The sequence below is a fragment of the Trichoplax adhaerens genome, genomic scaffold, assembly GCF_000150275.1.
Source record: "Trichoplax adhaerens TRIADscaffold_8 genomic scaffold, whole genome shotgun sequence".
In the NCBI taxonomy this organism is placed as follows: domain Eukaryota; kingdom Metazoa; phylum Placozoa; class Uniplacotomia; order Trichoplacea; family Trichoplacidae; genus Trichoplax; species Trichoplax adhaerens.
In genome coordinates, this window is record NW_002060950.1 from 1639691 (window position 1) to 1706000 (window position 66310).

At 34.1% G+C, this 66310-nt stretch overlaps 12 protein-coding genes across 12 annotated transcripts in view; 5 read left to right on the top strand and 7 right to left on the bottom strand.

The window, feature by feature from the left end:
* Positions 1-1804: 1804 nt before the first annotated feature.
* TRIADDRAFT_63123 (expressed hypothetical protein) lies at positions 1805-3417 on the bottom strand. Its single transcript, XM_002114745.1, has 4 exons — positions 3304-3417; positions 2267-2314; positions 1991-2118; positions 1805-1844 (listed from the first exon to the last, which is right to left on the bottom strand). Exons 1-3 carry the CDS (start codon positions 3399-3401, stop codon positions 2013-2015), a joined length of 252 nt encoding a protein of 83 aa, XP_002114781.1. The 5' UTR covers positions 3402-3417; the 3' UTR covers positions 1805-1844; positions 1991-2012.
* A 4400-nt stretch (positions 3418-7817) lies between these two features.
* On the top strand, positions 7818-9925 carry TRIADDRAFT_58609 (uncharacterized protein; the record flags this gene model as incomplete). The annotated part of the gene is made up of 5 exons (XM_002114563.1): positions 7818-7979; positions 8768-8937; positions 9042-9115; positions 9430-9628; positions 9787-9925. The coding sequence occupies 5 exons, from the start codon at positions 7818-7820 to the stop codon at positions 9923-9925; spliced, it is 744 nt and encodes a 247-aa protein (XP_002114599.1).
* Positions 9926-11453: 1528 nt separating this feature from the next.
* Positions 11454-14938, bottom strand: TRIADDRAFT_58610 (uncharacterized protein; the record flags this gene model as incomplete). Its single annotated transcript, XM_002114746.1, has 15 exons — positions 11454-11490; positions 11571-11674; positions 11748-11857; positions 11936-12118; positions 12202-12292; positions 12414-12480; positions 12568-12641; positions 12728-12772; positions 12933-12969; positions 13139-13208; positions 13497-13569; positions 14312-14371; positions 14488-14569; positions 14662-14802; positions 14922-14938. 15 exons carry the CDS (start codon positions 14936-14938, stop codon positions 11454-11456), a joined length of 1191 nt encoding a protein of 396 aa, XP_002114782.1.
* Positions 14939-17281: 2343 nt separating this feature from the next.
* Positions 17282-24195, bottom strand: TRIADDRAFT_50605 (uncharacterized protein; the record flags this gene model as incomplete). The annotated part of the gene is made up of 14 exons (XM_002114747.1): positions 17282-17350; positions 17968-17972; positions 18142-18320; positions 18491-18572; positions 18683-18776; positions 18975-19066; positions 19146-19275; positions 19407-19509; positions 19669-19822; positions 19933-20091; positions 20597-20715; positions 21154-21220; positions 21444-21531; positions 24082-24195. 14 exons carry the CDS (start codon positions 24193-24195, stop codon positions 17282-17284), a joined length of 1455 nt encoding a protein of 484 aa, XP_002114783.1.
* Positions 24196-26531: 2336 nt separating this feature from the next.
* On the top strand, positions 26532-29282 carry TRIADDRAFT_58612 (uncharacterized protein; the record flags this gene model as incomplete). The annotated part of the gene is made up of 3 exons (XM_002114564.1): positions 26532-26686; positions 27970-28055; positions 28168-29282. The coding sequence occupies 3 exons, from the start codon at positions 26532-26534 to the stop codon at positions 29280-29282; spliced, it is 1356 nt and encodes a 451-aa protein (XP_002114600.1).
* An 865-nt stretch (positions 29283-30147) lies between these two features.
* TRIADDRAFT_58613 (uncharacterized protein) lies at positions 30148-32754 on the bottom strand (the record flags this gene model as incomplete). Its single annotated transcript, XM_002114748.1, has 7 exons — positions 30148-30263; positions 30434-30488; positions 30553-30611; positions 30962-31051; positions 31172-31321; positions 31532-31592; positions 32602-32754. 7 exons carry the CDS (start codon positions 32752-32754, stop codon positions 30148-30150), a joined length of 684 nt encoding a protein of 227 aa, XP_002114784.1.
* A 1242-nt stretch (positions 32755-33996) lies between these two features.
* On the bottom strand, positions 33997-36624 carry TRIADDRAFT_28257 (uncharacterized protein; the record flags this gene model as incomplete). The annotated part of the gene is made up of 1 exon (XM_002114749.1): positions 33997-36624. One exon carries the CDS (start codon positions 36622-36624, stop codon positions 33997-33999), a length of 2628 nt encoding a protein of 875 aa, XP_002114785.1.
* Positions 36625-37731: 1107 nt separating this feature from the next.
* Positions 37732-41215, top strand: TRIADDRAFT_28369 (uncharacterized protein; the record flags this gene model as incomplete). The annotated part of the gene is made up of 8 exons (XM_002114565.1): positions 37732-37810; positions 39027-39115; positions 39753-39820; positions 40251-40363; positions 40461-40585; positions 40667-40768; positions 40883-40941; positions 41119-41215. 8 exons carry the CDS (start codon positions 37732-37734, stop codon positions 41213-41215), a joined length of 732 nt encoding a protein of 243 aa, XP_002114601.1.
* Positions 41216-46703: 5488 nt separating this feature from the next.
* Positions 46704-51874, top strand: TRIADDRAFT_64121 (uncharacterized protein; the record flags this gene model as incomplete). The annotated part of the gene is made up of 12 exons (XM_002114566.1): positions 46704-46950; positions 48673-48758; positions 49506-49648; positions 49731-49992; positions 50113-50298; positions 50402-50599; positions 50700-50791; positions 50889-50982; positions 51129-51192; positions 51278-51341; positions 51457-51559; positions 51650-51874. The coding sequence occupies 12 exons, from the start codon at positions 46704-46706 to the stop codon at positions 51695-51697; spliced, it is 1587 nt and encodes a 528-aa protein (XP_002114602.1). The 3' UTR covers positions 51698-51874.
* Positions 51875-55129: 3255 nt separating this feature from the next.
* Positions 55130-61516, top strand: TRIADDRAFT_58617 (uncharacterized protein; the record flags this gene model as incomplete). Its single annotated transcript, XM_002114567.1, has 18 exons — positions 55130-55269; positions 56867-56937; positions 57041-57101; positions 57874-57936; positions 58748-58784; positions 58963-59124; positions 59246-59386; positions 59467-59505; positions 59586-59678; positions 59769-59855; positions 59944-59993; positions 60115-60139; positions 60228-60326; positions 60489-60551; positions 60679-60777; positions 60953-61080; positions 61153-61270; positions 61376-61516. The coding sequence occupies 18 exons, from the start codon at positions 55130-55132 to the stop codon at positions 61514-61516; spliced, it is 1617 nt and encodes a 538-aa protein (XP_002114603.1).
* Positions 61517-63183: 1667 nt separating this feature from the next.
* On the bottom strand, positions 63184-64009 carry TRIADDRAFT_58618 (uncharacterized protein; the record flags this gene model as incomplete). The annotated part of the gene is made up of 2 exons (XM_002114750.1): positions 63184-63361; positions 63594-64009. The coding sequence occupies 2 exons, from the start codon at positions 64007-64009 to the stop codon at positions 63184-63186; spliced, it is 594 nt and encodes a 197-aa protein (XP_002114786.1).
* Positions 64010-64223: 214 nt separating this feature from the next.
* TRIADDRAFT_58619 (uncharacterized protein) overlaps positions 64224-66310 on the bottom strand; it is a gene marked incomplete at both ends in the record, with an annotated part of 3283 nt that continues 1196 nt past the window's right edge. The window contains 3 exons of the mRNA XM_002114751.1: positions 64224-64355; positions 64517-64659; positions 65001-65168. Of these exons, the coding sequence (XP_002114787.1) occupies positions 64224-64355; positions 64517-64659; positions 65001-65168 (443 nt within the window). The remainder of the gene's footprint in view (positions 64356-64516; positions 64660-65000; positions 65169-66310) is intronic.

Below are 66310 nucleotides of genomic sequence, written 5' to 3' on the forward strand. Positions count from 1 at the left end.
CGCTATTTGGCTATTGTTGCTCAACCAAGATAGATATGGAAAATTTCGTATATACGTACAAAGCGCTATTATTAAGCAATCTTTGTTACTATCAGCACTGCATAATGTTCATTGCTAGCCGATCTCACCAATTTAGCTAGCCATTTTTGTATTCTGAGCACTAATATGTTCATTTTAGATATCTTATTTCAAAATGATCTCGTGCACTTAGCTATATGTTGCTCAACCAAAATGCGTCAGGAAATTTTAAGCGTATATACATGTACATTAGCCAACTTTAGCGACTATGAACATTAAGTAATGTGCATCTTCATTTCTAGCTGATCTCGTGCACATAGCTATTTGTTGCTTAATCAAGATGCATTAAGAAATTCTATTCATATATGCAGGTAAATTAGCTAATTTTTGCTACTATATGCACTAATACTCACTGTTAGCTAATCTTACCCATCAGTTGTCAATAATTATAATAGATTGTGGAATATATTCTCTTGCTATATTAAACAGATCATTAAGTAATCTTATAAATTTCATATAATACAAAAATATAATGCATGATGATCATGAACCTTTCTTATCAACATAAACCTCGCTAAAGTACCAATGTTAACCTATACAGTAATTCTTGACAGGTATCATTAGGAAGTAAAGATTTAAAACTATATACCATGTAGAGCGACTGTAATCATGGATAAAAACTGGCTTTATTGTATTGTAGCAATTTAAAAATAATGTACTCATACTTTACACCCATGAGATGATTGTAATAGTGATTGAAATTTCTCGAAAGTTTAATAACGCCGTAAATGATATGATTAATTGTTTATTAAGTATTTACCGTTGTAGTAAAGGACTGCCTACGAAATCCGTAGTTATGTTGATAATATTTTCTATATTTTGATTAATTATAGATAACTGTAGCTTTCAGTACTTTGCCGATAATTTAGAATTATTAATGTTACATTGTATATCATTTCATTGATCTAGAAAAGACCATAATTGCCCATTCCTAACAAATCTAGGTGATATTTTTTAACGGAATAATTTGGGTAATGGATTAGCTGTATTCTGACAGTAGATTGGCATATGATGTAAAAATTCTCTTTGAAATATAAGAAGATAGAATTTTAATTTGCAATTACTTGAATGCCTAGATCGTACATGCATCTTGCTCTTGCAGTTGGGTCTTATATTATCTAATACTGTACTAGCCATATCACAAATAAGAGTTTATTAGCCTAACAATTGATAATTATGGGGTTACCTAAGCTATGCGGTAATATGAAATATCTACGAATGAAATACAGTAGTAATAAATTCTATAAAGTAGGTATAGGCACGCATTCTAGGACGGGGAATACTTCTTTCCGAATTACTGTTACTCCTAGCCGATCTTAAAATGTCATGGACATATTAGCTGTAATAATGAAACTAACCTATTAGTCTATATCACAATAGTAGTCTTTTAAGTCTCTTAGGCTAGACTTTGAAGTTAAACTATCTTTTATTAACTGTTAAAATTTGTAATTATGATAACTTTAACCAGCTGAAGAAGGAAAGAATAATAACAGCATCCTATTAAATTAATAGTCTTAATACTAGATTATAAACAGTAGAAGTAGAAATTAAATCTATTATCCACTACCATACTTATAATAAGTAGATCAGAGACAAATTGCAAGTATATATTCAGTTCTATCAGAAAAGTATTAGAATTCAGACCATAGCTTTTAAAATATAAATCAATGTTGTCGTTTCTCATTATGTTGGCTTGTACATATATTTCTTACGATAAGCAAAATCCAATTGATATTCCAATCTAAATAGCAGCATTCTATTTCCATCTATAAATAATAAAATAATTATGATGGCTTCTTAACGTAACGGTTTATAGCATGTGTAGATATTTAGACTTGATAACGCGCTATATTAACCGTGCTTAAAATGCTGATCGGTTGAAAACTATAATCCCGTAGAAAATGTGCTATACCTAGATCAGATGTGCTCCATTTCTAGCCATCTCTTCTGCCCCATTGTTGGATCATAATATGAAGTGTATGGTTATTTAATTCAGGCCCAATTAATGGATTCAGCTGAGCCAAAAAGACTATTAACCAGCTATTTTTTTATTTTTCAGTAAAAGTCAAACTAGAATATTGACATATTTGATTATATACTACCTTAACAGTGTTAGTTAACGTTCTATACGCTATAAGATTCGTGTAATGCTATCATTGAATTCTCGAATCATTGTAGTAAAGGATACAACATCCATCCACAGAACGCCGCAATGACCACACATGTTTGTATCAGGCTAGAGAAAATAACAAAAATATATTCAATTCTACTGTATAGTACATATGAGTTTTCGAATTTAGATTTTATTGTATCTTCGTAAAAGTTGCTATTGGTGATATTAAATAATGCTAATGAATGAAAATGCAGATCATTTACTGATAATTTTTGAAGCGAAATAGTCACTTTATCTAAAATGCTTTATAGATTAGCAGATAAGTCGTAGAAGAGTTGCAATAAACAGGAAGACATATGTCACAGCAAGACATGGTAAGATGAATTCGGAAAGAGCTATTAGCTAACGCTAAATACAGATTACACTGAAAAATTGACTACCGTAATCCATATCATCTATTTTATTGTGACTTTAGTGATTTAGAAAGAAAATTTGGATGATAACTAAAAGTTTCAACTAGTGAAAGTTCTGAGTAATGATGCTAAGCGAGTCATGGGTCGATTACAAAATTTTTAGGCATTGGAAACTAATACGCGTATTAATAACGAAACATATTACACCTTTCCTATCCTAGCTGGATTATAAGAAACTATAGAGAGACTAATTAGCTACAATGAATAAGATTTAATTTTGTATCCAAGTACTTTCTTAATTTCTCTTTACAACTCTACTTATGGAATCAAACTTTAAAATTAGCTAACTTTGATGTTTAGGATATCCTGTATCTCTTTTACCCTGTTGCATCAATTAACAACACGATAGCAGTCGAAACAGGTCTATCTGAGAATAAAATAGATCCCCAAGTAAAGATTGGTAATTTTCTACATGTTTAAGGTCACGTTTTAGAGATTTCTCAAAGAAATAAAACATGATTTTAGTATGCAAAATCGATTTGTGTTCACTTTCATTGCTAAGCAGATAGCGTCAATTTTTAAAACAGTTTGTGTCTTCCCATTTCTCTGACGGCATTTCTTTCTAATACCTGGAGATGATGGCGTTACAATCGATCTTGCTTAGGGCTAATAAATATTTCTGAATAGCAATTCACTTACCCGCGGTTAGTATTTGCTTTTGGAATCAGAAATGGCACAACAGCACCTATAAACAACCAGGAAAAGGTGATGCCTAGAAATGCTGGTAAACCCGACATGATGTCTTGCTATTTCTTCACGCGCTTATGCCGTCTACTACAGACAGCAGTATCTTGACATCAGTCAGGAACATCAGGCAGGCTAACTTTAATTTAGAATTAATTATATATAATTTTCATATTAGAAACTTATTATGCAGTATTCTAGTCATCCTGTTGGCATATTAGTATCAGTATGGCCATAATTTTCATTATGGTTGGATTAAAATGGGTAACATATTGACGCTGATGACGCATGAATATGCAAATGGTTAATGCTCACTTTGGTATAGTCGATATACCGTTACTGTAGGAAATATCACGTTGCATATGTTGCTAATCGAGTAATATTCAATATTGATCACAGACTAGAATAATTTTCAGGTGTAGAAGTACGTGATAGATATCCTACTCTATACTAGTGCGTCAAAATGAAGATATTATACCTCAATCTGCCATTCTAGGTAACCATAAGGTCGTTCAAATGATGACCATCACGTGGATAGCGCAGAACATAAGGTCATCATTTGCAGTTGAAAAGTTAGATTTACTACACCATGTTCCGGATCGAATTCGATCCTATGCTACCACTACCATTGCTAATTTTTAAGTTGATTCATCAGTTATCATATTGATGCAGTCATTTAATGAAGTATGGCATTAAGCAATAGTGCAAGGGCGTAATAAGCACTCTTGTTAAAATCTCTGTCCATGCGTCTGATAAGTTATTCGAAAATAACTCTATTCTACAGTACAATGCTTTCCATGGTATAATATGTGAATGTATTAATCTACAGTTATGTATTACCAGATATACGAGACCTACTAAAAATATTATAAATTAGTGTAGTGCTTTATAGATACAATACTGCGATATTTGAAATTCGAATAGTTCGTTTGCATGGGATAGCAATTCCACGCCTATTACAGCTATAGCCTAGGAATGCAGTAAATCATTATAATATGGATTACTTGGAGGTTGCAACAAATTGATTTGGCTTATACTTTACTACGATGGTTGCCCACTTTATTCTAGCAAGGGTAGTGAATACCGTACTCGATAATATATTGACATAATACGAGCCAAGTTGTTTTAATAATAAATTATTGGTAGAATATAATTTGATGGTAGGTGCTTTAAATGACGTTCAAATAATAAGCAAGTATCAAAGTCAAATTGGACTAGATATTATTGTGGCTATAGGTGATTTTCTTGCAGTATCGTTAACGCATTTATTCTGACACAATGAAGTAGAAACAAGGAATGAAATATCAAGTTTTCAATGTACTACGAGAATCAGACATTCAAGATACTACATTGCCTTTAACAGAACTTCAAAAAATTACGTGAACTTAGTTACCGTCCGTATTTATTGTAATGTACATTAGTTTCCTTATGTCAAGATATAATATTATATATTAAATTCATTACATCAAGACATAATATGGATATATTAATAGAAGTAAGAGACATGAGTAGATTCTTATTATTGGTTTGTTTTCGCCGTACTAATAATAACAGTGAGTGAAATAGATGTGATGCTATCACAATCATAATCTATTCCTTTATGCCGGAAGTAGATAAGTTACGGTTAAGAAGAAGGTAGAAGAACAAAACTAAAATTACATCTAATCTAACGAAGAACAGTAAAAATATTACTAGAATGGCATTACTTTCAGCTATTCATTATCAAAAATTTCATTCATGGTCAGTACTATAAGAATATTATAGCCATGAGCTAGCAATTACTACTGATTTTATCATCATCAATACAAAGGATAAAGCAAGCATCTACATCAACCTTATCATATCATATTGTTGGTTTTGCTGTAAGGCACAGAATGATCGTAGATGCGATTTCTTATTCTATGTCGTAGCCAAATCTTATAGTCATTCTATTTATTTTACTATTTTGATGTCCAAAACTGTCAGAATTTTCGAACGTAGTTACTCGCATCGGCATCGATGATGTCCATTATTCTATAGAATATTCATTTGATTTGGAATTACTTCAACAAGATGGAAAAGATGACTGGCTATTAGATCGAACGATGTGCCCACTGTTTAATCATCACTTTCAACGTTTCATTCTTCAGCAATGGTCCAATTAAGGGATTCAGTTGAGTCAAGTAAGCACATAGCCAGCTGAAATAGAATGATCAGTTAAGGAAGAAGCAGGACAGACCTAACGATTCATCCTGGTCGATTTTATCTATGTGTTCCAGGCACTTTTTATCACTGAAAGTAAAGATTTTACTAGCCAATGTGCATACTATATACTAAGATTAGTACAACAAGACACCGTCAGATGTGCTACTGGTAAGTGAAGTGGATTTTATTGTACTTTTGGAAAAAAATAATCAGTAAGGATACAATAAGTAGCAGCAGACAGCCGTTGTAACCAACATGGTCTGGATTAACCTAAGAAAGAAAATGAATTGTCATGTTTATTCGTTTCTACATAGCATGGATAACATGGAGTTTTAAAGTCAATACCAACAGTAACATTGTCCCAAAATTGAATTGAACGGCCGCAACTATTTCAGCCATAGCGATATACTCGTAATCATCGACTGAGCAGTATTGTAATTGTACTCAAGTATTCTACTCGTATGCAGTAGTCATGTCGAGAATGGACCATAACAAGACTTTAAAATGGATCGTCCTATCTCCATCTAAATTTCATTTTCAAGCTATTTTGACACTACTGTATGCTGTCAAATAAACTGAAATACTGTCGATCTACTCCAATAGACTAATGCGTTAGCGTTAGTTAAGCATGGACAGTTTATTAAACAAGACGAACTTCATTAGTGATTGGTGTCGTTGCTACAGCGACAACCATGCCATAGCGTACTGTATGAAGAATAAGGATAACTTACTGTCGATTAGGATTCTTTTTAGGGACAAAGAAAGGCGCAACACCACCTACAAGAAACCAGAAAGAAGTAAAAATAACAAGAGGAACCCAAGCGGCCATTTTTCAACCTTGTTCACCAATCAACTCGAGCGATAGTGAACCAATATCTACTGGACTGCGTTCCAAAACTCAACCCCAATACTGTACCCAAGGGAATCTTTCCACTCCGTCCAGCAACTCGTCTCTACCGTACCGTACCGAACCGAACCTTTCATCATGCTTGGATCGGTTCGTTTTTCTCTCTCGTCATCGAATCATGTGATGGTCGCACCCGCTCGCAGGACCAGTACCGTACTGGTACTGTACTGGTACTGATACCTTTGGTATCGGTACGATACCAAAGGTTGACTTGCTTGGCGTTCAGGCGATAGAGATACGATATACTGTACAGTGTACAGTACTGTAGTACATTTGTACATTGCACTGTACTACTGTACATTGTACAGTACTGCACGCTACTGTTGTCTACAGTATGCGCGTTATTACTCTAAATGTCCATGAACTACGATGGTATCGGATGGACAGACTCTTGACCAGATGCGGCCGAAAACAAAAATACTTGCTCAGTATGCATCTTCCGTGTCTGTTTTGGAAATCGCTCGTATTCATTTGAATAACATGGATGACCTCAAGTTACTGCTTCCAAGCAAAACTTAGTAACAGGCAATAGAATACAATGTAATATTACTTAATTAATATAGCAAAAATCAGTCAATTCACAATCGATAGTCTTTATACTAAAGTGCTGTCATAATGAAGTGTTTGATACAATTGGTTGACCAAAGTTAGCCCGGTGTCTGTCCGTCCAACGGAATGTCCAGTGTCCAGTCCAGCAACCCTTCTCGTCGTCCATGTCCAATTGTCCGTAGACCATCGTACAGACAGCGACTTCCAAGACTAACCAATACTGTACCTAAGAGGTTGGACCCGCTCTTTGAGCAGTATACAGCAGTAGTTACCGTCATGGACTAGAGTAGTATGTGGGGAAGAACTCAGACAGACAGAATCTTTGACCAAAATGAGACCATCAGTAATGTCGAAGAATGACCACTTAGTATGGATCTTCCGTGCGTGTTTGCACTGGCACTAATTTAAATAACATCATCGATCTTATACTGTGTAGCTGTGTCCAAGAAGCACTTTATTAATAGGCAATAAGATTCACTATAATATTACTTAATTTAGAAGAAATCAGCCAATTCGCAAACTGCATGCTTACTGTAACTCTGTAAGTACTGTTATAACCAAGTGTTTGGCATAATATTTCGACAAGATGAGGTCAACGATGTCTGTCCGTCCAAGAGTGGTCAATCCAGGTCTTCTGGTACACGGTACAGTATAGTACAGTGCTTTACTACAAGCGGTAGTAAAACAGCCAATAAGGATCAGAAATAGCAGAAATAAATCAATAAAATAAGTAGAGAATCATTTCCACCACCGATGGATTAGTTTCTAGGCCAAATGATGAAAGCCAGTTAACATTTTGAACAGTTTAATGAATTAGTTATTCCCAAAGATGGCTAGTCAGACAGTTTTACTCGCTGTTTATGGATTGCCAGGTGCTGGTAAAACATCTTTAATTCATCGATTAATATCAGCATTGCCCAATCATGCTCAGCCATTGATCCCCATTCATATTTGTTATGACTCAATACTACCTAAGGAAATTGACTTCCAGGTAAAGGCATCACGAATCGAGTGTTAATGCATGCTATTGCATAGAAAGAGTTGCCTACAGGCTGTACAACTAGTATACCTATTATTGCAAATAATAATGTTTTGGAGGTAAATCATGAATATGTTTACAGTATTGGTGACTTCAAGCAATGCATTACGGATACCCCATTTTGCAGCTCATGTGATTTGTAGTAGAATTATTATTAAATATCAGCAACGATGAATGTTATTATTGCACAATCCTTATGTCGATAAGTCCTGATTTCCAGCGGTTTAGTTACAAATCATACGGATATCGGAGCTTATGCGTAAGAATCTTCTTCAAAATTGGACGATGATAGCTATCTCAGATGGCCAGTAGACGCGTAAAAGTACAGTACTACGAGAATGTCCCCGTTGGCAGTAAAAGTAGATTGTGCTGCAACCGACACAGTCCACTTCATAAGTCTTAAAAAATGCTATAGCATTGTTCCTTAATGACTCATATCGAATTGGGTGATGGTACTAGGCGCCATTAAAAGATGATCTTCTTTTAGTAGTCAATAATAGCACTATACGTGGACGAGCTTGTAATTTCACCAGAACCAGTAATTAATCATTGACCGCAAATAGGGTTCTTGATAAATATAAGGAATCGTAATATACTATACTGTACTACGAGCTAATAAAATCTCCTGATACGAGAAATGCAGTGATAACAAGGGCCAGAGATGACTCACGTAACCGTAGAAGTTTCAAGATACACAGTATACTGTTTTGGGAAACTAACAAGTCTTCAATCGTTTTTAGGATAGTGAAGATACAATATGGAAGAACATGAGGCAGCTTATTTTGGATTGTATTGAATATTATGAATGTTTTGATGATACTCTACTACCGTGGCAGACTAACCCTGATTATCGCGAAAAATGGCAAATCGTAAAAGAGATGATACAGACTGCTAAGAAAGACAGTAAAAGGTGCTATTTGTTAAAATGAGATGTCATTGTAAAGTACTTTATACAACGAGTTCGACAACAAATTCTAATTATATAACTCTATTATCCATGATAAAATATCGTAGGTGCCTTTATATACTAGATGATAACTTTTATTATCGTAGTATGCGATATAAGATCTATCAGCTAGCAAAGAAACGTGAGTGATTATTTCTTATTATGTGCAGTATTCATTTGCGAATGATGCTCGTATAGATCTATTTATTTTACATCCATTTATGCAATTGGGCCAATTTACTAGTGATAGTAGAACAGATAATCTTACAGTACTGTACATACTACCGCTTATCAGATCGTTGTGATTATTTGCAAAGCATAATTTGTGTTGTAAAAGTATTTCGCTTCTGTACGCATAGTATTTGATTGGCATAAGTTATACCTGATTTGTTGATCATTTAACTGTATTTAGTGTTTTATAGCATTTTAAATTGTCGTCGTACATTTATCTGGTAGATGCATGGGGATATGGTCAGATTTGGGTAAAGTGCCCTCTTGAAGTAGCGTTTCGGCGAAATTGTAACAGAGTAGTTCCAGTTGCTCAAGCAACGATTACAAAAATGGACAGCAAATTAGAAGTTGCCAATTCCAGTAAATTTCCTTGGGAAGACAATAACTTCATCTTTGAAAGTACCAATGAAGATCCTGATAATTGGTAAATTTAGATATGATAATGCATATTTTATTAGTAAGGAAAGATAGATACACGTTATGTAGACGCTTCACCGCTAAAATTGCTTTGCATTATAAAGTTAAAAGTTGCTTCGATTGTAAGGCTACCGTTGAAATGTTTTAAAATTTTTATTCTACTAGGAAGATGTTGCTCGATTTTACTATAGATACCTTCAGCAAGCCGGTAGTATTTATTTCTTCGACAGATGAGCTACAAAAGGTTTATAAATTAGCTAAATTAAATGGAGGGTTACTTCGTAATAGCATTTGCATTATCTGATCTGATATTTCTGTCATGCATTTGTTATTGTGGTAATTGGATAGGAGAAAGATCGATCAATTATTGCCAATAATTTCCTACATCAAGCTGATAAAATACTGAGAAAGTTAGTTTCACAATCTATACAACAATATATTGGAAAGGGTAAATATTTTTATTTTGCTTTGCTATTATTCAGTGATTCCTACTTTTGCTACCATTAATATTTAATTGTTATCTTTCGTCAAATTGTATACGTAGTAGGGAAAATAAATTCTCAAAATATAGATATATCCAAGGAGTTCAATGATATTAGAAAGGATATTATGACAGATTTACGCCGAAATTCCAACCCACAGCTTTATCAAGTGGAGTGCACTAACACTGACGAATTACCGTCTCTACTGAATCGGATCTATACAGAAAGGTGCTTGATGAAAGGTCATAAGTAAAGATGGCCAGCTATTGCTTAATAGAGTACGAGCATAGATCGTCACCAAATAATGATATCAAGGTTGTCATTACCTGACTATATGCAAACATTTCTATTGTATGGACTAAAATGCACTGATGCATGTCATGCCATTGGTATTTATAGCTGTTTTCAGTGTCTCTAATAAAACAATAGTATCTTATTCTGTAAATAACTTATACAGAAATGTACAGTATCTTAATATAAGTTAATAGTACAATAAACAATAAACCGTTCAATATAATATTATCGTACAAATTTTTAATGCACAATAATTTTTATACGAAGTATTAATAAATGACAACTTGTCATATGATGCTATTTGGATTGTTATTACTGTGACAACGCGCACAGTTCTTATATAAAGCAGTAACAACAATCATTAAATTAAATTTACAATCTCAATAACCTAATACATAATTAAATATAGAATTCAGCATTTTGATGCACGTTCATGTTTGATAAGCTTTGTAACTTATAGATAAGAAACTCTTAAACAAACAAGTGGATAATCAGATGATATAAAACAGTAACCTATTGCACATATCGTATTTGCAAGGAATATAATATTCACTATGAAGATAGTAGTTTCTATTAACGCCGTATTTTAAAACATTGCTAGTCAACTAAAGGTAGGCGTACATGTGATCAATTACAAATCGACTTGAATTATGTTAATGGTAACTCATTGTGTAGTTATGACGAAGTTGCAAACATCTAAGTTGATAGATTTGTATATTACATAAAAGATCGGCTATTAAAATGTAGCAATAACCATCAGCGGTAGCAATACATTATTAAGTTAGTTGTGAGTTCCAAATCAAGATGCCTTGATAACTATTAAAATTAGATTGCAAAAGTTGAATTTGAAATCACATTTAAAATTTTTTATAGGGTGATGCTCATCATGGCATTATGAAAAATAGACATTCTTATAATGCTCATGATAATCTTATAAGAGTCAATATGTCGAAATATCGGGAAGGTTCTATCGATATTATACAACATAGGTATCCATTTATACCGTAAATATCTATATATATTCAGTTACACTACACTGTCATACTATAAAACTTTCTACTTCGATTTACTTTCTAAGTTTTCTCTGTAGTTCCTATATATAACAGATGAAAGAAATATGAATCGCAATTGCTAAGCAAGAACTCAGGTTGTCATTATTTTATGTGTGCTTACTTCCGTGCTCTTTCTATTAAAGCTTCCCTTCGATCTAATAGAGACGTAAGTCTTTCTGATGAACTTCTTCCAAAGTTCTTAGATGAGAATAAACTTCTATTAGGCTGTAAAGGACATCGATCATTTATCAATATCATTTTTGACTATGTCGCAATAGTAATATCAAATTTATCTTACTGATGTAGATATCTCATTATTTTCGGTCTTCTTAGGTGGAGTTACAGGCGTATACTTAATTCTGCCATCCAAGATTTTAGCAATAGTGTCATCAACGTTCTTAGTTATAGCTGTAAGAATAACAAAGGCAGAAATTAACATCTGACACTACTTTGCTTTTTGGGGGTAGTTTTAATTCTTATAGTCACCTAAATCCTTTTGAATTACATCGTAAGGAACCTGAGGAAAAACATCTTGCACTTGTTGCACCATCTTGGCCAGTCTGGTATCCCTGGTAGGTGTTGTGGTCTTGGGGGATTTACTGCTATCTTTTTGTGGTGTCACAGGTTGAACAACTTCAGTTTGCGGATTATCGCTATTTATAACACCATCTAAATAGTAAAATTAAGCATAAACGATTTATACAACGCTCAATAGAAATAAATATCTTTTTTCCATCAATAAAATATATCACCGTCTGCCTGTTTTTTTATTTGGGATGCCGATAACGAAGACTGTTCAGAGACTATTGGATCACTTCGCAAATTTAAAGCCTCACTTATCTCCTGTAAACATATTGATGAAAGTTGGTAAGGAGGCAAATATAAACGTTAGCCCTTAGCTGTTAGTATACAGATATCTCGTATATCTATTTCACAAAATGCCAAATTTAATAATATATAATACCTTTCGTAATCTAAATATAGCTTTATCATTAGATTCATTTGCATCCTTTGATAAGACAGGTAAAATACTAGATCATGAGAGTATAAGGGTAAATATTATTATTTATCGTATTACACAAACATGGTTCATGCCTGCAGGAATGATTAGTTCATACCGTATATCATAAAATGTATAAGGAACGAAAAAATGCCACAATAGGTCTTCCCATCGATTACTGGTTCGAGTAGTCTAATAAATATTAAAATGAAGATAATGCGAATATCACCCTTACGTCGTATCTTCCTACTGTATCGATACTAAAACAAACTACCTACCAATCTGACATAACCAAGAAATGGTCGTGTAGCTTTAATTACAATCTATATAGAATAACATAGGCAATGTCAAAATCTTGGTAAGATCATAATATTAAGTATTGCTTAGTTTACATAATACATGAATCAAGATGCTACAATAGCAACGTTCTTAACAGCAACTTCATACTCGATGTGTTTATGATCACTAAATCATTATACTTACTGGCTGTACAGAATGTTCTGTCTCGAAAATCCAATCACTGTTGAACGATAAAATATGTAAACACGCATTTATGAAAATGTACAGTTTACGCTACGTAAACGAAATTGATTTTAAAATGATTAGAGTAAACGGTAAGCAGATTACAAACATGAGTACAGTATATCATCGTACAATTTAAGTGCTATAAAAATTTACTGATCTCTTACCAAAATTCTAGTAAGGATTTTCCATCGGAAATAGTGCGTTCAGGGAAAAGAAGGATGGGTTGAGATAACTCTAAAGGCAATTAAGTGTCATGGTTAGTTTACATTAGGATATGAAGAAGTAGAATTTTATCTGAGAAACTGCAAGATCTTTGGGGAAGTAATTACTGCCATATTACATAAATGATCAATAATGTAACAGTCTACGTATTAGTTTAGTGACTACACACTTGCTACTCGTTATTACTAATACTACTTTCACTATAAGATATAAATGTTGTAGAGGCATACGCGTTAGCAGAGCAATGAGGGAATGCTAGTAAGAGAGTATGAAAGTAAAGCTGTAAGATACAGTGCTCACCAGTTTTGCTTTTACAAGCCTTAAGGAATTCTTCTCTTGACGGATAATAATCTTTGCTATATGATCTATTGACCTTCATTGGATATAAAGAATAAGTGCTACTTTAGGACTATAATCAATCTGTATGAAATCAATCATTTAAGATATACAGCAATGCATTGATTACATGGCAAAAAAAGACCCTGTATTCATTCTTCAAGTATTATGCCATAATTACAAACGCGGTGGATAACAGATTAGGAGTCCTGACTCGCTAAGCTACTACACGCTACCCTGCAGTTACCGTACGTCAAGTTCCTTCTAAGGTAAAAATTCTATTTGCACTATTAGCACGTCTACCGAATATTACTTTCCAATGGGATACTTGGATAGTGGTCATGTACGGTATACAATAAGGTGAAGTCATTAAAATTTCGAATCAACTAGCAACATTATCGATATTTTTAAAGGCATCGGCTGATGTACTAAACCTGTGATCGTAACTGGAACTATTGACTCTAATTAGATACGGTATTGTTCTTTCCAGTTATTAACGTTCACACTACTTCATGGACATAAGTATTTTTAATCAAGCGAGTTAAAACTGGTACAATTTACTGGATCCAGGAGACCAGGATCGCACAAATTGCAGTTTTGCTCAATCCTGATTACTGTACTACTGTATCCTGTATTTTTAGGCTGCTATCGACTAAAGAATTTCCATATATCAACATGGAAAGACGACAACTAGATAAGAGCGATAAGGCTATCTATCGGCTTGATACAGAGGTTAAAACCGGGTGCAAGAGATTCGCTCAAGTATGTTCCCAACTTACTTGTAACGTCGTATTCAATACGGTAGCATCCATAACCGATACATGATTACTGACGATAACCTATACAATAATATAGCATATAATACGATTAGAGAGACTTTTGATGTTGATCTAGAGATAACTTTCCATGAAGTCAACAAGCAATTTTGCCTTGATCATACCGAAAGATTACGAACCTTGTTATTCGAGGATAACTGATGACGGCCAGAACAATGCACTAGCATACCACAAACAGCTGAAATACTTTGCAATATAAACCTACAAGAATATTGAAGCAAGTATCGCATGAATGACACATTTTAATCACGATCAATATATCATGGCTTTGATTGCAGGTCAATTAATCCAACCTTCTTATAGAGCCATAGTAACATGGTATGAAATGAGCAGCTAATTGCAGCTGCAGATAGACAGCAAGGCGTAAAATGAGTAGAACCAATCCAATTGGACCGTATAGCAAAAGGAAGATTAACCGGATATCGTTTGGAAATCTATAAAAAAAATAATTCATAAATGCTTGGTTGTATGCTCAAAGTATCCATCAGACTCTACGGATAAGTAGTCTAGTTAATGAATGATTAATCACAACGAAAGCAGACTGTTGACCAACCTAGATGGACTAGCCATTTTTCTGCAGGTTGCAATGATGGTCAAGGCCGCACGCGTGCCGCGAACTTTATTTCCAGTTAAGGGTTTACACTGTACTGTACATGCTGTAGCGTGCCGTACAGTACAGCACCATGGACTACAACATACTGACAGACAGGCAGACTCACTGTAGTCATGGGCTTCTACAGCTGGAAGCCCATGCTTTGGCTGTACGATAGACTTTACAGTACACAGTTAGATCATCGTCGGGGTCAGTCCACCATGGAGGAGGCAATAGAAAAAAAGCCTTTCGATGGTATTATATCAATGAAGTGAGGTGATCAGCAAGAACAGTCCAAAAATCCATACTAAATAGGTATGGACTCTTCAACATGCTCGATAACCCCATACTAGATCTTGGATTTTGGTGCTTACTATTGCAATCGAGAAGATGCTAGTGGCATCATGGGGAAAGGAGCTAGAACTAGAATCAGGGAATGATGTAGAATAAGTAGCTAAATATTATCATGATGCAAATCATTTTCAACAACTGCTGCTCATTAAAGTTTGGGACGATTATGAGTCGCTTAGGAACGATGTATTAGGTTAATAGCGATAGAGTACTTTCAAATTGATATGAGTCTCATCAAACATGCTTAATAACACTGTCGATCTTCGGTTTTGGCTCTTGCTATTCAAATCGAGTAGTTGCTATGGCATCATAAAAAGTAGCACTACAGTTTATTTATTACTAGTATCAGGAAATGGAGTATAAGTAGTTAAGTTAAATACTTGATTACTTGTGTCATGCCATTTAATTTTTTCAATCAATTATGAACATAGAGTCGTAGAAAACCTGGAACAATGATATAAATAAGTTGTACTTATCGGACCTAACATAACAGTAGTAGAAAGAAAGAACTACGCTATGCCTTTCGCATATTCGCTTGGTGCTCAACGCAAAAAGGCAGCTAGGGCAGCAGACAGTTACAAGACGGTTAGTACTTTACAATAGTTTAGATATTTCATCAACCAACAAACAAACAGACTTCTATTTCTATACATGTAAGGAAATTGAAGTATAAAACAGCAATGTTTATATTGCATAAGCGATGCCAACATAGAAGTACGTATATCATCAATTTTAACTTTATGGTAGTACCTAATACACAATACTGTACGATGGCCACGTAAAACATACACAGTATACTGCTTAGCTGATACTAATAAAGCATTACAAATCCAGGCATATCTGTTACTAACTAATCTAATGAAACAAAATCAGAGCATACAACTGATTTTATTGCTTATAACATTGTAGCATAGGTAAATATATATATATATATATATATATATATACTGTGCATATGTATAAACACAGTTACTGCATTAATTGACCTAGTTGATACCTTAGCTGGATAAATATCTGGTATAACAGGGATAAATAAATATGATTATAACACAGAAGAAATACTAAAGTCGAAAATACGTACATCGTATATCAATATCAGAAATTAGCAAGGTTAAATCATAGTAGAGTAATTAATTATCAATATAAACATTTGACGATCGATGCTGTGCGGTATTTCGGCATACAAAAAATTAAAATTACTGTACAATTCTAATGCATCCGAAATATGTTTGTCGTACTGTAGGGCTTTCAACTAAGTACTCTATCAATAATTAACACATCAACGCGCACATATTTGGTATATAGCTTATATAACGATACCGCATAAAGATACAATCAATGATTCGTAATTCCTAGTTCAATCAATTTTGTAATGTAAAGCTAAATATCGTTACATTTGACTATAGAATTGTAAAACACTCGTATCTAGATGATAATGGCTAAAAAGTACCGTAAAATATTAGATAAATAACTTAGTAAATATCATTTGAAGTGTTATATGGCAATAAATTGTATCATGTTTTACTTTATCTGGCTCACAATTATCGTTAATATAACATAAATGGCATAAATGACATCTGGCTGGAATACTCCTCAACAAAAATTATTTAAAATATATGTTTGCTCTCATTGGAAAATAAAATTTTAAAGCATATTTTAATTTAATGTAAACAATAGCGTACGTGTAATTTATAGGCGCTTTAAAAATCGATATAAAAACCAATGTGAACAATTAGCATTTAATCAATTAGTAATCTCACAATAACTAAAAATCTGGTCTAAGTTGGGTTGAAGCAATTGGGGAATGTTATCATGATAATTTAATAGTAATTTCTACTTTTCTTAACTTAATGACAATTAAATCTATTAGTATTGGTGTACGTGATTTGCCGTTAAGTTATTGTTGGTAATGTAAGAATTCGATCAAATCACGAATGTAATAATAGAAAATACTAAAATATTAATCACTTTCAATTTCTAAAGCTAGAATTAGATGAGGAAACAGAAATTATTTCATTCTCCAATTTTAGCTTCAGTTGCTAAAGTTTAGAGCAGGGTCGGAGCTCCTTCCTGGTCATTATAGCCATATAAATGTATTCCATAGATTTCATTCAACCGTTCGAATAATTTATGGGATTAATCTAGCCATTACAGAATTAAGTCAAATGGCAATAATTCACTTCGATTGTTAAAGATATTGATAAATCACCCGTAGAGTTAGTGGTAAAAATACTACGTAGTCATTTTTTCTTCAATTTTCATTATTTTAAATGACGATATTGCTTTTCTGCTGATACCAAACGAGGATTTCGTAGTAAGTATAAGTTAACATGTCGTATTTTGAAACTTACTTCCTTAAAAGGTTATTCAACAGAACTTTAGGAGTCAATATGAATATCATTCGGCGTCGATACTGGTTCAATAGTTTCATCGTTTATTATATTTATTTTAAGCGTATTGTCGACAGGATTGCCATTATCAGATGTAATAAAAGCAGCAGTGGGATTATCTGCTTGGTTAGTTACATTAGTCTGGGAAAAATTCTTGCTATTCTCAATTACAACTCCGCCTTCAGAAGAATCCGTGCCTTTTTCGATGCCAATATCGGTAACTCCAATATCACTGTTACTATCATTTGCATTAAGATTTTCATTACTTTTGCTGGCTGTCAATAAATTCTCAGCAGAATTTTTAGCGGAAGTCAAGTGGGTTTGATTTTGTCCACCTTCCAGACCGTCGTCTTCTTGTGATGAAAAATCGCTCCATTTGATATCAAGTTCACTTAACTTTTCGGTAACTATTTTTTCTATACTTCGTCTTTTCATGTTACGTTTTATCAGTTTCCTAAATACACGATCTAATCTTCTCGCAAATGTATTAACATCATCTTTTTTCAATCCAATAGCAGCAGCAGCTGTCAAGTATGCATAAGGGTAATTATTGTAATGGGATCCATAATTTTCAAATGTGACTGATCCTATTTGCTTTGTTACACCAGGGGCTATAGCTCTGACAAAAAATCGGTACATTTAGTAATGGCTAAAGAATGACTTAATAATTAATGAAATCTAGGTAATCTGTTCGTAAGTATCCATACCGAATAAAGATATGCACAAAAAAGGTATACAACCACGTAGTGTACTTATAATTTAGAAAAAAAATACTATTTGACTTAATACCTTGCCCCAGAAATGTTTCGGGTAAAGAGCATTGACCCTAGTTCGGTTGCATGTTTAGTAGGCATAGAAGATAATGTAATACCTATTGTTGGTGTGATAAGAGTGTAGGTTAGGAGTTACTAATCATTACAGCTAAGGTAACAACGCCATGCCATTAAAATCAGCTAAAAAATTAGTACATCGGTCAGATACCTATAGATATTGCATTATTAGGGGTGACTAAAAGTCGTTCACCGTGAGCTGATGCGACCTGTTGCAAGCGCTTTTGTAGATATCGATACATTCCCTAGAAAAAAATTCGTTTCAATAATCATATAGTATAGCAAAAAGAATCTCATGTCCTGGCCACAATATATATTTATATCTTTCCTTCGTTCTTTATATAGATATACAAATTTTAGAGTCTATTTGACGAAATATTTGTATAAGTAAGTAGTTGCAGTAGATCGCTTTGATCTGTAAGCCTTAAAGCTAGCATACTCACTTTTCGCTCTATCAGTGAATCCTTGAACCCTTCTACTCCCATTGATAGTAAAGTCACAAATAGATCCATAACTGGAGCAGCTGACGCACGTCCTGAAATGATAATAAAAAACGTAATAGTTAATTAATGTCTGCACTTCTTTTCATTAACTGGAAATAAGTAATCCTATACCCGGATAAGTTTGGCTAATCTTGCTGATAAAACTGTCATCAAATCCTGCGATTACAGCTCCACCGACAGGAACCATAAAATTTTTGTCTGTGCTCTGAATAAATGCATCGAGCCTGCCAGAGCGTGCAGCCTTTTAAATAAAGTTTAAAAATAGTAGTAAATTAAGCAATTAATTTTCACAAACTGCCACTCTCAATAATATCAGTGTTCTACTATATTTATGTACTATGTACTGTATCTATATATTATATACTTATAAACCTGCTCTATTAGATGAGTGCATTTTGAAGATTGTAAACCATATGCATTATTAACTACGTGTGGAATCTCGAATTCCTTGCACAACTTGCCAATTGCTTCTAAACTATAAATTGTAAATTGAAATAAGATTATGTTTGATTCTCAAATTTCAATTCATGTCATGATCGTCATTGTGAACGGCGAAACCTTAATTTAGTTCAAAGCTATATTGCGTTAACATACTTTATGAAACTATTACATAAGAATTAATACTTTATCGTACCTATCAGGAGCCCGTGGTGTAAAGCAACTTGTAGTAGTGTAAATACACAATATTTGTTCAGGCGGTATGCCTTTCAGATGTTTTTCTATCATCTGTACATCAGTTCTTAATTCATCTTCAACTAAAATATTCTCAATGACGATTGGTTCAAAGCCTATGAATGCAACATTATCTCAGTTTACAATGACTGATTTTCAGATAGAACTATTTATAAAATTGTAGTATTTCATTAGAACGCTAAGCTATTCCTAAAGATATTCTTACCAGCTGTAAAAATAGCCTTAAAGCAAGATTTTTGATCTACTCTAGGCCAAATGATATACTTTGCTTCAGGTCTCATCTGTTTAATGGTTAGAAAGGTCAAAACCATACTCATTCCAGTTGCCATAGGAACCACAATGCAAGAAGATGCACTCCGAACGCCTGTTACGATTTTAGAAAAGATTTTAATAGATAATTGTAGTAACGGCATGAAAACAATATTTCATATCCACATGATCACACAGTAAAAATTGGAATTGCATTCAAGCTCCAGTAATAAGTACGGTTTATGTCATTGCAAGCTATCAGCATAATACAGACTAGAGCAGCATAGGTAACACTAGTCATTATTGCAAATTAATGGGATCATTAATTCTACATATACACGTATATTAATAGCTAGCGTAACTTTAGTCTCAAGACAGGCATAGGAGATTGACCGGGTTGATGTAAATTGTAATACTATATCTGTATCGCATAATGCATCGAACGAAGACAAAGAGTATACTAATGACTCTGATCTAGCTAATTAGCAATAGAGATCATTGGTTTACGGTTCGTAAAGTAATCCTATTATTGCTAATTATTAGCTCTGCTATCCCAACGGTAAGAAAGTCAACATGCGTATAAATGATGAAGCAAAAGTAAAGATATCCTGTATCTATACCTGCAATTCGAATGGCATCTAAAACCATTGCATTAGTTAGTTTCATCATTAGAGAAGATCCTGCAGCCTTTGGTTGTACGGCAGCAATATCGCCAGATCTTCCAATACCGTGGGCCAGTCTATCGTTATAATGATAATAATTAGCAATTTGTGCAAACAAAGACGTTGTTTACATCAAATACCAAATAGCGTAGACAGTAGCTATGAAATTATTTAAGGCATATTTATTAACATACCAGTATTGTCTGAGGTCTATAAAGAATAGTTACTGTACAGTGTTGAATAGGTACTTTCTTGCGGTACAAGCTACAACTGATATTCATTGTGTACAGAATGACGGATACGATAACAATTATAACTTCATAATTGAATTTAGAAATATAGAGAAATTCAACATCTGCCAAGTAATATGAGGCAAAATGATCTTTACTTATTTTTATAACTGCTCATCTATTTTAGCGCTCATTAATCATACAATATTCATTAATTAATAACCGAGGCTATTGTAACAATATTTATTATTTCTAATATGTTATATAATTAGTTTAATATTGTACCCATAATGTCTCTGAACAACAATAGGCGATGCAATTCTACCTTCTCTTTCTCCAATCCCAGCATTACCTATATTGGTGATATACGCGTAGTTTATCATGAACTGGTCAAGGCTCATTATGCTGAATAAAAAATGCGCATAAATATATTGCAATTTAAAAGACTAAGTACTGTACACAGCAAGCAGTACTACGGCTTTTGTTTTGTATCATTGCTGGCTTGGTAATTATTGAAATATTAAGATTGTACTTCAAATTTAAGAAATTGTTAATGTTGATGCAGTTTTACAGACCTAAAAAATTATTGCTGTCCATCGTGGATATTTCGTTTAATAACATTTCGATTGTTGATCTATCCCATCCTTTGACCGGTAGCTTTTTCTACCATTATTCAATCAACAGAAAGAATTAAATCGTTGGCAATAGATATATATATATTTAAATTTAAAATAAGCAATTAATTAATAATTGGCGATAGTTATGTAGTGAAAAGATATTGTCTACATTAGCGGCGTAGTACGAAGTTAATCCCTTTATATTATATAAAAGAAAAGAGGGTTTTGTATATGACGGTTATAGAATGAAAGCGGAAAGGATATACTGTACCAACGAAAAAATTACTTTACTGTGTGTAACTGCTAATGTGGAATGCAATGTACCCTAGGGACTCATAATATGATATTACGGTATAATTATTCTATCTGGTTATTTTAAGTGAACTTAGGAGCATTTATAGCGATAAATTTACGGCTATTATAATGATCATCCACGGCTGCTCGGTAGAGCGTCACATCTATACAATATACACTGGGCTAAATTATGAGCATATTCTTGCTCATCATTGAATGCATGACTTTGATCGCATTAGATTTTAAAAGAATACTTTCAGTAATCCGGTTACAGTATCACGCCGTAATGCCTTGATTAAATTAGCGCTATTCCTCATTTTTAATTTATTCATTATTGAATATGAGCATATTAGATTACATTTACGTTGTAAACATGACATACTTTTGGCACTGACTGTGCTATACTGTGAATTACGTGTACAGTATTTACATTGTTGCGGTAATTCTTTATTGATATTATTGGTAATTAAGAATGTTTCCACTAATTATAATCATCATTCTAGGCCTAATATCGAGCTTTGAAAAGCAATTGTAATGCTTTAAACGTGGTTTAATGGATGTTCATTCAAAGATGGTTATGTACTGTACGTGTACAGTATATGACGTTCATAGTGGTTGGACTGGATCATGAACCTCTCAAGCTCTCTAAAAAATGAGGCAAGAGCATGTACGAGAGTAGAAGCATTAAGCGACTTTTGTGTCGAATGAATTAGCATACCGATATTAAACTATTTCGTAAGAGTAAATACTGTAAATTAATCTAGCGTACTATGTACAATTTTGATGTTGGTGAATAATTAAAATTATCGTTCAAGCAATTTAATATTAAGCGTTGTATCAGTGGCACACAGCTGGATTCAGGTTGATAATTATAATAGTTTCAATCTAGATGATATTAATTCATTCATAAAGGTAAGGTATTGCCTGGGGCGATTTAATCTATCGTGAAGATGCACTTAGAGGCTTTTGATGGCATGAAGAAACGACTAGAGACTATCGTTAATAGAAGACAATGGAGTACTTTGTTCCATAGTAGATTTTTGGTTATAACTGCGAGAGGTCTGGCATTGTTATTATTTGTTCTGTTGAATAATGATGGTTGTTAAAGTTCATCAATGTATTTGTTCAAAAAGCCATTAAGGTAAACTAAGTTTAGCAGTGGAGTAGCAGTGAATAAAGCAGTCTTTTCTTTTTCGTTGACGAGATAGGTTTTATTCTTTACCGTAAATCTGACAATGTAAGTTGTGCCATTAAAAATAGGAGACGTCGATAAGATTTCTGGTGGATATGCACGTACTATTCCATTTAATTAGTAATACACTATATCATAAAAAGAGATATTAATTAACATGAAATGGACCAAGTCTTAAAATGATTTTTATCGTTGTATATCGCCCCCCCCCCCACCAAAAAAAGAGGAAGTAAAAGATGGTAGAATACAGTGGTGGTAATTTTGGGACATATCTGGTGTTATCAAGTGTAATGTTTTTACTGCCGATGATACTATCTCAAGATTGAGTGACAAGGAGTGAATAAAATTGGCCATTGCTTATGATTGATCAATGCTAGAGAATACTGCCATTGATCAGATCCGATCATAGAAGCACGTCTAATTACTTAATTAATCGATAACATGATCTGCGATAGTGAATATGTACAGCATGCAAACTAAAGAATGTATCATTGATGGCATAGCATTCTTTCTTATACAGATTATATCCTTTTTCTTGAATAAAGTATTTATGATTGTAAAACATATCATTCCTACGTATGAGTTACCATTTAGGTCTTTAAACCATTTATGCGAGTACAACGATCATCATTGCAAGATAGGTTCAGCATTGGAGATGATTGAGTGCGAGGTTGCATCAATATTATAATCATTATTATTGTTAGTATGTGTGCATTTGGTGTAACACAAGAGGGAGGTAAAAGGTAGGGGGCTGCCCCCAAATCGCTTGCTATCCCTCTTGTCTATTTATTGATATCCTAGCTAAGAGAGGAGTATCTTGATTGACCTCATGTCAGTATTTTTAACATTAATCTGAGATGTTGACCATAGGAATTTCACAAACATCCTCTATTGTTCTGCTTGATGTGAAGTATTATCAAATATATTTCATTGACAGTTTCCAGTGATTACTTTACGCTAGCTATCAAGTTAGACGGAAGTATATACTTGGTTGGCTGTTCGAATGGTTCACTAAAACAGTGGTCACCTTTTGCGCTAATTTACCCATCAATGATACAACCCCAGTGGACAAGCAAAATGCAAACAACAATTTCAAGCAAATGCACTTACATGTTCTAAGAGGATTTTAATGTAATTTTCATGAGACTTTCTCGATTGTTTTCCTTGCTCTACATAAGTTGAAGGTAGGAAACGGCAAGCAAGAGCGAAATTTTCTACATTCATATTCTGTCATTCAAGTGGTAGAAGTAAGAGAAAATATTATTTTCAATGAAGAATTTTTCACTGCAATGGCGAATGCAAAGCGAGAGGGTTGGCCAAAGGTGGCAGTGAAGGCGAGCTGAGTGGTGCGTGTGTTGAGTAGAAAGTGAGTCGACACTTTATAAACGTACTTACAGTATAGCGTACTGTACACTGTACAGTGTGCAGTAGTAGTACGCAGACCACAGTGTGTTCAACATGCCGAAAGCTACTGTAGCCTTCAGGAGATTTCGACTATAGTGTACACTGTATATCCGTATTTTCTATGGGCAATATGTCTTTGCCAAGAAATCAGTCCAATCCTCTCCTCACGCCATACTGTACAGTACCAGGTCAGACTGGACTCTGCAAGCTAGTACTAATGTACTGATTTTGCCTGGGCCTCAAGATTGTTTGTACTGTAGGTCAACCGTCCGTCCGTCTGGTCTGGTACACAGTGTACAGTGCAATCGAGGAGAGAGTTCAGTATGAAAGAGGCAAATTAAGCTTTACAAATTCTTTCAGGCATTTGATTATTTCTCGTTGAATTCTACTTTGAATTGTCTATTTTAAAAAAGAGGCAAAAGAAGCAAATTGAGCTTAACAAATTCTTTCAGGTATTTGATTATTTCTCGTTGAATTCCATTTTGAATTGTCTTGGCAATTTTTCATTGATTTAAGGACCTCAGGCTGAACTCTGCAAGCTAGTACTGTACAGTGTACAGTACTGATTTTGTCTGGGCCTCAAGATTGTTTGTACTGTAGGTCTGTTGGACGTCCGTCTGGTCTCCTGCACACTGTACACTGGAATCGAGGATAGAGTTCAGTATGAAAGAGGCAAATTGAGCTGTCCAAATTCTTTCAGGCATTTGATTATTTCTCGTTGAATTCCATTTTAAATTGTCTATTTTAATGTCTTGGCAATTTTTCATTGATTTAAGGACCTCGCTGCACTACTGTAGTTAGTGAGTGAGCAAGACTCTTTTTGGAAGACCTCAATGATAGTCAACTCTTACTTTTTGTACACTACAGTATATTATTATTGAAGATACGCATACAGTAAACTAGACGTACAGTACTAGAAGATTTTGAGAGCGATTTTACTTGACAGGTCCCTAAAACAGTGTTCATGCCTCGTAGAGTACTATATAACATCTCCTGTATTCTTGATAGCCTTGTATGACTCAGAGACTTGATAATAAAAGGACTTTTGCGTCTCTGCTGTGATACTGTAAACTACGAAATCATTTCAATATTGAAATGTTTTGATAATCATCGTATGTTAATTTCTTGACATCTTGGCAAGATTTGAGCCTTCAGCGGCTACTTTTATTTCAAATAGGTAAAGTTGGCAGTAATTCTTGACTACTGTACAAAGTGCTTTGTTTGGAAAGTGATATATCATTAGTCTTGAAATTGACTTAAAATGATTCTAATTCATGATTGTCTCTAATTATACATATATATCTATAAATATTATAGCATTGTTGTTACTATATTATTGTTATTATTTATTTTAATTACACCATGTTTAAATCCAACTACTCAGCCATAAAATAGTCAATTTCTCATCCAATAAGATGGATATAAAGAGTAAAACTCAATACAATGACTGAGTGCTTGAAATTGGCCAAATAGGATACACTATCAAAATAGTCCAACACCAGGCTCTTCTATCGTCAAAATGCTCCCGAAATACCCCTAGGAAATGAGATTGCTTTTGCAGGCGAGGAAGAATCGTTGTGTCAACGCTAAACGCGTTGTTACGCTATAATACTGTACTATCGCATAGAGACGATTGGAAGCGTATCCTCAGTCAGACCCCGAGATTATGGACGGACAGAATCCATCCGACGCCCATCATTGTGCTTGGTTGAAAGCGGGTAGTAGTGGGTTTACGGAAGAACAAAAATTTTCTTTTTCCTGTATATATACGCCTGTTGTAAAGGTGTACCAGATTGGAAAATAGAATACGCTACAGCACTATGCTTGCTATGTAAGAAATTCTGTTAAGGCAACAAGATAGTTTACTGGGTGAGAATCCATATTTCCAACCAGGTTATTCGACCATCTTGATCATTTCGCATCCTATACAAAACGCTATCAATCCATCGGTCGTTCGGTATAACAGCCTATCAGGGGACTGAGGAGAGTAGAGCAGACTCAGTACGAGGAACGATCAAATTGACTGATTTTCACTTGAGCATAACATTACTTGCTATTAGTGCATACAAATCCTCTTCACGCTGTGGAGTACACGAGCACAACTGACTAGACTGTTTGGCTTAGCTTGGAGACGATTTCCATTTCAATTTTTCAAAATGGAAAATCAAAAGCTCGAGGTAGGAAGCACTGCCGAGGTTAAAGTAGACCAGAAGGACAACGCTGTCATTGTCGTTTCTTTAAATTATCATGGCGATACTTACCGTGGAGTATTAATTAATACAACCAGCACAATACAAGCTGTTACCAGCAGGTACGTAATAAATGAATATTACTATACAGGTTATTTACTACATGCCAATCCAGAATCAGATCGATTAATAATAATATGAATTCACTTGATTGGACTGCGCTATGGATATGATGCTATTAGATCGATTGGATATTGCTCTGATAGTCCAGTAACTTTGCTAATCAATGATCCAAATGATGTAGGCCTATGAAATTAATTGATGACCAACTGTAGAGTTGCTATTTCGTTTTGTAGTTTATGCTTACATTCAATTCCTGCTTTCGGTATCTTACCCTTATTCAACAAGTCAACATGGGTAGTGAACCCGGTAAGATAGGCAGATTTAAAAAAAAATTTTTCCTAAATCCTCTAGGATAGGACAAGGGTGAATGACCTTAGAAAATGACTTAGTTCCGATTACATTCAAACAAGTCATAAAGTGTGTCATTAGTTTGTTAAGAGATCATAATATCGATCAAATTATGATCGATCATCTGTTATCTTAGTCCAATGTTTAACTTTAACTTAAGAATGGTAGCTCAATGTCGATATCAAGACGAATAACCTTTTAACTGTGTTTGCTGTGTATTGGCTAAAGGCTATTAATTATGTTGCTGAAGATTAGCCAATGATGTACTTGATAGTACTGTACTCATCTAAATTATCCGAACTTGTAACAAGTAATTATGTTAACGATATGCAGCAATCAGCGTTACTGCCATCAAAAGGTCAATTACCTTGATACAGGAATGGTGAAGAAGTTTTCTTTATGCATTTATCCTGACTGCTTTGACTGTGGATCTGTCTCTACTTGTTGTAATTATAATGAATGAGTTAGTATACTGGTTAAAATAAGTGGAGAAAGCCAAATTATTCTACTCTAGTCATGTAGATAGTAAACGCAGAAAGAAGATGTATGCGTATGTAGAAATGATTAATTATTGTAAGTCGGTAACTGATCATTGCTTTACTTGTGTGCCTGTATACAGTACTGTATGCGTACTGTATGTCTATCAAGTAGATTTGCGCTATCTCAACCACTTCAAACGGCCGATGAAATACAGAATATTGTTGAATATCAGCCTGTTTTTACTGTTAGTCATGTCTCTTTGTCCGCAAAATTTATACATACAGCCTTTAACAGTCCATAACAAACATTCGCGTAAAAATGGAGCAATGATTAATCCACGTATTTTATAGCAAAAAATTGTGGTATTATGACGCTGAAATACGACAACGTGCTCCAAAATTAAAAGTTAAAACTAAACAAATTAATATACACGTATTGACCAACTTTCTTTTAGGATTTCGGTCCCTGCTTTATCCAAGAGACCTAAACCATTTCTTTGTAATACTGGTCATGGATTATGGTCTAATAGCCAATTGGGCGGTCAAACTTGTACTGAAATAACCACAGAAAATAATATAAAGATAGAAAAAGATAGCAAGTTTAGTCAAAATAACAAAATTACGGGTAGGTTCATACCTTTACATAATTATAGAAATATTACAACCTAATGACGTTACCTGTTCTACTGCTTTAAACGTTCATAAAGTTGATAATGTGTCGAGCAATATTGAAATTGAAATACTTAATGTTGCCTTATTAGGATTAACTGAGAATACTACAAAGGCACTCAATGAAGTAAAAGAGACGATATCTAGCAGTCATAGCAAACAGGCGATAGCTGATAGCACTAAAGACGAACAAATCACTTCACAGCAAAATGCTAATTTGACTTATAGCATCCAGGAAAATAGTTTCAATACGCGGCAAAATATATCCCAAGTTAATGGCCAATCTGAGAGCTTGTTAGTTAACGATCACTCTTCAAAAGATATGCAGTGTACTAATAAACGTATGCTATATGAAACTAACAGAGCGAGCAATATCACTAATCATGATGACAATGATAATGAAGTATCCTGTCATAGCGGTGGTAGTAACAGCACCAATTCAACTAGCAATAGGAGAAAAATGGCTAACATTAATAATAGGTATTGTCAGGGATATCATGAAATTCATAGCCAAAATAATGGACTGTCATCAAAAAGAAGGCGCCGAAGCCCGAAATTTACATCTACTTATTATTTAGCATCATCAAAGAAATCTGCTTCTATAGGCAATAGCACAATGACTAATAGTAAGATGCCCGGACATACTGTCGATGATATATGTAACAAGTTACATGCTGTGGCCCATTCGAAAAGAAAAAACGGTAGTGATAATCGATGCGGAACAGAAAAGAAAGTTAAGGGAATGAAAATTATAAATAGTGATAATAGTAAGACTACAGTAAAATATGATCCGAGTTGTCGCACTTTTCAAGTTGGTGATATCGTTTGGGGTAAAGTACAGGGGCATCCATGGTGGCCAGGCCGGATTGTATCACTCGATGCAACGGTTGAAGAACAACATTTGTATCCGTGTAAAGCTGTTGTTGCTTGGTATAATTCCAATACTTGCTCAATTATATCAGCAAGAAGATTGTACGATTTCGATGAAAGTTATGACTTACGGCACATGCCTAAACGGCGTGGTGCTTATCAGAAAGCTGTCGAAGATGCCTTACTTGCTAGTCGGCAACAACAATCATTTAATGTAGTAGCTAACTGATTAACTGATTCCGTATATAAAGTTACGTACGTATACTGTATGTAGAATAAAAAAATTTGAAAGCGAGTTTTCTACTAATCAATTGAATGTATGTTATGACTACTAACTAATACGATATGTATAAAGAAAAAATTCTGCAAATGATAATGGTGTAATAAACAGTAACATCTTGGCGTTAATTAATAAGAAATAGCTATCAGCCAAGCTGAAGCATCTTACGTTACCTAAAACTTGATATTTATTAGTTCTTGCAGTATTTGTTCATTGCGTAATTTGTTAAATATTATTATAGCATATATATCAGATAAGTTACTAAAGTATTTTTGAAATACTAGCTCTGTATAAAGTCACTATTGTATAATATAAATATCCTGTAGAATTCCCTTCTTTTCTCATCGTCTGCCGCATATGTTGTTATACTGTAATATATGATGTATGTATAGTATTTGCAATTCTGTTGATCAATTGAACTTAGAAATAAAAGATATTCATCAGATTTAAGAGTTATTACAGAGTTGAACAACAAATATTTTATTAAATTAAATTTGTTCGAAAAGATACATATTACTTTCAAAGGTTTAGAGAACATAATAACGCAATAAGTATTACTGTACTGCGTGCTTCCTTTAACTATTCTACTGTATAACATATACAAAATGAAAATTACAGGTTGTTTTATTACAGTCTGTAAATAATGACAAAAGTTCATTTTGTTATATAGATCGATATCGTAGGAATCACTTTAAAACTCATGATCTTAAAAAGCTATTTATTCGCCTTTATCAAATGCTGAAGTATTTAATGTAGTAATTTTATGGTATTGTTTACAACATACAATAATAAATATATCGATGATTGGAATAGGTTACTTTTCAAATTTTACGCTGTAAGAGTCTGTAGTCGGATCTTTATTCAATTTAAAATTGTCAGTTGATAGGCCAAATGGGTTCAGGATCATATTACCTAAATCTTTCAATTTTCCTACAGTATATAACGATCATAAAATTAAATAATACTTCGGCTGTAGTTCTATCAATACTTAGTGTTCATTATACTGTATGTTAAATTGTTCACAACGATAATAGTAGCGATATTGATCGAATAAAGTTTCATCATTGAGGGTAGTGAAAATAGAGCAGTACAGTACAAACCTATCATTTCATCTTTTAAACGTTCATTTCTTTCCTTAATTTCATTAGGTAATCTCTATAAAGTGAAATATGGTCAGTGATACAATTACGCCTCGCAAATATCATTTTAGTAGGCTAACCATGACTGCTTCCCTTGCCATTTTATTGCTAGAATCTTTATTCGCCACGCTTTGGTAATCTATAGCACATTAGAATATAAAAATTGTATTTTAGCACAGATAGTTATATGCTTAGCGAAGTCATCTTAAGATCGTTATCATCATAACATGTCTCTACTACAGTACAATTATGTAAATCGCGGTACCTTAACGATTACTACTAACATTATGTTAATGATACTAAGATATTGATCTGGCTTTTATAATTTTAAACTACAGTACATCATAATATACTCATATTCTACATTATAAGTAGTAGCTGTTAGTCATTTTCAATAGTTTTAATTAAGGAGAAAATTCATGACTACCTAAATTCTCGTTTATTATACCTTATCAGTACGTATAAACGCAAATATTGCCATTAACGAACCTTGTAATGCTTCATCTAATTTGTCCAATGCTTCGTATGTTTGAGCTCGCCTAAGTAGTACTTTTACATAATCTGGATTCAAATCTAGCGCTAAAATGGTATCAACAGCAAAAACTCAGGGCACAAGTACAAAAGAACCCAATATTGAACAAATAAGCACATTATACTCGCATATTTATTTGCTCGGTTATAATTCATAAGTTTGGATACCTGCGTTGCAATCATTCAGAGCTTCTTCATGTCTAGATAATTTCATATAACAAGCAGCCCTATTACTATAAAAGATAGCCCTATCCGATATCATTGAGGGGAGACATTTGTAAATTGCCTCCGAATAGCATTCGATTGCATCTTTATAATCTGCAAATAGAAAAAGGTAATGTCTGAATAAATTTTACTGAACTCTCGTTGTGTGACTAATATCTGTTCAGAAGAGATTTTTCAAATAATTTTCTTCCATTCATTACATTGGAGAGTACAATTTTATCCACGTAATGCATTTTACTTTTCAATGAAGGTAATTACTGTAGTTAACAGGTAAAATAAGTTTCAAAGGAAAGAAATTCTTACCTTGTATCTCGAAAGCGGCATTACCCTTACTTTTCCATTCTAATGCTAGGCGTTTTTGCTCCTACACGCGTCAATTACATATAAGTATTTAATTTTTAGCTCAGTAATTCAACATAATTAATTAAACGACAGTCATATCCGCATAAAACTACTGCCATTTCGATAATGGCTTTACTATTACAGAAAGGATACACAACGAGGTGAATACATGCACGGTATAAAATTGGATTCGATTAATCGGGTTATATCGTTGGCAATTTGGTTTTTAATGGTAATAATAATGGTAATTAAATGCCTACGAATACAACCGCAACCCTACGTACTGTAGAATACTTGACTATCTAAAGTAGTTGGCTAACAGAGATTTAATACCGTCCCACAATTTCTATATCAGATTGAAAGATGATACGTACGACGTACGCTGTTAATAGCTTTCATTTAATAAATTAGCCTTTCTCATAGTACGTATGTATGTACAGTAAATTGTGAAGCAAATCGTCATTTCTTGATTACTGCAATACTATGCAAGTATCTATTCCTTGTTACAAGGTACCATAATAAGTTAGTCGATCATCATTAGTCATTTATGTGCGCCTTCCAAATTTTCTTATGCAGTTGCCGCGACTTTGGATCAACTTACATCTCGATATACACTGAAAAGCTACTTTACTTTCTTCTACAATAACGTTGTCCTATTTAAAAGGAAAGCTTTCACTTCGTCGACGATCTTATCATAATTATTACGATGACGATGATAATGATATTTTCAGTACTACGATGAAAATAAGATAGTACTATAATACAGTCGTTCAACGCCATAACAAACGATATAATTGGGAACTTCATTACTGATTACAAGTAGCAAAGAATTGCATGTCAATAAGCACTTGTCTACGTAGACTTTGGTAATTACTTTCTCAACTTGATCCGTACTTTAGTGTAGCCGAAAATAATTTCTTAGTTGGAAAGGGCGGGTTTGATTTTACTCGTCTCCGACATAATAATTTGTTAAATTATAATCGTTATTATTACTATACGATACGTTTAAACAAACTCGATATAGACAGCACCTGCTTTTCATCATCAGTAAGTAAAGCCTCTTTTTCAGCTGTTATTTCCATTTTATTCATCTTTTCCTCTTTAACTTCTTTACTAACATCATCTTCTGATGATAAATCCTTGGTCTCGTCCAAAGATCTCTCTTCCCTTTGATCGGTCGCCATGACTAGGTTCAGGTCGGAGGTGCGAGTGATAGAGCCACTGCACAGTACTGAACAGTGAACATGATACGGGTACGGATGGTACCTTGGTCAGGACTACTACGTTGCTGTAGTTGATAGTATTCACTACCACTAAGAAGCGTGACATGGACCATACTACTGTATTGGTTAGGGAAAGTACTGCAGCTATAGCGGATATCGACTTCGTTTTTCATTTTGGTTTCACTTTCTGGTAAGCTTTAATATGCAAAATTAAAGCTTATAGTATACATTGGGTTTTTGCCTAGGAAAGTAGACCATTTATGCCATATACAGTATGGAGTTTGCAGTAGTTGTACACTGCGATAGTACAGTACAGTACACTAAATTGTTTGTTGACTAAAATGGAATATTAAGGCTGCTACTTTACTAATTGACTTACAGAGTTACAGCCCATATTCGTACTGTGTTGATTTATAAACAATCATTTCTAGAATCAGTCTACTAAAATTGATATCTCAATATCGAAATGTCCAATAACGTGACCATCGTAAGCGCAAAATACCATAAACTGTGAAGTCAGTTCATTAATAATGTATAAAACATGGATTACATTCGATTTATACCGTACCTACGCAATGCTATTTCATTACTTAATTTGTGGTTGCATGATTAGAACTATGTTTCAAATAATGCAAACACTTGGATTTATTTTAGTCAATATATACCGTGATTGGGTAGTTTGAAAGAATGGAAGATATTTTACTTTACAGTAAAGAATAGGTATACACGTATAGGTTAATGCAGTAGTAATGTTTAACTTATAGTTAAAACATTCCCATCGACGAATAATATTGTTAATTGTAGTATTTTCAAAGTTGTCATGGATAAGAAATTTAAAACTAGTTTGCAATAAATTTTTGATTCATTATTTATGCGATGGAATAGCGCATAGCGTCTCATTGAATTTTTAAAAATTTACCCAATATTTTACAAATTATACATGCACTCATTAACAGAACATTTTCATTAAAATACAACCGATGAATATATATTCCAACATAACATTTCTACATTTACAGATCTGTTTACTACTCGCACCCATAATTAATTATATCATGATTGTTACATTACTGGCTGATAAATACCATTCTGAATAAATACATTTCTACAGATCTTTTATATGATAGTGCAATCGATTTGGATTTACTAATTTCTCATTGATATGAAAAGAGAAGCTGAAATTAAAGATACATCAAGTAGTTATCACGTTTGCTCTTTCAACCAAGTAGGAATGGCTAGCGAACGCGATTCTAATACTTCCTTTAACTTAATGTTGTACGGTCTGTAAAAATTTCTTAGGTACATCTCAGAATCCTTGTCCATAGGTGGATACTTGCGACCTTTACTTCGACCAAGGCATTTATTACGTCCTCTCTCTCTCTTGACGCAGTAATAACCCTTTCTCTGATCAAATTGGAGCTTCATAGAGTAATCCAATATATCATTGACCTTTAATTTAATTTGAAGATCAGCCATTACTTGTATAGGATCGTCGATTAGTTGTTTACCATCTACAATTATAACATGAGACGGATGATAATAATCTAACCACCTTTCTAAATGGATAACATATTTTCCAGGTCTAATGCAGCGATCCTGTAATTGCTTAATAAGTCGATCTTGTTTCTTGTTAGTAATAACATCATAGAATGAATAATTTAATGCTGCTGGGTGAGAATGATTTTTCATATGCTGATACCATGAATAGGCACGCTTAACAGGATCTGATAAAATAATGATAACGTCAACATCAGGCAGAAGAGCATTCATACGTTTTGGGATTAAAGCTCGATCATAGTAGGTTGCACTTTTTTCAAAGTATCTGATTGATTGCTCAACCAGTGAGCTCTCAATAGGAGGGAAAAATTCCATATACCATTTTAAACCTTTGCGATAATTATTATCATTAAAAAATTGAACTTCTTCGAAAGTTCTTTTACTCGCTTTATTCGGTTTAAATTTTGGGTGAAGCGATAAATATAAGGAAAGCGCCGTAGTGCCGGTCTTTTGTGGCCCAACTATAATCATACTTGGCAACTGTTTACATCCTTGAACAAACGGCCAGATAGCTTTATGTCTTTTATCAGTGCATGGATTTAGCCAAAGTGGGTCTTTCTCATCTGGATACAATCGAAAATACGATTGACCTAGTTCCGATGGTGGTGCTGAGCTCAATTTGATATTTGTCCACCTTTTCAAAAAATCAATAGCATGAACGAAAGTGTAGATTGCCATACGATCATTGGCATAATTGGGCATATGAGTCATAAATATGCAAATAATATTATCAGTTAATGTACGAAATAATTCTCCACCAAATATGCTTTGATTCAAACGTTTAATACCGCCTGGATATGTCTTAAAATGTAAAGTTTTCGTAAATAATCCACATGTCTGTCGAGGTAGAACTTGAATGTTTTTATGAATAAAGCCTTTCCTTTTATGAGCTGGATTTAGATGATGGTATTCCTCAGTCGTAGTTACCGTAATATTCCAAACTCTTTTCCACGCATTATAAAGTGGCTCATAAGCGGGGTATATGCCTGAATGATGGGGAGATACAGAGTAGCCAGGTACAATAGGTAAATTCGATCTAGTAGCGAAATTTCGACTGCGCTCCATATCTGCAATCAACAATTCCGTTGTCTGAAAAAGATGAGGTTTTGTATGCTTCCACATATGGCAAAACCACCAAAATTTGCTGGCGTTGCTTATTAAGGCTATATCGCCTCGATTTTCTGTGGGTAGACCCTTCATGAAATAATGGCCTGAAAAGCCCAACATAAATTTAAAATTGTCGACATTCTTTCGAATCATTTCTTGGCCTTTTAACATTGCATTCACATCTTCGTCGGTCATTCGTATACCTTTCTTACCAACAAAGACATCATCGACATCGACTTGTAACCACCTGCTTAATTGTCGTTGAAAAACACCATTAGATAAATAAGCGATAGCATCAAGGAATAACAATCTGATAAGCCAAAAATCGATACAATTGCCAAAGAAAACTCGTTTAATATTATCATCTTTTCCATCATCCAGTAATCCACCAACATATTGTTGGCCATTCTTACTGTTAATATATAAGATAGGCTGCATATGAGTATAATTGTTGAAGACAGTCCAAGGTCGATTTGGCAAGTTGTGTGTTACATTACCACCATCACGTGTTAATCGTAATATTGGATTTGGGCTTTTAATTCGAACACTTGCGACATCAGGAAGAAATTGATTACTTGATAATATTGGTATGTTAGTATGATGAACTGATTCATTATTAGCAAATACCAAAATACCAACACGTTTTTGTTCTTTGCAATAAGTAGTGACAGCTAATTTATTACGTTGGCTAAGGTTTACATAATATTTTAGGCTGTCAAATATAATCAATTTGAAATGACGTCGATTTAATAAATATTGTGGTAAATTATCACCAACTGTAATAGAATAATCCAATTTGTTAGCTTCAATAGCAGTTGCGATCCCTTTAGCAAATGAATTAAGTTTATTTCGACGTGAGATAATTAAAATTTTAACCTTTTTAGTTGAACGCTGTTTGCGACTATCAGACGATGATAGCAATAACAATTGTAGTGGATTCTTTCTGGCTATACCATCACTAATGAGTGGTAGCCGATGATTATATCTATATTTGGGTGAAGTTTGCCGTAAAATACTACCATTTACAATCCAATAATTATTATCATCATTTAATTTCCATTTATAAGCATTGATATCGTTCGTTATTGCTAGAAAGACCGTCAATGAGATATAGCTCAAAACCAAACCTGATATAATGAGACGATGCGGACTGCAAGTTTTCGTCATGGCCAAAGAATAAGAATATTTACAGTTTGCTAGAGATTAGGTAATACGTAGACGAGTATAGTAGTGGAATATTCAAGAATTCCCACTGCACAGTGTACAGTACTACTTGTAGACAGTTTGTTATGCTCGCTATAGGTAAACGGTACTAGTACAGTACGTCTGCTCAACAATTTCTTGCTCAATCTTGTGAAACGCCAAATCCAATTGATTTGAAACTTGTCGTTACCTCGCAACCGTGATTACCTACGGGGACAAATGTCATGATGATTGCATTCAAATGAAAAGCATCTTATGCAGTAGCTGATATTACTGTACATAGGCCACGACGAGGTAATTGCTAGCGAGCTATTCGGTTATCCGATTCTCGAAATAAAAACTCCAAATCATCCTTGATAATAATTAATGCGAATACAGTACAGTCATTGTAAGAAGAAAGTTTCAATCAATTTAATCCTGAAGTGAGTACGATTTCTAGTTAGTCAAGAATTGACGAATTAATTATCCATTTTATAAGCTATGGATCAAGCATAAACAGATATCAAGACCAAACTACTGTACCTGATTTGCAGTTTAAATCGCAAGAATCCTATTCAAAGTGAACTACTGGGTAAAGCTAAGTGTGAACAACAAGAGTTATACTAGTACAGTACAGTACTGTACAGTACTCATTAATGTACAGTATACTGTAGTACAAGGTACTGTACACTTGTAAAGTACTGTACAGTATGCAATACGACATACAGTACGCATGAGTGTTTGATTTTACAGTATAATACTGTGTACAGTACAGTACAGTACAATTACAGTACTGTACAGTACTGTACTGTACTGCACTGGTACGCTACTGTACAGTACGGTGTATCATTACAGTACAGTGCACTGTACTGTATGCATAGTACTGTACTCTAGTCAGTACACGTTTTGGACATCGCTATCGAAAGTAAAGAAACTCAAAACGAGATTACTCCTAGTCCCTAGGTCACTTTACAGTTCCGCAGTTGCGATCTTAGTGCCAGCTACCAATCATTTTACCGTTAATAAAGAGTTGTTATTATAAGAAGGGAGCTGGAGAAGCTTTTTAACTTTAGTCAACTGTAGTAACACACTATGGCATCTAAATCCCCGTTAATCCTTTTAGCATGCGGCTCCTTTAATCCAATTACTCACATGCATTTGAGATTATTTGGTAGGTAGGAGATTTGGAGGTGGGACGTTTGCATTAATCATTTTTCTACTTGTAGTTACATAACGCTTCTAAATAGTGCTACTATTCTAGTCTATACTCAGTAATACTTTACAGTACAGTGAAGCCATAGCAGTATACTATTCTACACTTAAGAGTTAATCGAATTCATTTTAAATACAAACATCTATTGTATAAAAATGTAAATGGCATGTCATTGGCTCGTTTTTACCTTTGCTCTTGCAATTAGCGTGGATACTGTAGGTGCCACTTCTTTTACAGTCTGCAAAGTTAAAAGTTCAGATAGATGAAGTTTCAATACGTCCAACTACAGCTGTGATGCTAACCAGAAGTAAACAACGTCATACTCATTTACGATTTCGTATTGCACAATTGCACTTCTGAGGCTCAAAAAGTTCTAGCGATAGCAGTCAATTGTTCACAAGCTAGAAACAGCTTGGCTTTACTACTTATAATATTGATGTATATTACATATATATATAAAAGTCTGTAAAACTTTATGCATAGCCAATATTTCCTACCGGTTAGACTAACCTACAAAAAGTCAGTATGTTAGCCGAAAACTTGGATTAATTATATACGAGTATTATAGTCGGTATACAGTATTCAATGATATGACATTCACATTGCATACACCTATCCAAGTACTTTAACGTAAGCTACGAATGATTTAATCAATCATTAATTAATTATAATAATACACAATTATATGATGTGATTGCTAATCATATCTACCTACCTGTCGTACGTTGCAATATATTCGAAGGTACTGATTTTTATTATTATAGCAAAATACGTATCGTTACAATGTCCAATTGTATACGTGTATTTGACTAATAATTATTATTTATATACGCGTATATATATAATTGTAAAATTATTATAATATTAATTGATAAAATTTGCGAGACCAAGTTTCGTATTTGTAGCACGTAGTTTGCTATTAATATTCGTAAGTGCTCATACCAGTGCACTGTACGCGTAGATAGTGGATCTATGTAGTCGAGAACATACAGTATCTATAAGAAGTTTATACTACATAGTAACTACGGTATTATATTACAACATCTTGCAACAAAGTTATGTATTAAAACGTACATATATCCATATCTACGGCATATAGTATTTTTTTATGCTTCGGTACATGAGATAACATATGGAGATAGTCCTATTAAGTTAAGTGTCACTCATTTAACAGAGAATGCAAGAGACGCTATGAATGCAACTGGTTACTATAACGTTAAAGCTGGTATTGTCTCTCCAGTGCACGATTCTTACAAGAAAGAGGTATTGCAAAAACTGAATTACACAGTATGTACGCGTATGTACGTGTATATATATATATAATGCAGCTGACTGTATACAAAACAATCTTGACGGAACACTTTGCTAGCTTATAATATTACAATTTGGTATTATTCTACAAATCGTCACATTTTATTTTATACGATCAGAAAAAGATTTATGTTGAAAGTTTTTATTAAATATTCATGAAAGCAATTTCTTGTTGCTCATAGAACATAATAGTCTACGACACTCACTGAGATACAGTGAAAATTTGTTTCTTTTATGGTATAGAGTTGCTAAGAAAGCCAACATACATGATATGGAATCGCTTTATAATAACCGTAACTGATTTATAATTCATTCATTCATTAAAAATAAATGTCTACTTGTAACTTGGAAGTTCTAATAAATAGAGTATAGCGCCTATCTTGCGTTTAGCTGCAATATACTGATTGATGTTGCTAATTTTGTGCAGTAATCAATCAAAGTAATCAATTTAGATTTGGCACATCATTTCAAATTACAGTATTTCTCAAATAGCTAGCACAAAGTTAAATTTTTCGACGTGATAAGAATTTGGTACCTAATTTCACTAATATTCTGTCTAATTGCGTATGTATTTATTTAACTGTTTTAGGGATTAATTTCCTCAAAGCATCGTTTGGAAATGTGCAATATAGCTTTACAAACATCGGATTGGATAAGGTCAGATAGGCCATCAGAGATTTTAATAATTTACATCACCAGTTGCGTAGCAATTCCAGAATCAGACTTACAGTAACTCAGGCCGTTAGCAATGAGCATCATTTGAGACCCATCCACTAATATACTTAAACCCTACTATAACGGAGATAGAATAGACGTCAACGTTTAAAGATGCTAATTGACTTGTTACTCTTTTGTAGTGTTATCGATAGTAAACCTTTATTCTGCATTGACGTAATTAGATTCTTGATAGAGCTTTTCTCGAGTTTTAGGATGTTTTATTCCCATTAGCTATGACTAATGCTCGACTTGCCTACGAATATCTTACAAGTGCTTATCTATGATTTTTAAAATCTCTATTTTTTGCACTGCAACAATGATCAATAAATTTTATAGATTTAAGGATTCGATTCTTACTCGGCATATGTAGATGCAACGATTGGGAATGCAGAAGGAGCGAATGGTCTAGGACTGTGGAAGTGTTACGGTATATAAAATCCATATCTCATCAGCTTGTAGGCCACGGCGAAGACGATAAAGAAGGTAACAATAAAAGTAATGGATATAATCTTAAGTAATTAATATTACTCTGAGTCAAAAAGATCCTATCATTACATCGACTGACACTTGTTCACTGAAGCATCTATTTTCATATTTTCGATTTATATTGCTACTGAACGGTGTCAAGATGTTGGCGTAAAGTTACTGTGTGGTGCAGATCTTCTAGAGAGTTTTGCAACACCAAATCTTTGGTCTACTGATGACGTAAGTTGGAGGTGTTTTTAAGCCATGTTGGAGTAGCATAAGTAAGAGCTTTTATTAATTTTTAGAAAATATTTATTCTAGTTACAGGAAATCGTAGAGAAATTTGGGCTAGTTTGCATAACTCGACATGGTTCGGATCCTCGTAAATTTATCTATTTGAGCGATCTTCTGTGGAAATACGAAGTAAGAGAAATGAATGAATATCTACGGAGTAATCATGTTTCGGTTATTCTAATTATCGTGCAGATAAAAAAATAGCTGCAAGCTGGTGTTACAGATATATCTTTTGCTTTGCAGAATAATATTCATATTGTAACAGAATGGATTCCGAATGAGATTAGCTCTACATGCATCAGGTTTGATAGAGCTTTATACCGTACTTTAGTAGTTGACCTTTAAAGCTTTAATACATATTATCTTGTGTAATAGTCATCAAGATTTTCTGTTATATTGAATATTTTCCTTTATACTATGCTTTAGCAGGAAGTCATAATATGCGCTTTAGTAATCATCTTTCTTTGTTTCATTTATAGGAGAGCATTGCGACGTCAACAAAGCATTAAGTACTTGGTACCGGATTCAGTAGCGGATTATATTTATAAACATTCTCTTTACAGTACAGTACACTAAATTAATGGATGATAAAATTTATACAGAAGTGTTTTCTCTTGACAAATTTTATAGTCTATCTGTAATTTTAAAATTACAATCATTCAGATGTGATTTTGGGGGCAGATTAATTTTATTAAATTCGTACGTTTATCGACCTGTAATGCGCTATCTTTATATCATAATTCACTTGTAGACCAAAAGTTATCTTACTGTTAATAAATCTTTTGTCAAGATAACGCGTGTCGGTTATTATTTGCCAATATGATATTTGTAATGAACAGTTTGCCGTGCTACTGTTAGTAAGTGCAGTATGCATTATGACTGCCGATTGTTTGTTAAACCCATCTTTGCCACTTCAATTACTCTATATAGCGACATCAACGTATATACTGTACAGTGTACAGTAGGGAGATTCTTGACCTTGAAAACTATTTCGTGTATTTCACTGATATACAGTATGGTATTGATATGTATGTTGTACGCGTTCTGTAGTAGAAGCACAATTACACCCATGATGATAGTATTTGCATTGAAATTTAAAACCTTAGAATATTACGCCAATTTTCAAAGTCTAGAATTTGAATTACGACAGTGGAGCTAGTTTGACCGTTAAAAAGAGAAGATTAATTAATTAATGAATGAATTATGCTGGATATATCTATTAACTGTAGTACTGTACTGTATATTGCCTTTAAGTGAGTATTATACGGCATAGGGTACACTCTACAGACACAGTCACTGTTTAAAGATCGCTGGCAAAAATCGAATAATTTTGAGTGCATTATTGCATCAGAGTTGAATGTCACTCCGGGGTGTTTTATGACGAAATACAACTGCTGAATGCCGTCTTACCATTACAGCATGATTACAGTATCAAGTCTAAAACTAATAATTACTTTTACCTGTACTGTATACGCCAATTTTTTTTTTTTATACAGTTCTGTACAGGACTTCTAGCAAATGTTATATCAAAAACTACTAGAAAGAAAATCTACGTACTGTATTATAGAAAGTGCTGTACAGTATAGGACAGCACTAATATTAGTCTACCGTACAGTATTCCAGGTGTCTGTCAAAAAATCTGGCGTAACTTTCACTTGCTGTTAATCAGTATTTACTTTTTAAGATCACTGGTTGATGCTTTTCAAAGTGACAAAATACTTTGATGCACACTGTATACAGTAAGACTCCTAGAATAATGTATCATCGTTTAAGCTATTTACGCTGAGTATCTGAGTAATCGGAGTTATTATGGCAGGGCCTACTGTACAGCATACGGTACGAACAGCGTACTGTATTGTAATTTTATAGTATACTGTACCAGTGTACTGTACTGTAGTGTCAGACTGTCGTTAACATTAATTAACATGAATTACTGTACAGTACACTAGCGGTCTGTTTACTGGAATACTGTACACCGCAATAACGTTTGTACTCTACAGTACTATGCAGTACAGTACAATATTAGCTTCATCAGCATTTCGAAAGCACTTGCATCAGTTCCGTAATGGCAGCAATTCAATGCAATCAATAAATTCAAGTCATTTTCTCAATAATAGCGACAACAATTTCAGTCTTTCCGTTTTCGATATAAACTCTTTCCTGAGTTGTGATGGCTTCATGAAGCCAAAAAATGGATGACACCACAACTGACTGCTGTTGTGATGTCTGTTTTTCACAGTACAGTACAGTAGGTACTTATGTGCTTCCCGTACTGCGTGTACATACAATCATAGTTAGAATTAGAAATAATAAAATACATCTCAGTAACTACAGTTAACAGAAACGTTAATCTTAATCATTGAATCAATCAAAATACCATGATTATATAGAGAATGTTACAAAGTATGAAAAGTCTGTAACCGAAAATGAAGAATATCCCACGTAACGCGAGAGAAAAAATTTAGAATTATTTAGATGTAACCATAGAGTTGTTTTGTTTTGTAAACTCTATGAATGTAACAGCTTTTAAATCAGAATTCAAACATAATGATGCGTGGCATCGTATTAAAATATAAAATACGAAATATAATCTTTGAGAGTTCGGAAATGGAATCATTCAGAAACTAACAACAGATATTTGGAGATAAAATATGACAAATAATTATCTTTTAGAAATAGACAATTATAATTATACTGTACAGTACAGTAGAGCAGCAGTAAATTCACCCGTCAGCACTTTTTAGGCGTTGCGAGTTGTCATTGTACAATGGTGACAATATAATTCATAAGAGAGTGCTGCTGACTCCAGCATAGCAGTAATCTGCAATCTGTACATTTCTAGTACATCATGATGATAAATTGGTTGATACAGTCAGGCATAAAATGTTCTGCATCGTATTCTTACGATACTAACATACAGAAGAGCAATATATTTATAGTTGCTAAATTTTCAGAATATGCCGAAGATGTTGGGTTGATTTACTTGTCACCCAATGAGGCGGTGGCAAAGGTAACACATTGGCAGCCGGTGGTTCCATTTCTTTCGGACCAGCGTATAAGATGCTATTTCGGGTTGGTACCTTAGCGCCAGCAAATCTTGAGTAATTGCCGTTCTTTATTTGGCCGGATTTGGGGCCCACTATTCTTTGGTTTGATAGTTTTTCCATTCCGTTTACAAGAATTTGTCACTCTTACAGTAAGTAGAAGATTTTCGGATAACCATCAAAAAATTCTAGATCATCCAGATGAAAAGTGATGATCTACAAAATCACTAAAGTCTTCAATTAATTTACTGTTAATAATGTATAAAATGAAACTGCAGCTAAAGAAATTTTTGTCAAATACAAAAAAATAACAGTGAATATTCCGGTGATAGCCAACAACGCTAATTAAAAATGAGAAAAAAGCGTAACGATGCAGTACGTGATAGTCTACGGCACTGAGTCAATTTTATTTACACGGTACCGTACAGTGTATAGTACAGTAAAGTACATACTGTACACTGTACAGTATCGGTGTCATGATCTTGTCATTCTCGAGTACAGTACTGTACAGTACAGTACTGGATCAATTTTCGTGTACAGTACTGTACTGTAATGTACTGTAGGTCCACGAAGATTAATCCAGAAAAAAAACAAACAAACAACAAAAAAAAAAATAGTAGCCGTATGCACAATTGCACATACAGTACACTGTACAGTACAGTACGGCATACGAAACAGTGCTTGAATGAAACAACATGGTACCTTTTTACATACGATAGACTGCTACTCCAACAGTACAGTACCGCATACTGTACTTACTGTATTAGACTGTCCTGCCATCATGGAAATACGGTGGAAAATTCATTTTCTTCTTTTACAGCAAGCTGAAGGGGTAGAAAGAAAGAGATACCGTACCAATTATGATCTTTTTTATTTTTTTTTTCATTGATTCAGTGTTTGCATACGCGTGTACGATACGGTACTGTAGTGTTCTGTACCGTAAATGCATTCAGTCATAGTCGAATGAGATTTGAGTCGATCAATCAATCCATCACTCCACACTGTCAAAGTGTACAGTACGGCACTGTACTGTACGCGTACTGTACAGTACAGTACAGTACACTGTATTATACAGTGTCTAGTACTGTAGTATTCTGTACCGTAAATGCATTCAGTCATAGTCGAATGAGATTTTGAGTCGATCAATCAATCCGTCACTCCATACTGTCAAAGTGTACGGCACTGCTCGCGTATGTTTCCATTATTGAACATAAGAACATACAGTAAGTACACTGTATTATCCAGTGTCTAGTACAGCACACAAGATACTGCAAGACTAGGTGAATCTGATCGGAAAAAAGTGCTTCTGCCGTGTCTCCAACCATGCACTATGCAGTAGCTGTTCACACATGTTTCGTGTGCGGCAGTATGCTAAGTATACAGTAGATGGTTATAGTTGCTAGTTCCCACCAGGCGTCTACAAGTACTGTACAGTACTGTACGGTATAGCAGTATTTCTGAAACTTCGAAATCACTGTACTGTACTGTACGTACAGTGTAGAGTGTACAGTACACGGTCGCCTGATGAATACAGTACATACTGTACACTGTACTGTATTGTTCTAACAAAATAATGTAAATTAATTCATCAAAGGCTGGATGCGGCGCTGTACTGTACTGTAGTTTATCAGTACTGGTACTGTACGCTACGCTGCACACAAGTACTGTATGCAGGGTAGTTGCTTTGTCAAGAATAGAAATGATTAAACAGACAAACATGTTGTGACGTCAGAGACAATACGGACTTCAACAATAAGGCACAAAAGACGAGGCAGAGGAAAAAGAATCCCGCACTTCTTCTACTATTGTATAGTAAGGTAGGGAAATTGTCATTTTTATACAGCCGTTCTCAACGCTTATAATCCTAACAATTCATTTCCACGGCTCTTGTTCCTAACATACCTGTGTACGGCTACTGTGCCTGTGAAGTAAAATTTTCCAATCCTCTGAAAAGTTGGCTTCTCAGTTGGCAGCAGTCTTTCATCTTGGCAGAAACTCAGTAATGATAACTATTTCTGGAAAAATATAATCTATGCTGCAGTTCCGCAAGTTCTCAACGTCTACTTAGAATATCGGTAAGAAATCCACAGGGTTCACTTATGCCGTAATTGATTAAACGAACACTGCATATATAAACACTTTATACGACGTTCGCCAACATTTTATTACAGGATGAGGTTAGTTTAGTCTTGCGACTTCTAGGACTTTTAGAATCAAGACCAGCAAGCAAATGTTGAGCACTATTTGTCCCATGGAGTTGTACTATCCAATATACTCATACAATGATACTTTTGATATTTGTAAAATGTTCGGCAGATTATTATTCAACTTTAGTAAATATACCAATAAGTTCTTCTGTAATGCACGTACGTAGAGGCAGTATGATGGTCGTCCACATTGACACATTTGTGAATGCGTATAGGTTGAAGGAATATAAAATTGAATTCAATACTTGACAGTGCATCCATAGCAAGAAGATTTTACGTACATCGTTATTTACCTATATAATTCTCTGCAACACGGGTCCTGTTACTGTATACAGTAAGCGTATAGTAATAGATGTTCAATGTTCAATTTTGAAGATTCCATGTTTCCAATCTTACAGCAGAGACGGTCCTCGTTTGTTGTACCCTACTGTAAATTTACTAAGTATTCGATGTGTATAGTACACTTTGCTGTACGTACAATACACTACTTTTTTTTTAGCGTAACTTAGTGTTAGTTCAAGAGCGTGCTCACTAACAAGTCTAGCCTAATTTCTATTTTTATGGCATTGCTTTTCAATTTCTCAATGAAGTGTTTCGTAATCGAAATGCACTGATTACTGTACAACTTTTAGAAATAAATTATTACAGAGATGTACTCGCTACGCCAACACGCAGCTTACAACTGTAAATCTTTCAATTTTAGAGCGCTACTGGACTTTTATTAGCTCCTCTCTTTCAACGGCAAGATAGCAAATCAAGCGTTTCGTCCATCGTAAATAACATAATCCAATACGACGTAACTCGAACACCAATATGCGCATTACTGGCAGTTCTTCAAATAAGAAATTAGAAAAAGACAAAGTCTGTTCTAACGTTTCGTCGGTATCGCAATTGAATGATGGTCTCTCTAAAGTTTTAAAGACTAAAGTTAAGAAAGAGGAAACTTCATCAATTGGTAATAACTTAGGTGATAGGACTAGGCCATTCGCAAGTCAAGATATCCATAGTAAATATATTATGTCGACATCGAAAGGCCAAGAAATATCATCTTCCATCAAAGGTATGACTACTGTAGTGAATACTATCCCTTATTCCTTTGCTTATTTGTTGTTATTATTTTGGACTAGTACACGCGTAAATTGATATTTTATTTTATGCTATAAAATTGAGCAATTCGGAAATTATGAAAAGAAGCATCGACTTTTACTGCACGGCCCCATACTGTAGGGTTAAGAGCAAAGGAAAGTAACAATTTGGGTAATCAACTGTTCCAAACATGTCCAAGCAGCAGTACATTGGAAGTTCAATAATGTTGGAGATTGAACACTCCACCGGCGGAAAATGTATTAGTGTTGTTATCCTCGATATACTTTATGTCTGCTGCTACAGCCGTAGCCGTAAGACCACTATGATTGTATCATGTACATTGTACAGTGGCACACAAATTGCATGCCACTCGATCAGAAGCTGACTGACAATGAACTGTTTTTAACGATTTCTAATTTTTTTTTTTTTGACGGTTATAACCATAAAGAATCAAGTTCCGATAACTGCAGTTAAATATAGCACTGAATGTATGTACAGTACGCGTTATTATTAGTCAATAACATTGAATTATTATTGCGTAGTGGGCACTGAAGACTATCTGTCGCGGACAATGCAGCAAAAAAACTAAAACATAACAAGCTCATTAGGCGTATCAAGCCTTTTCATTAAGCACTATTATTTTGGGGTCCTTACAAGTGACATGTACGTATGTTGTACCTTGTACAGTATGAATGTATGAAGTTTTCTGCAGAAGATTACCAAGTGAACATGCACAATCCACATCGTGCTACTGTATGTTTAGTAGTGTATTGTTTTGTTGATGAAATCGTAGTTGTCCTGAATTTTCTCTTACGCAAGTTCCCGGCCGCACCATACGAATGATCAGCAGGACACAAAAAAGCTTGAAACAGTAAATTAACAGAGAAAAAACTGGCTTCGTACTTTTTAGGGGGTAGTCTTGTGCCTTGTTATACACAATGCAGTGCTAAAGCATACAGTCTGTATTGGATTTACTTCTTGCTTTTCATGATCATTATACATACTAGAGTTTTTAATTGGCTAATTTCGGATTTTGAACGATATAGCATACTGTACACGCTTGTTTTATACAGTACTGTACTGTATTCCTTTTTCAATTTTTTTTATTATTTTTCTTTTCACAATAAACATTAATCTTTCAATAGTACAGTACAGTGCAGTACAGTACGGCTGATGACTGTACCTACAGTACTTGTACTGTACAGTACAGTACTGTACGTCAGTATCTTGACACTTTTGTTGGGACGCTCTGCAGTACTCTACAGTACTCTACCGTAGTAAATGTTAATCTCAAGGATCACAACATACTGTACAGTACTGTACTGTACTGTACTCAGTGTGTACTATACCGTAGACGAGAATTGAATTTTACAGTCGAAAACATTATTATTATTATTTATTAATAAGTTCGTCATAATATCAATATACTTATCGACTTAGCGTATGCATTTGCGCATGCGTTTACGCATGACGATCCAATGTTCCATCAATATGGCACACGATAACCATGTTCTCTTTTTGTTATTGTATTATGCTCCATACGGAACTGTATGCGGCATCATGGCGATGGTCGACGACTTTTATTAATAATGTCTATTGTACTGTATGACACATCATACGCGTACAGTACATTTGTACACAAGAATAACTAGAATGTCGTTTAAAACTAATTTAATCTGATTTATTTTATTTTTAGAAGTCACGGATAGATCTGCTGGACCTTCATCTTCCAGTGTCCGACGTCACAGCTATGCCAGTAACGAGAACAATTGTCGTTTGAATGTAAGTAGTTTCCATCTACTGTAATTGACAACTGGAGCTCATGCTGCGCTCATTATTTTTTTACTTGTACTTGTATCAATTGGTACAGATACAATGTTATAGTGAATGTTTTTACAAGCTGTAGTCTATAGTAATGGTCTATTTAATAGAAGCATCTATAAGTTCTTGATATACCGCATCGTAGTCTCATTTCACCCCTTACCTTTCTCCTGATGAAGACTCTCAATGATTACAATCTAGTTAGACTAGTAGTGATTTTAAATCCTAGAAGATGAATATAATACATAATGCAGCGTACTACTTATACAAATCTTATCCTAGCGCTTCAATAGAAAAGTCAAAAATATAATCTTTACTAGTATGCATTATAAAGCTAAATAAGACTTTAATCTGTTGTAATATTTAGAGCAAATTATTAACCGTACGTTATAAAGTATAAAAGAAAGTTAAAATGTCTTAATGCACAAGTTTTACTTCTCATTACTGCTACACTGCTAACGATTAAGTGTACGGTATAAGTTTGCATTGTTTAAACTAGCAAAATCCTTACGTTATATTTCGGCATGACGACATATCTGCTATCCTGTGGCATATTCTTATTAGAAAGTCAGATAATGTCCATTAATCTCTGCTTACGTCATACTAAGTTACGGCTTAGTAACAGATTTAACAATCATTGCGCTATAGTTTAATAATCCATTGACAGTTTACCCTTTTGGCTAATACATTATGATTTTCATATTGCAGGCAAAGCGTCCTCGACTAGAGATTCCACCAAGGAGTGAGGCAGCTGACAGAAGTGCGGGCAATTCATCTACTACTAGTAGATATGGTCGGACATTACAGAATCGCGAAAGGCAAGGTTACGTACCTCCTCGCCAGGAACGGAGGTTAGTTGTTTTCTGATATATGAACTATCAAATCAACAAGATTACATGTTTATTGTTATCATTGATGTTATGATATTTGTAGTCAAGCAATCGCTGATGCTAGCAATCGGCCAACTCCTCAAGTACCTATTGTTGGTCCTCAAGTTGAAACTGCTCGTGCTGCTTCCGTTGGTCTCACTCCGCAACATACAACGGACCCCGCATTGGCTGCTGATAATACTTCACTTTCTTACGGCTATAATGTTCCTGTTATTAATCACGACGGTGCTCGTGCGGAAGGAAATTCTGTCTGGCCGTCGCTTCCTTATATTTGCCTTAACCGTCAACATTATCAACAACCAGATGTATGTATCCTATAAGTGATAATTCTATGATTGACTTTACATAAACATAGACACGTTGTATACATAGCAGACATAATTAGGATAGATCAGAATCGGTGTCTTAATTTATTATTTTTGTAGACATTACAGAGTCATCAATTACCGTCACTTGATATGCAGACTGGGCCAATTCAACCACCAATGGCAAATAATCCAATGTTTCCCGTTGAAGTTATTGTTCCTAACAGTAATGTCGACCACTTCACCAACAACGTAGCTCCTCATAATTCTCTTCAGTCACTACCCTATCCGCCATTTGCTGGCTCTGTAAGCTACGGTTTTTTCACAGATTTTTTTATTTATAACATGTCTACATATTAGATATAAACTTAATGGTATCGAAATTTTTGGCTATTCTCGCTATTTCTAGACACCCTACGAGATAAATAATAATGTCACTCCCTCAGTGCATACTGAATCATGGAATAGGCCTATTAACTATCGCTCGACTCCGTATCATGGCCATAACCCTGTTATGATGCATACCTATCTTCCTAGTGGAACATTTCATCAGCATGTCATTCTACCGTCAGCTATAACAACTTCACCTGGTTTTGTTCCTATTCCGGTATGCAAAATACGCTTATAGAACATTTTTTTGCTATGTTCGTATATTATTAATTATAATAGTCTTTCTTGTAGTTAATTTAGTATGAATTATTTTTTAGGTTGTACAAGTGCAACAAGGCACCAATAACATGTCGTTCCGTCCATTACCCCCTCGTAGCCCACATCAACAAGGATCAATGATGAGATTTGTGTAAGCTATAAAACCTATATAAGCTTCTATTATAAATTATAATAAATTGATACTGGTAGAAAGTATCTAAATTTCAATTGTATGTGATGCTGGTTAGGAATACCATCTCTAGTTCCCCTCCCGTGCATGCCTTTTTTTGGTTGCCTGATAGTCGAAGTAGCCGCTTAGACTCTCAGAGTGGTAACTATGAGGTCAGATAAGAGAAAACTGTTAATATGTAAACTTCTTCTACAAAATAGCATAACTATACGCATTACAAGCTGTGTCTGTGTATGTACTGATGTACTATGGTTCCAAACATGTATGCTTTCATAATAAGTCTTGATTTACGAACTAGACAATGTTTGCTGGATTCGGAGATGGCGTAGGAGACAATAAGCGTCGTGGTCTGTCTAAAACTGGTTAGCATTTTGTGAAAATTTTATCATTTCGTAATATTTTCATAAGAGCTACATTTACTAATTCCAATCTTCAATAAATTTGTAGAAATAGAATCGCTTCCTTCATTCAGATATGCAGATAAACCTGAAGAAGAGAAGAAAGCTTCGAAGTTTGTACATTTCATTTATAACTTAGCTTCAATACTTGTAAGCAATTTGATTATCTAAACTGAAATTTTCCCAACTGACAAAGAATTACGATATCAATACTGTTCAATCTTGTAGAGGATGTGTCATTTGTATGTCAGACTTTGAAGATATCGACTGCCTCAGGGTTTTAATGTGCAAACATGAGTTTCATACCAGTTGTATAGACCGCTGGTTGAAGGTATGTAGAACTGTAAATCTACATCATTATAGTTAAAATGATTGTTTAAATTAAATAGTTGCTATATAAGGATGACTTTAATGTTTGTAGACGAATAGGACGTGTCCGATATGCCGTGGAGATGCTATTAAGAAATGATTCTCATGTCTTTATCAAGAGTCATTACTATATCGATATAATATTCCCTGCAGTACTTCTGTACAGATTTAATTTACGGCGTTTATCTCTGTGGTACATACAGTACTAGTATATTCTACATATATATACATAGATGTATACGTACGAATATACCATGCTACAAATTGTATTCAAAAGCCGTAATGTAATTATTTTATAATGTTTACTTTTGAAGCTTTGCCATTAAATTATATAGGTCATAATAATTTATAGATATGATATATAAAAATATATACGTACAATATATATGTGATACTGTAAAGTTATATAAATATATGAAATACGTCTACACTGAACTGTAATATCGCAGTATGTATCATAATCACATAGACACTAGGATTGTATTATTAAAGTGAAATTAAATTTCCTTACAGTTAGTAATTTGTTAGGACCTATCTTTAATATCAGTTAAGGATACCATAACCAATGGCAATTTAGATAATATTACTTTTCAAGATCATCTATTTCTTCGTGTTATGTATAATTGTAATGAATGAAACTTTTTGAAATCGTGCACTCTTATCAGAGATGATAATTATATCACTTCTTCACTAAAAAATTTCACAAATATCGCACAGAAAGCATATTTACTGTACAGCATACTCACTACTATAATTAATCTGATGGAGATCTTAAGGTTCACTTACATTTGTATAAATGTTGACTGTGCTATCTTTTACCTACGGTATTAGCTATTTTAAAATTGCATTTCAAATTTTCACCCTTTTAAAAATTAATATGGTCACAATCGATTAAAATAAAGGTACAAATGGTTAACATGGAATTAGATCGTATTGCAGTATATGAGTACGCGTACATGCATAATCCGATTGCAAGAAGTATCGCCCATACTGTTTACAACTGTAGTAGGACGTGCATATTACTAAAATTAATCAATTCAATTGAATTGGTAAGTTTACTTATAATTATTATGATCAGTTAGTAGGTGTATCTAGTGGTGTGCTAACAGTCAGACAGACTATGCAGACCGAAAAAGTAGTATTACCTAGATACGTGTAAAATAATTTTTATTTATTTTATCCAGCTCACTAGACAAGAAAAAGTATAAGTACCAACGCGGATTTGTTATATCTGGTATAAACTTCATCACTAAGCGTTCGCTCTCACTTTCATTCAAGTTGTCCGATTATACAGTAATTATTATTATTATTACTATTAATTAATTAATTGTAAAATGATGTTGCATAGTAGCATACACACTTTAACAACCCCAGGTTCTCGTACTAGTACTTGTGCATTGCTTATTAAATGCTTTCCTTCTTACTTAAATAATAAATACAGTATATAATAATGATGCATATTTATGGGTGGTAATATACAGTACTGTACGGTATACGTAATGTACTGTACACTGTACAGTATACAGTACACGCACTGCACCGTAAGTACAGTACAGTACAGTAACTTGTTTTGCTACAAAACATAGCAAACAAGCACGTAACGCGTACGTACAGTACAGTACTATACTGTACGGTACTGGTACGCTGAATTGAATAGCCCTGTATTGTACTGTACTGTACAGTACTGTAGTGAGACGTAATGGTATGCATGACGTCTTTTATATTTTCATTTTTTGAAATCTTCGAAGCTAATTCGCCTATTTTGTTGTGACGCAAACATTACAGTACTGTACTCCTGCAGTATCGTATTGTATAGAGTACTATACTGTACAGTACAGTACAGTATGTTACAGTTCAACAAAGGCGACGTTGTGTACTGTACTGTACTGTACTGTACTGTACAGTACTGTACTACAAATTTTACAATGTATTGTACTGTACATTCGCGGGCAGCGGATGGGGCATCATCGCAGTACGCATCCTCGCATTTCTTCATTGCATTGTATTGGCTACTTTGAAATTAACCCGCGACCGCGGGCTACTGCACCCCCTTGTTATTTCTTACAATTACTGTACTGTACAGTTTTGATACTGACATCACATTGTACAGTATTATAATTGCGTAACATACTGTACTTTCACTGTACAGTACACTGTACAGTACTATACAGTACTGTCTGTATGTACTGTACAGTGTACAGTGTACAGTAGGTTAATGAATTGTTAGTGTAATATAACATTTCCGATTTTCACTGCTTAACTAATAACGTCCCAATTTTTCATCTAGAGTGTACAGTACCAGTTGTCACAGTCGGTAGTCCAGGCCAAGTGTGCATTCATTCGGATGTCAGCGCCACTCTGTCAGTGCATCTTGTAAAGGAAAGATTGGAGCAGTTGAGTTCAATGCTCTAGTTTTTGTGATTTTAAATAATTAGCCTAAGGGAGATCGAAGTAAAATTGCATACTATTCTACAACAACGTTACAAGATTTCGGCATTACTACCTTCTTACTGCATTGCCGTGGAAACAAGAATAAAATCAGAAAATCATTAACCTTCGTTGCACAAAATTCAGGTCAGTACACGAACCGGTAAAACTGCTTAATATCACTAGCAGCGAGTATCCAATGCTGTCACAATGGTGTATCTGTTATAAACTGGATACTTTACAATACTGTACTGTATTGTGGTACTGCATGTAATGTACTGTACTACTAACGCAGCAATATCCATACATTTCAATGCACATACTTTGTTCACGTTTAATGCTATCCTTGTACTAATGACTATATAACCGATTTCTTGACACTGGCAGAATTAACAAATTTTATCCTTTCTTCGCTTTTCCTGAGGCTTACAAATTCAATAACAGGTAAAGGTAAATTTCATGCTCGAAATATTTCTAGATGGTCGACTTCATTTTTTTTTTAATTAATGGCACTTTTTCGTCTTGCACGATGGTACATTAGCATTCATCCCTCCTCGTAACTGAAGATTGTAACTTCGTTAAATCTTCATACATGTGCTTATCTTGACCTAAAATTTTATTTGAATACACCGTCATATCGCATAGAAGTTCGTATAGTAGTTTACAATATTTGGCCAGTACAACCATCAAAAAATGAATTTCGAATGAAATTTGGTATCATAAATCAATTTAGTGCAACACGTTTTGCTGCTTACTACAGTATAGTATATAAAGTAGACAGATGGAATTGATGTATTCATGGAAGCTCACACTGTTACTCAGTAAAGGATGACTGTATGCCCTTTGGAAAAATTGAAGCTGTTGATTGATTGATACATGAATATAGTTGCCAATTTTTTAAATGAAATTTTATCTTCGGTAACTGGAGAATACAGTACTGTAACTGCTACAGTATAGCAATCGTTATCATTTATGAATTTTCAAATGATTGATCAATGGTTATCTCAAAAGCTAGCATAGAGAAATGTCTAATAGACTGTACAGTAGGTAGAAATTGGTAAACATGCGGTACTGATACTATCACTATTCTAACCATAGATTCAGCATGGACGACGAGTGGCCATCAGAATTATCGATAACCGATCTTCCTTCGCCGACTCTAGGCCTATCGTACATTTCCCCTGGTGCAAGAGTAGTATCTCCTGTTACGGCACTGGCACACGATCTTGAAGTTAGCTGTAGAAGGTATGTGTTCCAATACCGTATAGTATCTTTGTTGTTGAAATGGTAGGGTAATATTAATATCGTAAGTATCTATCTACCCATGTTGTTTACTGTGCTGCGTGGATAGATAAAGTACGGCTGACAAAAAAATAATCATTTCATTAATATGCAGGATGGTTAGTATCTTGTATGTTAATCTATTTCATGAATTTAGTTTTGCCTATAACATCATGACACTTGTATACAGTCGACGTCTTCGACCGGTAAGACCAGCCATACAATACACTACACTAACTGTATAACAACAATGTCAAGATACAAGATACATGCAGTGCCAAGAATGAATAGTTACTGTGCTGTTTATGTACATAAAGACGTGTGTGTCTTACTGACAATAGACTGACATAATGATTACATTATACATAGTCTGTGGAAATATCAAGTTTTTTCCTATATCAAATCTCATACTATACTCTACAGTAGCCTGTTGCAGTGATTTCACCGCGTTGCTTTGAAAAATAAAACACAGTACTGAAGGCGCTGTTTTCAAGCGTTTGCGCGATTCTCAAAAGCTGTTTACCTTCGTTACGAAGAATTATAATAATGAATTAATGAATTAATTAATATTATAATTATACTGTCATATGGTGTCTGTACAGTGTACAGTGTACAGTACCGTGCCCCTCCTTCCGGAACATGCTCGTACTTAGTACTGTATAGTGTCTAGTAATGAAGTGCCCATACGCAAACGAGTGATTTTAATTTGCAGTAAAGTTTATACAAGCATAAATGGATCCGCATACGTACAATATACTATATTTATTATACTGTCTTGAAGGACATATCAAATTGTTAAGCTCAATAATTGAAAGTTATAGTGTACTACTGGGTATTAGGGCTTTTGAACGTTTAAAAAGTTGCAAATTTCGAACTATACATTACGTGTATGTGAAGAGCAGTTTAATACTGTTTTACGAACATGAGTTAATATTTCAGTATGCATACTCTGCTATCGTGTACACTGCATCATTGACCAAGGTTTAAAAGCAGGCCAAATTCGTAAAGGGGTATTTTTTTCATATTAGATACGTGCTTTACAATGCCGTAGATACATTTGATACTGGTAGCGTCGATCTTTAATCTAGTTAGACCTGAAGTTTGAAAAGATGTAGTTGTATTGGAATAGAATATGCCTTACCATCCAAATTTTTGTAGCGCCGTTAGCATTGTATCATATCGAGCAATGTATGCAACATGTTAAATCCCTATATTTAGAAACCGTATCTTATGGCGTCGCTGTATGTATAGGTGTCATTATTACTGTATTTAGTAGGTTTTTGCTAATTCACTTATACTTGTTCTATATGCTGTACGTACGTGACATACTGTATCAATGTGAACACGTTAGAGACTATTTTATTCACGTTATGTGAAAGTTTGTATACTAGGGCAATACCTGATGGTTATGTATCGTATGCACACATAGGCTACTTTCAGTACAGTAACTGAAATATTTTAGTACAATATGTAGCTGCTTAATGAGATTTAATATATCTTTAATAACAACACCTTTATTCTGTTCTGTTTGTAAATTTAATTTGTACTATACATTATACAGTCATTCCTTAACACCTAAGCGGCGCTTGTCCCTGTCCAGTGCGGTTGGAAATGACAGCTATGTCGACGATGGTAAGTACCTTCGTAGGCAATTGTAAAATATTCTTTTGAGGGTAAAGAGAACCATTTCCTATGAATATTTCCTAATGGCATGTTATCACTAATTATTTATCAGGATTCTCCGATACCACTCCGGGACAACTACCGGATGCGTCCAAAACGTTCGAATTCAATAAGTAAGATAACGGAAATATTTAACTACCATTTCTTGATTGTGTTCAAAATTAAAGTATAATAATGCAAATACCCAAAGAAATATAATATTTTAGCTGACATAATTGACAATCTATATTCAGTACAACGTACTGTAATTATTAATGCTTCTTTAAATATCGCATAAGAATCGCATATGGGCGATTTCACTGATAACGGATCAACCTAAACTGGCATACGTATCAGACTATATTAATCGTAATCTGATGAAGGTCCATTGTCAAGTACAATACTTTGTACTGCAGCATATAGAATGTGATACATCGATGTTATACATAGCAATTTTGCATTATAGTAAGCTATGAGGTCTTTATTTCTAAAAATGATAGACTGTAGCCCAGGTACAAACAATAGAATTACACATTGCTAATTTTAACTGCTCGCTCACTCCCAATTTTAGAGAGATACTTTTTCTATGCATTGTTTAGATATACAGGAGTTTGCAATATATTTGTTTATGCGCTATGTAGCGTATGACAGATAGTTATCAATAGTCAAAGTGCAGAGTAGGATCGGTACAGCTTTTACGTCATTGCATCAATTTATATTATGGCTACCTTTAAATATACCGGAGTTGCAGAAATGTTACTATAATTACTGTCTTCAGTGAAATTTGATCATGTATAACATCTAGAGCACGAAATAATAGCAAATTACTGTGACCAAATGAAGCCGTAGCTAGTTCAATATGTAGTACAGATAGAGCAAGAATATAATGGTCTTGAATCTTTTTAGGGAGAACATTACCAATAACCCCATTGCCTTGACTGACGACGAGCTAATTGCTATTAATTCCAGGTATTTATATCTCATCAACTACTTGTAAAATAAATTGGTCAGTTATGCTAAAATGCTAGAGCAATGTATTACTAAAAGATCCGTAACGACTAATTTCTTTTAATGTAATAAACGATGTTCTCTCCTTCTGTGATCATAAAGTATACCACATACGCGTATACTGCTGGACATACATCCCTACGTAGAGAGTATAGATTATGTGTAAATACGAGTATATACTAACTACTTCAATTCGGTAGACAGTACTGTAAAGATACTTACTGTACCGGTAATAATTCGCAGTTATCTGGAATCTTTCTAGTGAATAGTAGGTTATTACTACTGAGCCACAGCTTGCGTTTTCCCCCAAAATTGGACTAGGATGCTACCTATCAGTATAGTAATACTTTTACTATATTCATCATACAGTATACTGCGTCATGAGCTAAAATATTAACATTAGCCTAGATGGCTGTTGAACTATCGTCTGCCAGATAATGAGCTCGGAATTTGCCTACCATTCAACATTTTCAATTTCATCAGTTCTTGACATTATGAAGACCTACTGTTTAGTAATATAAATATATGTAATCTAATTCTCCTTACCGACAACGACGTAATGCATATTAATTCTACTGAATAGTTTATAATAGTGGACTGTATGTACACTGTACATGAATATCAAGTCAGATATTATCTGCTAGATCACTGCCTTGGCACTATAAATCTTATGATATTAATGTCAATTATTGTCATTAGTTAAACGTTAGGAATAAAACTGGGAAAACTTTCCTATGGTTGTAAATTTATTTTTATTTTCGTCTTGAAATAGGAAAAGTGCATGTCCCAACGATGCTAATGGACCTCCGGTAGGTGACCTATGTGTGTTTCTTCTATAGTACTGTAGTATCGAAAATTGTGCGTTTGAGTCATATGTCACTATTCGCTCCTCTTAATATGTTCATGTACCAAAGATATTTTTGAAATCGAGACGAAAATAAGTTAGTTAATTAGTTCGAGCTAATGTTCCGATTCTTAATTGGTTAGAAATTAACCGACTCCGTTATATTTGAAAACAATTCATATGATAACAAGCAAAGTGATAAAGTACAATTTCCGAAACCATGGCCACCTAGGAGAAAATCTAATAAAGAAAATGCAGCCATTCAATCTGGTATATGTAGACAGAAATCCGCGCCCCCAACGTTGGTATGTTATCATATAAGCAACGCAATTAGATAGATTCGCGTCTCATTTTAACGATATTACAAATAAGTCTGTATTATTTGTTGACAGTATTTCTAATACCTGCCTTTTTTACACTTGATAGAGTAATAACCGACACCCATCGACTCGTGAATCTTCCTCTAGTGATATCTGTAATAAAGATATAATGAAAATTTGGCATGGAACAGAGCAAACTAATGCAGAAGAAGATGATGATGACGCATTTTTTGATGAATTTGAACCAGTAAGTGACATCGACTATAGTAAAATGACACCCATTTTTATAGAATAGAAGTGTCTGACTTATCCACATTCTTCTAATAGCAACACCTTCCTGACAATGGTAGTGTCATAAATGAACGTGTAAGTCACTAAGTGTGATTAGGTAATAGTCATTTTAGCTACCGATGTGACTGATTTGATGTAAACCATTTTAAACATAGAGCTCGTCTAAGATGGAAGATTTGATGATTAAACAAATAATTTTATCACACTCAAGTGAAGCTGAGCCCGGTACTTTTTCTAAAGAAATGCAAGTAAGTATTCTATCTGTATCATCGCACTTACGATTGCGTTGGTCCACTTTTATGGCAAATTCGATTAAATTTTTGATATCAATTCTATAGAAGATGAAAGAGAAATATGACTCCAAGGCTTTATCAGCATCATGGAATGGTATCAAACCCGTAATAGACAATTTTGAAAGAACAAAGGTTAGTTTATGTACAAGCTATTCTTAGGGATTTTAACTACTATATTGTATTTAATACGTTGCACTTGCGTCCAATGGTATAAATTTAGAGATCAGAGCCACCTCGAGGTTCTAGCCCTGTCGCAATCAAAAGAAGCAAGTAAGTGCAATATTTTCCGTTTTAACCTTTTTTTATCATACTTTTTAATCACAACTGCTGTAACTGAGTCACATTTTCAGTGAATGTCATTAACCATTCATCACTTGTACTTTCTGTACAGGAGCCAAGTAATGTCTCCGTGCAAAGTAAGCTTCGGAATGTGACCGTAATATTCTTACAGATCATAAATTGAGCAGTTCAATTAATTTATATATTTACGTTCATGCTTTGCAGAAAACGACATCTCGTTTGATACCACGCTCTATTAGCTGCCATACTTTTGCTGAACCGCCTGTAATTGATTATGGTAATTTGGGAAAAATATCACCTACGGTATTTATTGGTGTTGTATTGATGTTTTAAATTTATCGCGCTTTTCTATTTTAGATTCTAATCTTGTTGCTGACGGAAGCAGAGTATGTGCAATATTCATTGAATAAAGTACTTACGTCAATTAGAGTAAATATAAATTTTGAATTTATGTCCTAATTTTAGCGTTATGCATTACCAAAATGTATGGGACCGAAGTGTGATCTACGTAACATTAGCCCAGCTACGGTATGTACTGCCACTTAAGAATGGATATTTTGATATATTGTAAATTCGATGGTAGTTTCAATAAATTTCGAAGAAATTTATATTAGGTGAAGTTACCTATAGTGCTGATAAAAATTTTTGTCTGTAGTTGGCGGAATTGATTCGAGGAGGTTACCGCACTGATCTCGATGAATTTATAATAGTTGATTGTCGATACCCATATGAATATAAAGGTGGTCATATTAAGGTTAGACTAAAATCTAGACGATGCATATATATGTTCTGAGGTTGTAATTAACAGTGTGTATATTCGTTTACAGTTTTTCATTTTTTGAAACTACAGTAATTAAGCGGTCATGTTATAGCGATACAGTTTAATGACATTTTGAATCTAAATTAGCTTCGTTCTTGTTTCGTTATAGGGTGCGATCAATATTCATACTTCCGATGGAATCGAAACTAGATTCTTAAGTAAGACAGACACATATCATAATAAAAAGGTTGCGGTTATATTTCATTGCGAATTTTCATCTAAGCGTGGTCCACATTTGTAAGTCTAGTATTATGGGATTAAACAATTATTATAATTGTGTGCTATAATTGTTAATATTATTGTATTTAGATGTCACTACCTCAGGAAGAGAGATCGTAATATTCACGCAGATTCTTACCCTAGCCTGTATTATCCTGAATTATACCTACTATGTGGTGGCTATACGGCTTTTTTTGAAGAATTTAAAGTCTGTATTACTTTTATGGAGATAAATTTTCTGTTGCGATTCCACAGTTTATAGGATAATGATATAGTGAAGTTTGCTTACATGCAGATAATATGTGTACTGTAGGAATTATGCGAACCACAAAACCATGTCAAGATGTGCGATAAGAATTATGCAGAAGAATTGAAACATTTTATGCGTAAATCTAAAACTTGGAGTGGAGAATCATCAAAACGTAGAAGGTTGTATACAAACTTTGGAGAGTGAAAGGCTTTAATGGTGAAAATATCAAATCTTGCAATGAAGCAATATACATACACGTTCTGTTTGATATCCAATCAGCTATATGGAAGTGCGCTTTGCTCGACTCTTGATAATTGATTGAAAAGTTTCTTGGGTGATATATTGCTAAAATATATGTGAGCCTTTTAGCTACTTTATCTGTTGTATACATGTATGTAACTATAAGCTATATTTTTATGTATGCATATACATATACATATGCATATGGTAGTTGACTTTATCTTTTACGACAATGAAACTCATGAAATATGTATTTATAATGATTATGATATAATATTTGGTTAGCGTATTTTTACTATTTTCCAATACTGACTTGAATGTACGAATAAGTAATCGTGTTCAAGTAATTAATGTATCATAGGATCGATAAGGAAGTATTCCTATTAACAAACATTTTGCAGTGCTGATTTTAAATGGTGTAGTGGTAGCACTTCTACACCAGATGAACTCGTAAGATTGTTATCTGTTGGAGCATACCTGTTGCATTAGAAGCAAAATACCTGGAATATCAAACAATTTACAAACTCGTTTTTAATGATTGATTGTTAAATTATGATCCGTCGTTAGAATATAACGATTATGTTATTGTAGTGATATTATGAATGAAGATAAGTACTGTTAACCATGAAAATTTTACAACACATACAATTAAAGAACACTATTATTATACCAACTGTAAAAATAGTGATAGTGATGTTCAATCAGTGGCATAGTAAGTCTATAATGTCTTCCGCCATGCGAACGAACAATTTATCCCATATTAATACAGTGTTCATACATAACAAATTTTACAGAATCTTAACGACTACGGCTGTACGACATGTGCACAAGAGTAAGTTATTACATAAACTTGATGCGATCCTCTTTTATGCGTGAATACTGCTCGCTAAATCCTGAAACTTATACCAATACTGTGGGATTTTTATTATACGCGTACGTATACTTGATTTCGCTCATTACCAATATACATATGGCTTATAATATAAATACGGTAAGTACTGAAGTCAGCGTAGGAATGAAAAGACAACTGTACATTCTTCTTCAACATGATAAATAATTTATATAATATCACATTATGCAATAGTCTATATTGTAGTACTAAAGTTAAAATTCAAATTATTTATGTATACTAACTGGTGGAATAACAAAAAATAATGTTCCAACATTAACACTTTCATAACAATAACAATTATTAAACTGTATAAAGATTCATTGTTGGGATTAACACCGATACTATTAGTAGTAAATTTGATGCCAAAAGTAATGTATTATACTAGTATTAACAGCTTTTACTATCATATCTAATGCACCTAAACAGTCAAATCCATTTCTTGGATGATACTCGATAGATATAACAACATAATGGAAAGACAAGGACAAACGTATTATGGAATAAAAAAATTGAATTTTTGATTTTTCGTTTACATAGTTAAATTTGGTCAGTTAGCGCCCAAAGTGTTCGATTGTACTGTTGAAATACATTAACAATATTGAATAAAATATTTCAATGGAAGTATCAGAAATTGCAAATACGTACAAATAGCGAATCTATAACGGCAATAAGAAAATCCAACTAAAACTTTTTATTCAATTCTTTCAGTTAATTCTAAGTATGTTAAATTTCTTTAACATTAACTAGGCTTATTGAAATCATCGCTGTCTCTATGATATAATAATTGTAGTTCTTCATCATTAAATTTTTCTGTTAGTGATGACAAGAATAATTGTTGAACGAATAATCCTCGATTTGCTCGTTCACGTTCTATTGAATGTTGTTCTTCATCGGTTAATTTGCTATCCGTTGTACGTCTGTAAGTAATTAAAATATTAGAGAACTACTAATGAATAACAGCTATACTCGTATCGTGCCGTCAAGCTAGTATACGCGTATTTTAAGATAGTAAATAATAAAAGTTAGAGGCAGCTGCTAGGATATCTTATTTCAGAAATTAACTACAAGCGATAACAAAACTACTGTACAGTATATTACATCAAATAGTTAGTCAATCCATTATAGATCAATAGCATGAGGTTCACTTACTCTGCCAATAATGTAGTAGACTCGTGATTTGTAGTGTTTGTAGAATTGGATACTTGATGAGTTACTGTTATCGTATTACTAGATGATGCGGAAGTAGTTGTCGCGGATGCAGTACTAGAAGATTTCTTGTAAGTCCATTCTGATGAATTTTGTCTTGATTGTTGCTGACCTTGCATTTGCATTTGTAAATGTAGTTGTTGTAAGTGTGATGGAGCACTAATAACAGATTGTTGTTGAGATCTTGTACGAGACCCAGATAGCTGCGATAGTAATTCGGCGATAGGATCTATATTACTATCACGCAAGTTAGTAGCGAGGTTATCACGCATCTGAGAAGAATTGCTGTTGCTTTGCATGTTCATTCGACGACTACGAACACTTGCCGGAATGCGGTTGCAGTTGAAAATCCGTCTCATATGGCGTGAACTAGTAGAATCATCGTACGATCGGTTATGGAAAATATATGAAGTAATCAATTTTAAACATAGTAATTCATCACAATGTAGCATTAACGTAAAAACTATAATTAATTATCATAGATGACTATTTTGCCAATCAGGTATAATTGATCTATGGTAAAATTGAGAATGGTATCGCTGCAAAAAGTATATTACTGCAGTTTAGAAGAAACTATGTAATCAATAATGATGTGGATATTAAGTCGGAGCGAGATGTCCGTGAATGTTGTATCAAGTGTGTAGCTAAGTCTTCACTTATTATTTCAGCATCAGTTGATGGCGTTGACGCGCATATTGGACATATCTACGTAGTATATTTTCAAGCATTGGCATTAAAACACAATGAGTAGTAAATGTTCAATCAGTAGAAGCTACATTGATTATACAGTAGAATGGAATTAATTTCTATTATTTAATTTTAGAAATACTGTCAATGAACTTTGTTACGATACATTTTGAACTTACTACTTCTCCACTTCCACAACCAGCATGTTCTGAAGTTACATGTTCTTCTAATAGGGCTTGAGTAAAGCCACAGCTATTGCACAGAGGGCATGTATACGATTGGGGCATATCGACTGGAATGGCTTCACCACCAAAATAAGTATCTGTAAGAAATTGAAAATTTTACAAAAGTTATAGATGTATACAAACTACCAAGATTATTCTCGTACTGTGTCAACTATTCTGTATAGATGACAGTACAAGTTCTACAATGTTATTACCAATGAATAAGAGAGAACATCTATATATGGCTAAATTACTAAGCTAAGCAAATATTTTGTCATCGCCTTCATTTTATGTAACGTTTTACCAGCTTCCTGGTAATAGTGTGTACTTGGCAATAAGATATCGACAACGCTGTTTTTCTATTAGTAATAGCCATGTCACTAATGCAGTACATTTAATATTAACTGTTTACTAATTAATTACGCAACTTTCAACTTACCATAGTCAGCTCTAGTGATTAAACACTGCATTGCATGATCAGTAGTATGACGACCCGATACAGCACCAAAGTTATAGCAAGCTGAGCATAAATCATAATCATAACACAGAAGGCATTTGTAGCGTCTGCCTCGAAAATTGCTCTTCCCACAGGAATCACAACTTATACCTGCCAATTTGAATTAAAAAAGACAATATTTTTATGGACATATGAAATAGAGAGATAAAAAGGGATGAATATGATTATTATCAATAACGAGAGTGATGACCCCTTTCACCATGGTATAGACATGATCAAGAAAGGTAGCTAAATGAGCAATTTTACTGATAGGTTGTAAATTAATAATGCTACGCTGTTTTGAATGGGATAAAATTAGTCAGACGGATAACTGGAATTCAATGGTGACTTGTTAATAAAGCAAGTCTGGCAGTAGTAAAAGTATAAGCTCCACTATTGAAACTAGGATGATTTGTTGGACATGATAAAGAAAGATAGCCGTATGAGCAATTTTACGGATAGGTTGTAAATAAATTATACGCTGTTTTGGATCGGCTAAAATTAGTCAAAAGGATAACTGGAATTCAATGATGACTACTTATTCATCAAGCAATTATGACAGTAGTCAAAGTGTAAGCTCCACCATTGAAGCTAGGATGATTTTTTGACACTCAATGATAGTAAATTGTTGACAGCAAAGACATGTAGTAGATTTAGAAGTAACGTCTACACAAAATGAATCAATCTATCATAAGAATGGCTACATTACCTCTATCACTTATACATCATTTTAGATATTGACAATTATCCGTGGTAATATAGGCGGAAAATTTTTTATCCGTAGGGTACAGTATACTGTACAAATTTAATATTCTGTCATCAGTTTCATCATATTATTATAGAATGTCTGCACTACTTGGATTGCTGTATGTCTGTAGTTTTGGATCCTTTGGGTAGAACTGTAACAAGGTCTATTCAAAATGTTTGTCTTGCTAGTCTAAAAAGTGTTGTATCCATGACAAGGGAGACTGTAAGAAGACTGTTTAAAATCCCAAACTTTGATATTTTAAGAAAGTCATCAACGAAGGAAGCCATGCTTAGAAGCATCGCTATTTTCTATTCTAGGTGTTCCGCAGTCAAGTTGTGACTGCCTAGTGTAGAGTGTGTTATTTCTGGTAACGTTTGGTCGAGTATGATCGTCCGCTTGGTCGTGTATTGTGCAGTACATCACTGCCGTCGGCCTGGTGTAGCGTGTGTTATTGGCGTAGAATGGCTGTCCGCAATTGATCAAATGGTAGCGAGGTTTTCCCTGG

Excerpts from the sequence above, each read along its gene's own strand:
- TRIADDRAFT_63123 (XM_002114745.1), bottom strand. The coding sequence starts at position 3,401 with ATGTCGGGTTTACCAGCATTTCTAGGCATCACCTTTTCCTGGTTGTTT. Across the intron at positions 2,315-3,303 it reads AAAGCAAATACTAACCGCGG|CCTGATACAAACATGTGTGG; the intron begins GTAAGTGAATTG and ends TATTTTCTCTAG. Across the intron at positions 2,119-2,266 it reads GCGTTCTGTGGATGGATGTT|CTGGTTAATAGTCTTTTTGG; the intron begins GTATCCTTTACT and ends ATAAAAAAATAG.